This window comes from Populus trichocarpa, chromosome 8, assembly GCF_000002775.5.
Source record: "Populus trichocarpa isolate Nisqually-1 chromosome 8, P.trichocarpa_v4.1, whole genome shotgun sequence".
Lineage (NCBI taxonomy): Eukaryota > Viridiplantae > Streptophyta > Magnoliopsida > Malpighiales > Salicaceae > Populus > Populus trichocarpa.
This window is the reverse complement of record NC_037292.2, coordinates 15,271,828-15,343,916: the sequence shown is the minus strand read 5'-3', so window position 1 is coordinate 15,343,916 and position 72,089 is coordinate 15,271,828. Positions and strand designations below refer to the sequence as shown.

The window sequence follows — 72,089 nt, the reverse complement described above, 5'->3', positions numbered from 1 at the left end:
TACTTAATGTTTTCTTATAAATTATTTTTTATATTTTATAATTTTAAAATATTTAGAACAGAAATCTAAATTACTTTTTTTTAGAAATGTTTTTTATATTTTATAATTTTAAAACATTTAAGTTATTATTCTATATAGAAATATTAATTAATGTATTCATATAAATTAATTTTTATATTTTATAATTTTAAAACATTTAAACTATCCTACAAGTATTCTATATAGAAATATTAATTAATGTATTCATATAAATTACTTTTTATATTTTATAATTTTAAAACATTTAAACTATCTTTAAAGTACCCTACACAAATCCTAATTACTTTTTTTTTTGTAGAATTTTGTTTTATATTTTATAATTTTAAAACACTTCAACTATCCTTCAAGTATTTTAGACAAAAATCTTAATTAATTTTTATTTTATTTTATATTTTTAATACATATAAACTAAACTATCCTTGATACATACACAGAAATCTTAATTAAAGTTTTTTTATGAATTATTATTATGGTTTATATTTTAAAAACATATAAAGCATCCTTGATGTATCATGAACAGAAATCTAAATTACTTTTTTTTAGAAATTGTTTTTTATATTTTTTAATTTTAAAACATTTAAGTTATTATTCTATATAGAAATATTAATTAATGTATTCATATAAATTAATTTTTATATTTTATAATTTTAAAACATTTAAACTATCCTTAAAGTACCCAACACAAAAATCCTAATTACTTTTTTTGTAAAATTGTTTTTTATATTTTATAATTTTCAAACACTTCTACTATCATTCAAGTATTCTAGACAAAAATCTTAATTAATATTTTTTTTATTTTATATTTTTAATACATATAAACTATCATTGAAACATACACAGAAATCTTAATTAATTTTGTTTAGAAATTATTTTTATAGTTTATAATTTTAAAACACTTAAACTATCCTTCAAGTATTATACACAGGAATCCTAATTACTTTTTTTGTTGAAATTTTATTTATATTTTGTAATTTTAAAATATTTAAACTATCCTTCAAATATTCTAGACATACATTTTAATTAATGTTTTTTTATAAATTATTTTATATTTTATAATTTTAAAAACATATAAACTATCTTGAAATATCATATACAAAAATCCTAATTACTTTTTTGTAGAAATATATTTTATATTTTCCAATTTTTAAACACTTAAACTATCCTTCAAGTATCTTAAACATAAATCTTAATTAATGTTTTTTAATAAATTATTTTTATATTTATAATTTTAAAACTTTTAAACTATCCTTGAAGTATGATACACAGAAATCATAATTATTGTTTTGTTGAAATTTGTTTTATATTTTATAATTTTAAAGCATTTAAACTATCCTTCAAGTATCGTACACAAAAATATTAATTAATGTTTTCTTATAAATTATTTTTTATATTTTATAATTTTAAAACATTTAAAGTATCCTTGAAGTACCCTAAACAAAAATTAATTCTAATTACTTTTTTTTTTAGAAATTGTTTTTATATTTTATAATTTTCAAAACACTTAAACTATCATTAAAGTATTCTAGACAGAAATCTTAAACATTAAAGTATTATCCTTCAAGTATCTTAAACATAAATCTTAATTAAAGTTTTTTAATAAATTATTTTTATATTTATAATTTGAAAACTTTTAAACTATCCTTGAAGTATGATACACAGAAATCATAATTATTGTTTTGTTGAAATTTGTTTTATATTTTATAATTTTAAAGCATTTAAACTATCTTTCAAGTATCGTACACAGAAATATTAATTAATGTTTTCTTATAAATTATTTTTTATATTTTATAATTTTAAAACATTTAAAGTATCCTTGAAGTACCCTAAACAAAAATTAATTCTAATTACTTTTTTTTAGAAATTGTTTTTATATTTTATAATTTTCAAAACACTTAAACTATCATTAAAGTATTCTAGACAGAAATCTTCATTAATGTTTTTTTTATAAATTATTTTTATGGTTTATATTTTAAAAACATATAAACTATCCTTGAAGTATCATAAACGGAAATTCAAATTACTTTTTTTTAGAAATTGTTTTTATATTTTATAATTTTAAAACATTTAAACTATCCTACAAGTATCCTATATAGAAATATTAATTAATGTAATCATATAAAATAATTTTTATATTTTATAATTTCAAAACATTTAACCATCCTTGAAGTACCCTAAACAAATATTCTAATTACTTTTTTTTTGTAGAAATTGTTTTTATATTTTATAATTTTCAAATATTTAAACTATCATTGAAGTATCCTATAGAGAAATCTCAATTAATGTTTTTTTATAAGTTATTTTTAATTTTTATAATTTTAAAACGTTTAAACTATCCTTCAAGTATCGTACACAGAAATATTAATTAATGTTTTCTTATAAATTATATTTTATAATTTATAATTTTAAAACATTTAAAGTATCCTTGAAGTACCCTAAATAAAAATTAATTCTAATTACTTTTTTTTAGAAATTGTTTTTATATTTTATAATTTTCAAAACACTTAAACTATCATTAAAGTATTCTAGACAGAAATATTCATTAATGTTTTTTTTATAAATTATTTTTATGGTTTATATTTTAAAAACATATAAACCATCCTTGAAGTATCATAAACGAAAATCCAAATTACTTTTTTTTAGAAATTGTTTTTATATTTTATAATTTTAAAACATTTAAACTATCCTACAAGTATCCTATATAGAAATATTAATTAATGTAATCATATAAATTAATTTTTATATTTTATAATTTCAAAACATTTAACTATCCTTGAAGTACCCTAAACAAATATTCTAATTACTTTTTTTTTTTTGTAGAAATTGTTTTTATATTTTATAATTTTCAAACACTTAAACTATCCTTCAAGTATTATAGACAGAAATATTAATTAATGTTTTTTAATAAATTATTTTTATATTTTATATTTTTAAAATATTTAAACTATCCTTAAAGTATGATACACAAAAATCCTAATTATTTTTTTGTAGAAATTTGTTTTATATTTTATAATTTTAAAGCATTTAAATTATCCTTCAAGTATCCTAGACAGAAATATTAATTAATGTTTTCTTATAAATAATTTTTTTTATATTTTATAATTTTATAATTTTAAAACATTTAAACTATCCTTGAAGTACCCTAAAGAGAAATTAATTCTAATTACTTTTTTTTTTGTAGAAATGTTTTATATATATATATTATAATTTTCAAATATTTAAACTTTTATTGAAGTATCTTAGACAGAAATCTTGATTAATGTTTCTTTAAAATGATTTTTATATTTTATAATTTTAAAACATTTAAACTATCCTTAAAGTATCCTAAATAGAAATCCGAATAACTTTTTTCTTTAAATTATTTTTATATTTTATAATTTTCAAACACTTAAACCACCCTACAAGTACGTTAGACAGAAATCCTAATTAATATTTTTTTATAAATTATTTTTATGGTTTATATTTTAAAAATATATAAACCATCCTTGAAATATCATGAACAGAAATTCAAATTATTTTTTTTAGAAATTATTTTTTTATTTTATAATTTTAAAACATTTAAATTATCATACAAGTATCATATACAGAAATATTAATTAATGTATTCATATAAATTACTTTTTATTTTTTATAATGTTAAAACATTTAAACTATCCTTGAAATACCTTAAATAGAAATTTTAATTACTTTTCTTTTGTAGAAATTGTTTTTATATTTTATATTTTTCAAATACTTAAACTACCCTACAAGTATGTTAAACAGAAATCTTAATTAATATTTTTTAATAAATTATTTTTATATTTATAATTTTAAAATATATAAACTATCTTTAAAGTATGATACACAAAAATCCTAATTATTATTTTTTTTAGAAATTTGTTTTATATTTGCTTGAGCACAAACAACTAAATGAGCTTCTAAGTTCTAACTAACATTGCTAGATGACTTCAAAGCATTTTGCATCATGTTCTGTCATGATGTAATAATTCTAAGATCACAAATGTTATCAAGTAAAATATAGATATACTAAAAGAACACAGTGTTTTCCTCTCGTAGAAATGACAAGATTATAGATTTTGTCAAAAAAATAAAAAATTCTATAGCGGTGACAAAATTTTATTTTTCTGTTGGTTTTTTTAGAAAACAAGTTTTCTTTATATTTTCTTGCTTTTTATACTTGGTATTTTTATCATTTTATACTTGATTTATTTATCACCATTTTTTTTCTTAACTTTATTTTTTTGTAATATTTTTTTATTTTTTTCTTTACTTTTTTTGAAAAAAAATATTATTTTTTACACTTTGAATATTTATCATTTTACACTTGACCTATTTATTCCATTCCTTTTGTTCTTAATCTTTATTCTTTTTGTAATTTGTTTTTAATTTTTTTTCTTTACACTTTTTATTTTTAAAATATTATTATACAAAAACTAAGAAAATAGAGTTTCACTATAGCAATTACAACATTATTTTATTCTTCTGCTATGTTAAGAATTAGCTTTAGATCTTTCTTATTTTTATTAACGCACATGATCTTTACTATATTTTATTATATGTGAGCATCGATTTTTTGATTTATGATTATATTTGTTAATCGATGTAAAAAAAACACGTTAATAACACTTACAAATTAATTCTTGTGTTAGAAAAAAATGTTCGACCTGCAGAGAAACAAGTTGAATAAACGTGTTAATACTTTGTTTTTTGCATTTATTAACATAAATGGTTCTTGATATATATATTTAATTAAATACATGCATAAACCTTTTTTTTATTTATAATTAGATTTTTTAAATAAAAAAAATATTTGAAAAGCTTGCATATATATTTATTTGTTTTTTTCAAAAGAAAAATATTTGACCCGCTGAGAAACGCGAGTCAAATAACTAGACTTATCTATTTGAAGTTAAATTCAATTAAACTCAAATTTGACCCCTATAATTTATTTTCTTATATTAGCTTTATAGTTCTTAAAATCCTCCAAACCAGTTTTCATCCTTTAATAATAGTTATGAATTTCTTTCTTAAAAAAAAAAAAAAACAATGAATGATGTTGTTTGACTATTTTAATGCACCCTCAGGTATTTAAAATAGAATCTTTAATGAAAGATATTAACGTAAGAAGCTAGTCTAATAAAAGAAATTAAAATTAATTATAACTTGATTCAAGATCAAATCATGGATTAACTTAAAACATTATCATTTCAAGAAAAATTGAAATGTGATCGCAATGAAATCTTTTTTTTTAATTGTCAAACTTTCAGGTTTTTCAATTTCTTACCAATTTAATTCACCAATTTAACCGGGACAACCCTTCTACTTGGTTTCACATAAAATTCCGCCCGGTTCAAGTCTTAGGATTGACAGGTCATTGGACCGGATGGCGTTGAATATCACTGGTGCAAAGGGGCTGAAAAATTGTCAATAAAAGCTTTGGGGGCGCCCTTTTGGCTATACCATACGGTGCCGTTTTACCATTTCCTTCCTGACCCTAAAACCCTACCTTCCATACCCTCCCCAGTTTTCACTTCGCATGATGCTTCTAAGAAAAAAGCAGTCAGTCTTCTCCCTCCCTCCGTCTATTGAAAAATAGTTTGATCTCTTTATAAATAAATAAATAAATACTAAAGCTAAAAACAGTTAATAATGTCGGCCTTATCGAGAGGCCTCATTTCTCGTCTCTATCGGATACTGTCAGCCAATTCAAGAACACCTCCAACAGCAACAACAAAGTTCTACCTCTTAAGATGTTTCAGCGCTGATGCTCTGATCGATGGGTCCCAGGTTGAGTACCATCAACAAAGCCGGATCATTGAAGCAAAACCGGGTGTAATGACCCCAAATTCAAAGCGAACAGGAGTCGTTGCGGTTAAATGTGGAATGACTGCTCTTTGGGATAAATGGGGTGCTAGGATTCCTATTACTGTCTTATGGGTCGATGATAATATTGTCTCTCAAGTTAAAACTGTTGAAAAAGAAGGCTTCTTTGCTTTGCAGGTACTATCATTCGCGTAAAGTTTCTTTATTTCTTTTTTATCTTGTTATTGTTAATTTGGCCTTGCTATTGTGATTCTACTGTGTGTTAGGTTGCTTGCGGGCAGAAGAAAGAGAAGCATTTGACGAAGCCGGAAGTGGGTCATTTTAGAGCTCAAGGTGTCCCCATGAAGAGGAAATTAAGGGAGTTTCCTGTTACAGAAGATGCTCTTCTTCCTGTTGGTACTTATGTTGGCGTTCGACATTTTGTTCCTGGTCAATTTGTTGATGTCGCTGGAATCACTATGGGTAAAGGTTTTCAGGTCTATTTCTATTTCTCCTTTAGTCATCTTCCTTTTGCTTTCATTTTAGCCTATACGTTTTCCCTTTCCTTCTTAGTGTGTTCTTGTTGCACCTGTTTAAGCTTGAAAATGAGTTTTTACTAGAATCAGGAAGTTTGAATGAGATTACCCAACATTTTTCTTTGTAGTAGGGTATCACTTGATTAACATAATTTAACTATCTGACTATATTGAAAATTTTACGAGGTCGTTGAGGAATTTTCTTACCTTGTTATTTGTGCATTGCTATTATCATAATGACAGCCAGTTTGCTTTGTTCAATGGCATTAGAATGAGTAGTTCATCGGTTTCTTAGGTCCAAAGCTTATGCTTGTGATTATGTCTGCGAAAGCATGTTCTTTTTCATGTTTTTTTTTATATTATTATTATTACATGTGATGAATTGTACACGTTACAAGAAAAATCCCTTTTCACAAGTTCGAGGAATTCTCTTGTTTAAAATTCTTGTTAATTCAGAGTGAGAAGAAAAGGTTTAGGATTTATTTGTCATGGATATTTACTGTTTTGTTTTCTATATAGGGTGGTATGAAAAGGCATGGATTTAAAGGAGGGCCAGCAAGTCACGGTGCATCCTTATCGCATCGAAGCATTGGTTCTACTGGTCAGAGGGATGCTCCTGGGAAGGTGTGTCTCTTTCTTCGAGTGAACTAAAGAGTGATTTGTCTGACCTATCATTATTTTAGACTCATAAAGCTAGGTAATGGGCCAAGATCCTCTGCTAGGACCTTTGGAAGTGACACTGACATGAATTCTGCCTTGAGTTGTGGCTGGAACCTTCCTGCCTGTGGAATATTAATATATTCATTCTCACCATGACTATTGTACAATTTTTTTGTCAGCATTTGTTTCTTACTCCTTTAAGAAGATAGAGATCAGTGACACAGCTCAAATCAACTGAGTGGAAATTCTAAACTAGCTGGGTTGGCTACTGAACCCTCTTCCTCCATGCTGTCCTGCCTAAAGCCATGTGCTTTGAGATTGGCTTGGTCAATCTCACTTCCTTATTTTGATGATAAAAGTTACACAATCTGTTCAAGGATATCCCATTATTAAGGTCTCGTTGAGCATAGCACCACATATTTTTGTTGTATGTTGCTCCACTTCGTCTGTAGTGGTGATGATCTCTTGTCTCTTCTTGACAGGTATTTAAAGGCAAAAAGATGCCTGGGCGCATGGGTGGAGTTCAGAGAACGGTTAAAAATGTTTGGGTCTACAAAATAGATCCTGCAAGGAACCTGATGTGGGTGAAAGGCCAAGTATGGTTCTCGAACCAAATTTATCTTTTCATTAAAAAAAGAAATGAAATTTGAATAGAAGGTTAAGGAGGTTATACCATGCCTGCTGAAGATATTTGCTTTTTTGTGGTCTAAGTGCAATGTTTTTTGTATCACATGTGTCTTGTATCTAGGATGCCAGTTTGAAGTTTTGTTGAAGTAATGGTGAATAATGTTGAAGCATTCTGTAAAGCATGTAAAAGCAAGTTCATGTTTGGTGAAACAAGGATGGGGTCCACTGTCATGGTTTAAGTTTTCTCGTTGTTTAAGATGGGTGTCTAGGATAATTGGGTTACGAGCAATTGCATTTATGAGTTATTACCCATCCCAATTTTTTTGTTCTGCAATGCTAATCACATGTTCTATGATGGAGCAAAGAAAATTTATGAAACTTCGACACTGAAAATTAGAAGGATCCAATTCTTTTGGTCCCTGTCTTTATATCTCCCTCTTTTATCTTCCCCTTTTGTCTTGATGGATCTTAGTTGAGTCATATGCTTCCACCGCAATAAACCAAGCTTTCCAATCCTTTATTTCTCTCATCTGAAACAATCTTAAAATTATTTTCAGGTCCCTGGAGCTGAAGGGAACTTTGTGTTCATAAAAGATTCTGTTTACAAGAAACCTGATATTCAGATGCTTCCATTCCCAACTTACTTTGGTGCAGAAGATGATGATAATGCAGAACCTCTAGTTGCTGATCTTGGAGAAGTGGATCCGTTTATGGTTGCAGATTAGTTGATAGTTACAAAAGCAGGTTTTATTGCCTTGCAGTCACCTTTTCGGTGAACATGCATGCTTATGATGGGCTTACACTCTTATTAGCAATCAAATGAGGCTGTTAAACAGGTTTTTTTTTTGGTCAAAGGACTGGAGGTGAAGGGATTGTAATTTTGTCATTGAGTACATTTGACATATTGGATTTTGAAATCGGCTGAACACCTTTTTTTCTCTTCCGGTACTAACATGGGAAAGGTTTCCTCAAATAAATATAGGAACTTGTGGATGCCTAGCATGTGATGTAAAATTGTTGCAGAGTCACTGTTCGAAGCTGATGCATTGACTATTATGTTAAACTTGTTGGTTGATTTCTATGTTATTATCATGCATATGCTGAATGTGATCATCACTGGTACCTGTTGAAATAGAATGTTGGGGGTAGATATTTTGACCAAAAAAAGAAGGAAGTTAAGAGTAGCTTTTTTCTCATGTTTATTGCCATCATTTTACCATCAACCTCCACATTAATTTACCTTCTTGATGATGGTTGATGTGAGCTCAAATGTGCATAAGCTCAGCAGGTGTAGTGTTTGGAAAGTTTTTTTTCATCGCAGAAAAGATATCAAAATGACACAAATATTATAAATTTGAGTTTATTTTTCAAACTTGCAATCTATTAAAATTGATTTAGGTTTAATTCAAGAGTTCAACATTTAAAAATTAAATATTAAGAAATAAAATCAATTAATTTAATTTAATTTAAAAACAAATTCTCTTAGAAAAGCTAAATTTAACAAAGAAAAAAAAACTAAAAAAAGAGCGAGACCTAAGAGAGTGGTAAAGGATGGAAAAAAAATTTCTTTTAAAAAAAACTACGGGAACCTGTGTCCATGTCAACTTTATAAATCAGAGCGAATCTTTTAAACCTGTAAACTCTTAAATTTTAGACTCGAACTCAACTAAAAGAATGATGAAATTACAAAAAAAAAAACAATTGCAAAAACCATTTAAAAAATAGCAATAAAAAGAATAGGAACCAAAATGATATTTGAAAATATCTACTGGGGTGAAATTAAAAAAAAAAAAATCTTAATTGAATAAATTATTCTTAACTAGCTATGTGACCCACGCTTCGCTACGGATCATATATTTTTATTTTTCATAAGAAATTATCTATGCATGTTTTCTCAACGCATTTTGGTAGTTTAAAAAATATAACAAATCAAAAGTTTATGCACACATGTAATCAAATAAACTAAGAATTATGTGCATTAATAAATCAATAAAAAATCATTCATGACATCGAAAAATAAAACTTGAAAAATCGAGAGACATATGTAAATTAAGATATTGAATCTTGAAAAATAGAACGTTAAATTGATTGAATAAAACAAAAAAAATATGTAAGGTTACACATATTAAGAATATCATGTAAAGGTATATATTTGTTATTTTAAAAAACATGGTTTATCTATATAAAAGATAAAAACAAAACCATAGATGACTTAGAAAAACCACTCCGAAAATTAAACACATAACAAAAAAATTAATATTTTTTAAAAGAGGCTCCTGAACAAAAAAAAAAAAAGAGGTTTTGTCCTTTTTTTTTTACTTTTAGTTTTTTAACCAGTCACACCACTTTATTTCTTTTCAATTGCATTCTTTAAAGTTATATTTTCATGGCAAGATTATCAAACCCAGTCTGGAGGTTGACCTAGCCAAGGGGCTGGGTCCCGAGTTACACGGGTTGACTCGGGTTAACCCGAAAAAATAAAAAAAATATTTAAACCAAAAAGTTTATTTCAAAAGATTTTTTTAATCCCACATTGAAAAGATAATATCTTATTCTTTAAGTTGAAGTATTTAAACCAAAAGGTTTATTATCCCCCATTGAAAAAACATAACATTTTTCTTGTGAACATAAAATATATATATTAAAGGGTTTCAAATCTCACATTGCAAAAATAAAACATTCTTCTAGTATTTATATAGTGAACTTTGAAATGAGTTAGTAACTAACTGAAAAATATAAAAAAAGATGGGTCTCTGGGTAGAAGAAAAAACATATTTGAAAAAAAAAATCTCTACCAGGTTTTTATTGGATCACTCGAGTTCTGGGTTGACTCGATGGGTCGACCTGTTTACTCTAGGCCAATTGCAGGCCCAGATTTTGAATGAAACAGACCCGGCCAACGCTATTAGGTCCTGGTGGCAGAAGGGTCCAACGCTATTGAAAGCAGGACCCAACAGCTTTTAACACATTTTTTTAACTAAAAAACAATAAAGACAACGCCCTCATGGTGCTACAGTGTCGTACACAGTGTAAACACTATGTCTACAGTGTGGTCCACAATGCAATGAGTCTATGTCCTCAGTATCTGCACAATGTTTTTCCCACGCCTTTTAAAGTATCGTAATATAAAAATATTGTAATTAAAAGAATAGAGATGAAATTAAAAAAACACCTTAATTCCATACATTATTTTAAAATTTAAAATTGTAACAAAGAGAATACAGATGAAATCTTAAGTATAACAAACATTAGGGGTTGATTTGAAAATTTTTCAAGGCCATCAAGAAAATCGTAGGAGAGAGAGGGAAAAACAAACAAAAGGCTACATGTGCCATTCCAATCTCCATCAAGCTAGACGCGTCACTTATTCATGGAGAGAACGCTGAGATGCTTGACCATCCCAGACCCAAGATAACCTTGCGTAAAGGAAGGTGAAAAATATAACAACGCTCAAGGGTCAATAATTTAATAGCAAAGGATAAAATCGAATAAAAAATCAACTTAAAATAAAACTGAGTCAACCCATGTTAACTCGACTAACTTGCGACCTGAGATATGAGATGAGGATAGCCCCACAAAAAAAAAGTTGAACAAATCACAAAGCTCAAGGCCTAATAAGTCAATGTCAAATGATAAAAATAAAAATAAAAATAAAAATAAAAATCTAAAAAGAATTTTAAAAAAATACCTAACTCAAACCTGGTAAATCATTTAAACTAGTGAACCAAGTCATGAAAATGAAACTACTCTGTACAAGGAAAACTTGAAAAAATTACAAAGCAAAATTCTCAATTATAAAATTAAAAAGAAAACAATGAGGACTAAATCTTACATAGAAAATAATTGAAAGAAACTAATTAGGGATTAAATTGAAAAAATAAATGAAGGAAAGGATAAAAAAAGAGTAAGGAAAAAAATGAGGATCAAAATTTGAAAAACAAAATTAAAATTCTAAAGGACAATCGAAAAAATAGAATAAATGCAAATGATAAAAATATAGCAATAAAAAAAAGACTAGATTGGATACAAAAAATAAATTAAATTAAATATGCAGTGGGATAAAATTGAAAAAAAATAAACTTGAAGAAGCATTAAAATCAAAGAAAAAAAAAGGACCAAACCCAAAACAAATAAAAAGTGGAGGACACAACTATCGATAACTGCTCAAATGAGACAACAATCAGGTTTTATGGCCATTGTAATTGTCCTCACACACCTCTAGAATAGCACGGAGGACTCTGACGCATTCGTGCCACGCGTCAGCATATTTTACTAATTTATTAATATTTTAATAAGGAAAATTACAAAAAAAGACTAAAGGGCATATCATTATTACAAAATAACTATGGCACAATGACAAAAATACCCTCCGAAGTCATTCTTCAAATTTAAAAAGTTAAAGGTTAAATATGTAATTTTACTGTAAAAAAAATATAAAGATAAATAAACATCACTGTGCAAGGTTATTTTTCTAAGTAGTTAAGGGTATACGTATTATTTTATTGTACAAATTAAAATAATAATAAAAAACTCTTATCGAGTGATCGTTATATTTTCAGATTTCAAGAGTGAAAAAGAATTTTTACTATGCATTTTCAAAATTGACCGATAAAATTATCCCTGATCAATCCACAAATAATATTTAAATCTCCTTGAAAAGATTACTTTACTCTTGATGCCCTTGATGCAAAGGTAATTGTTAAAGAGCAATAAAAAAAGCATAATAATCATTACATTTGTTGTAACCCAATTTGATTCTTAATTGACAAGACTAAAAGATTGATGTCTTCTCCCAAGTACAGGAGTGTCGAAGTAATAATAACCCGGCAAGACCGGGGTCGAACCACAGAGAGGTTAATTGTATAAATTATAAACAACAATAATACAACAACAATAGTAACAATAATAACAATAACAATAACAATAACAATAATAATAATAATAATAATACTATTAGTAGTAGTAATAATAATAATACCAATAATAATAGTAATAGTAGTAGTAATAATAATAATACCAATAATACTATTAATAATGATAATAATAAAAATGAAGAAGAAAAAGAAGTTGATGAGAACTTTGAGATGAAAGATTAACGTAAGGATTAAACAATGATAACAACAAATGTCAAGGTTAGAGGATCCACTAATGGTATTTCAAACAAGTATAGTATAAACTCTTTTTATTCAATTGGAAACCACACACAAAGGAGATTCCAATCAGATTATAAATTGTTAACATGATTACATTAGTTATCTTATTCGAATAATGCTAATACTTGTAAATGTTGTCAGGCATTCATGATTATAACTTATGTTAACAACAAATCAAGTTCCTTTCATAGCTCATGTGTCGGTTATACCATATAGTATGGGCTATGAAAGTGCCAAGTATTTGTTGTATCAAGTGTTATACAACATAAATCTAGATTAACCATTTAACAAGCAAAGTATTAAAATTGAACAAGATAACACATATAAAGCATGTTAGTATCCAACATTAAGGTCCATGTTAAGTTTATATTATACTTATTCTTACACCATTAGTGTACCCTTTTCACCTTGACATAATTAACTTAGATAAACATAATGAAAGAAAGAAACATAAATAAACAAGATAAGAACATAAATGAGAAAGGAGTTAACTAAGTAAAGAAAAGGAAATGAAATGCATAAACAAGAGATTAATATAAACAAAACTTAAGTATTACAAAAGAGAGAGCAAGAATATGATCTTGATCTGAACACCAAGATGCCTAAATACATGGCAAATGCCTCCTTTTATAGGCCAAAATTCAGAACTATTGATTTGTTGACTAATTGATGAGTGAGTGGCCACATCTTGACTTGGTGACAATTCTTATCTTCTTGTCTGCCAAAAATGTCATTGATAACGTCATAATTTGAATAGACTTAAATCATGAAACTTCTAGGAAATTGTCCCAGCTTTCCAGGGTAAAAATTGGAGATCATTTGGATTTCTAGAACTCGAGATATGGGCTGAATACTGAACAGTGTCTGGGCTGCAGGACAGATTCGGACTTCTTCGTTGTTGCTACAATTTGGACTTGAAAACAGCCTTGTTAAATCTTGGACTCCCGTGAAAGTTGTAGGCCTATGTCTTAGCTTTCCATCCATATAAGACATACCTAAATCCGAGATCTACAGCTCCAGATATGACCCGATTACCGAACAGTGTTCCAGTTTAGACTGCACCAACATCTCTTTTCTAAGTTTGGCCATCTCTTTGTCCTTTCAATTTCAGTACTTCAACTCATCAATCAATCCTTTCATTTATGTGATAGGCCTGCATTTAAAATGAATATTTACCATAAATTAAAGGTATCTTATATTATTAGATATGTTATTATAAAACATGCTTTAGTTAAGGAGTTATTGATACTTCAAGTGCAAAATGATGATATAAAACCTTGATAAAAATGCACTTTTAAGTACTAATTATTAATCAAATTCAAACTTCAAAGAAGAGAATGAGTTTGATTGAAACTTGGTTTCTCATACGCGAAGGGACTCTTGCATTATAAATACAGATCTTGATGTATGCAAAAGGTGGGTGGAGAAAATCTCAGGAGAAGGTCATTAACAAAAACCCTACATATAAAAAAAAGACAATTATAAAAAAAAAGGGGCGCGACAGAATTCTAGACTAGTCACCGCTACCCCCTCCCCCAGCATTTTCTTCTCCTCTTTCCTGGTCTCAAACCAGCCATACCTTCCCCCTCTTCGGCTTTTTCCTTTTTCATCCTCCCCGCTCTCACTCTCCCCAATAACCATCATCCTTCATCTCAGCCATGCACCTCCGTGAATTGTGAGCATGCATCAGTGCACATTGGCTAGTCATGCTGTTACAGCAGGCACATGTAGTAACCGCAATATGGTGACTAGTCCTACTCAAAGTTCAGCATCTCCTGCGCCAAGTCAGGGTGGTCAAAGTGGCTCTACAAGTTCCACTGGAAGCACTCAGATGCAAGCTTGGGTTCAAGGTGCCATTTCCAAGATTAGTAGCACGACTGATGGAGTGAACAGTTCAACTCCGAATCTCATAAGTGGTCCATCTTCCATTGTGCCGATAAGTATTAACACTGGAACACCAGCAATTAGGCTCATTGGTGACTGCCATTTCCTCCGCGGATTATGCCAGCTCCTGTTTTTCTTTTTTCTTTTTCTTTCGGCAAACTCAACTACCTCGCTTTGTCGGAATTGCATAGAGAAATTCAACTGATACAAATGTGCAAAAACCTCAGTCTGGTGCTCTTGGCAAAGTGGAGGAGATCAACACTTTTTCTTCAAAACCAGAACCAGCTATGGTCAGGTCGAATGAAGGTCAGACAACTTGAGGTGGTCAAGTAATGCCTGGAGCTAAACCAGTCGGAGATGGACCTGCTAGTAGGAACAGAGTAGGCAGTGGCAATGCTGGCCAAGGATACAGCTTTGAAGAGCCGACGACCAGAGGAGAAGCGCACGAAGAACAGAAACAGAGAAGGAGATAAGGTAGCTTTGGCAAACCAGCACACCTTTGCCATGGTCTTCATCATCAAGCTCCAGCATTAGGCAGACTCTGAGAGAGAAAGTGAAAAACAGGAAGAAGCAGAGCAGAGATCGTCCGTTCGACCAGCAACCTAACATCTTCATCGCCATCGTCTTCAACTTCGCCTCCCTGCACAGGCAAGTTCTTTGCCTTTTCCCCTCCTGCATTATAATTCACGCTATAGTAGCTGTGAATTATAATTCACTTGCTACTATAATTCACTTGCTACTGTAGCAAGTGAATTATAATTCAGTTGTTTCTATGCTCAGCCGGTGAACAGAAAAAAATAAAAGATAATAAAAATTTTTTTTTCATTTCTTAAGAAATTCAAATTTTTGCAAATCTATTCACTGGCGCCAGAGTCAAGAATATTGTACTTTTTAGGTTACAAAATATTTATCAACGCTAGAGTTGGAAATATTCGTAGGAAAATATTCATTGACGCTAGAGTCGGGAATATTATAGGATGACCAATAAAAATGGAACACAAACAAACCTTTAGCAATGACAAAACCAGCAATGCAGTTTGCCTCAGGTAAGACGCTTAAGGGGTGATAATATCTTCCCTTTCACGTAACCAGTCCCGTACCATAGAATCTCTGTTGACCAGTTAGGGTTCCTAGTGACCATAATGCTAAGTGGCGACTCCTCGAACATGACCTTTTCTTCCCAAAGAACAAGATGCCATAAATCTGTTCTTTTTTCCAATCGAGGGATAATTTTTAATCGGTTGCCGTGATGTCCGGGTGTGACAGAATGGCGACTCCACTAGGGACCTTAGGACTAAGCTTTGCTATTTGTCTTTTTATTGCTAAACAACATTTGTCGTACCTTTTTTTTTCCTTGTGTGGTTATGTTGAGTTTATCATGTTTTATTTGTTTTTGCTCTTTTTATTGTTTTAACATGCATAGTTATTCATGTTTATCATGCATATATATTGGATATGGATCTAAGGCCTTCACACCACTCATCTCATTTTTAAAGTACACATGATATCAACTTTAAGATAAGCGGAGGAGTAACGGCACCTCAATGGCTTTGGCATGGGTAAGGCTTGCGAAACTATCCAACTCTCGCATGATTGTTTGCTCGATAGTGGTCGATATGCCGAACTGATATTACTCAGGGCCTCTATTTTCACGCTACTTGAAAACCTCATATCAACCTTTCGAGGACGATCACTGAGCATGCGAAAGACCTTTGAGACTAGAGAGCAAAATTACCCTAATGCATTTAATGACTAGAACCTACCTTTTAGGTTAATCCCTACATAATTTCACTGAGATAAGCTTAAATGTGTAAGCATCCTTATTACAAGGCTTTCAGGTGACATAATGACCACTATTCCTAAGATAACAACTGTTGAGTATAGACTCGAGTCTGAATCCTTGCAAATGACCGAGGGAGACTGCCCTAGACTGGATGTCGGTGAGATACCGCTACTCAAAGACATTAGATGCATAATGAAAGACATCAAGAATGTGGTTGAAAGCTCAGATGACAAAACGCTAAACAGATCTCCTCTTGGCATTGCAATGAATATCGGATTCGGATCTGACCACACATTTAAAGAATAACGATCATTATGTCACCCCCCCAAAAGGCGAATCCATACCTAATATGTTGTATTCATCTTCATGCATGTTTGAACATACAATTATGAACTGTCATAATACCGCACACCAGGTGAAATATAGGTTCCCCATACCTATAACACTCGACTGCAAAAAATAAAGAAAGAAAAATGGAAAACGAAGAAAAAAAACCCATTTGAAAGCCCAACACCAAAAAGAGATGAAAAGTCATAGAGAAGAAGCGCAAGGCTTACTAGCCTACTTGAACAGGCCTTGAGATCTAAACCTGAAGAAGCAAAATTTACAGCTCAGCCTGAACCTATACTCGCAAATCCACAAAATCTGAGGGCAAATGAGGTGTCTCAACAGGCTATGTATTCCTAATTTGCTCAACCAGCATATCCCATATGAATGTCATCTACCATTGACCTTACAAAGAAGGAATCTCAAAAGAACAAGATGGTAAAAGAAGATGGCCTGGATAAATGGGTTGCCTTGGAACAAAGGCTGATGGTATTCGAGGGATCTACCCTACTTGACTATATAAAGGTTATTGAGATGTGTTTGGTACCTAACGTAGTCATTCCTAAGAAGTTTAGGGTGCCAGAGTTTGTCAAATATACAGGAACTTAATACCCTGTAACTCATCTCAAGGGATACTGCAACAAAATGGCTGAGGTGGTCCATGACGAGAAACTGTTGATTCACTTCTTTCAAGACAGTTTTAGTGACGTTGCCCTTATGATTAGTACTTAAAAGTGCATTTTTATCAAGATTTTATATCATCATTTTGCACTTGAAGTATCAATAACTCCTTAACTAAAGCATATTTTATAATAACATATCTAATAATATAAGATACCTTTAATTTATGGTAAATATTCATCTTAAATGCAGGCCTATCACATAAATGAAAGAATTGATTGATGAGTTGAAGTACTGAAATTGAAAGGACAAAGAGATGGCCAAACTTAGAAAAGAGATGATTGGTGCAGTCCAAACTGGAACATTGTTTGGTAATCGGGTCATATCTGGAGCTGTAGATCTCGGATTTAGGTCCGCCTTATATGGATGGAAAGCTAAGACAGAGGCCTACAACTTTTATGAGGAGTCCAAATTTAACAAGGCCGTTTTCAAGTCCAAATTATAGCAACAACAAAGAAGTCTGAATCTGTCCTGCAGCCCAGACACTGTTCAGTGTTCAGCCCATATCTCGAGTTTTAGAAGTTCAAATGATCTCAAATACTTACCTTAGAAAGATGAGACAATTTCCTAGAACTTTTATGATTTAAGCCTGTTCAAATTATGACGTTATCAATGATGTTTTTGGCAGACAAGAAGATAAGAATTGTCACCATGTCAAGATGTGGCCATCCATTCATCAATTAGTCAACAAATATATAGTTCTGAATTTTGGCCTATAAAAGGAGGCATTTGCCATGTATTTAGGCATCTTGGTGTTCAGATCAAGATCATGCTCTTGCTCTCTCTTTTGTAATACTTAAGTTTTGTTTATATTAATCTCTTGTTTATGCCTTTCATTTCCTTTTGTTTACTTAGTTAACTTCTTTCTCATTTATGTTCTTATCTTGTTTATTTATGTTTCTTTCTTTCATTATGTTTAGCTAAGTTAATTATGTCAAGGTGAAAAGGGTACACTAATGGTGTAAGAATAAGTATAATATAAACTTAACATGGACCTTAATGTTGGATACTAACATGCTTTATATTTGTTATCTTGTTCACTTTTAATACTTTGCTTGTTAAATGGTTAATCTAGATTTATGTTGTATAACACTTGGTACAACAAATACTTGGCACTTTCATAGCCCATACTGTATGGTATAACCGACACCTGAGCTATGAAAGGAACTTGATTTGTTGTTAACATAAGTTATAATCATGAATGCCTGACAACATTTACAAGTATTAGCATTATTCGAATAAGATAACTAATGTAATCATGTTAACAATTTATAATCTGATTGGAACCTCCTTTGTGTGTGGTTTCCAATTGAATAATAAGAGTTTATACTATACTTGTTTGAAATACCATTAGTGGATCCTCTAACCTTGACATTTGTTGTTATCATTGTTTAATCCTTACGTTAATCTTCCATCTCAAAGTTCTCATTAACTTCTTCTTCTTCTTCATCTTTATTATTATCTTTATTAATAGTATTATTGGTATTATTATTATTATTACTTCTACTACTACTAGTATTATTATTATTATTATTATTGTTATTGTTATTGTTATTGTTATTGTTATTGTTATTGTTGATACTATTGTTGTTGTATTATTGTTATTTATAATTTATACAGTTAACCTCCCTGTGGTTCGACCCCGGTCTTGCCGGGTTATTTATTACTTCGACACTCCTGCACTTGGGAGAAGACATCAATCTTTTGGTCGTGTCAAGTTTTTGGCGCCGTTGCCGGGGAGGTAAATTCTTGTAAAAATTATAGTATTTATTTTATTTTCTCTTTTCACTTTTCATTTTATCTAACTTTTGTTTCTTTTCTTTTCTTTTCTTTTGTTTCCTTTTCTTTTCTTCTTCCTTTTATTCTCTTCCTACACGTGCATGAGAGTGTGGTCACGTACATTAAGTGGTAGACTTTGTAGGGTATCCTCATCATTTTCAGAAAATATGGCCGAAAAGGATAATCAATCGCTTCATAATGAGAATAATGAGAATATTCGGGTTAGAACACTTAGAGACCACATGAATCCTATAAGAACAAGTGCACCCTCATGCATAGTTTTTCCTCCTGATGCATCTCATTTTAATTTTAAGCCAGACATTATTCAACTTTTACTTTCTTTTCATGGTTTAGATTTAGAAAATCCATACTTGCATTTAAGGGAGTTTGAGGAGGTCTGTAACACCTATAATGACTCAAATTGTAGCATGAACACCATTAGGTTAAAACTTTTTCCTTTTTCATTAAAAGATAAAGCTAAAACTTGGCTACAAAATTTGAGACCTGGATCCATTCGTACTTGGGATGAAATGCAACAACAATTTTTAAAGAAGTTTTTTCCGTCCCACAGAACAAACTCTTTCAAAAGACAAATAATCACTTTCACTCAAAAACCAGGAGAAACATTCTACCAATGTTGGGATAGGTATCGAGACTTGCTTAATACTTGCCCTCATCATGGTTTTGAAATATGGAGATTGGTGTCACATTTTTATGAAGGGTTAACTCCTAGAGATAGGCAAATGGTTGAATTGATGTGCAATGGAACTTTTGAGGATAAAGACCCTAATGAAGCAATGGAATACCTAGACTTGCTAGCTGAAAATGCACAAAATTGGGACACTATAGGAACTTATGAGGCACCAAGTAAAACCCAACCTCATACATCTAGTGGAGGTATGTACAACCTTAGGGAAGATCATGACCTCCAAGCCAAGTTTGCATCTTTAGCTAAAAAAGTTGAGGCACTAGAATTAAAAAAGAGCGGTCAACTAAAATCTGTTCAAGACATTGTGTGTCAAATCTGTGAAACCAATGAACATTCAACCAATGACTGTCCAACTTTGCCCTCTTTTAAGGAATGTCTCCATGAACAAGCCCATGCTTTAAACAGTTTTCAAAGACCCAATCATAACCCATACTCGCAAACATACAACCCTGGTTGTAGAAATCACCTAAATTTCAATTGGAAGAGTGATAATAATAATGCACAAACTTCACAGCCACCGTTTCAAGCACACCATAATTTCCAAAATTCTCATGGATATGCACCTCCTTATGCTCCACCTCCTAGAAGAAATCTTGAGGAAACATTGCATGCATTCATTGAAAAGCAAGAGACAATTAACACTCAACTTGCTCAAAGCATGACAGATTTTAAAGATACTCTTGCAAAATTGACATCTACTCTCAGTTTCCAAGAGAAAGGTAAGTTTCCATTTCAAAAACAACAAAATCCCAAGGGGCAATACAATGTGAATGCAAGTAGTTCTGGAAGCCAACACATGGATCAAGCCAAATCAGTCATTACTCTTCGCAGTGGTAAGGTTATTGAAAAACCCATTCTTGAACCTTGTGAGAAAGATGATGAGTCAATCTCTGAGGGTAAGGAAGGGGTTGAATCTGAACATTGTAAAGAAAAGACTGATTCTTCGCCAGCACTTCCATTTCCTCATGCCATGACCAAACAAAGGAAAGTCAATCACAACTCTGAAATATTTGAAACTTTCAAACAGGTAAGGATCAATATACCTTTGTTGGATGCTATTAAACAGGTTCCTTCTTATGCTAAATTTTTGAAAGATCTGTGCACTGTGAAGAGAAAACTGAATGTGAAAAAGAAAGCCTTTTTAGCCGAACAAGTAAGTGCCATTCTTCAGAACAATAATGCATTGAAATATAAAGACCCTGGTTGTCCTACAATTTCTTACTTTATTGGAGAACATAAAATTGAAAGAGCCTTACTTGATCTTGGAGCTAGTGTGAATTTACTTTCATATTCAGTTTTTCAAAGTCTCATCTAGGTGAGTTAAAACCAACTTCTGTAACTCTCTCACTTGCCGATAGATCTGTAAAAGTGCCTAGAGGAATAATTGAAGATGTGTTAGTACAAGTCGATAAATTCATTTACCCTGTGGATTTTATTATCTTGGATACACAACCAGTTGAAGCATGTAATTCATTTCCTGTTATTTTAGGACGTCCGTTTCTTGCAACTTCTAATGCATTGATTAATTGTAGGAATGGACTGATGAAACTATCTTTTGGAAACATGACATTGGAGATGAATATTTTCAACATTTGCAAGCAACCTGGAGATGATAATGATTTACAGGAAGTGGACTTTACTGAAAAATTAGTTCATGACCAATTTCAAACCACTTCTAGTGAAATTGAGATTGATGAATCTGATGATTTGCAAATGGTTTATTTTCAGGAAGAATCAAAGGCAAATAGTTAGGGACTGAAAATTGAGGAATTGCCACCATGATCAATTGAGTCCATACCTTAAAGTGTTCAACCACCAAAACCGAATTTGAAGTCGTTACCATTCAATCTCAAATACTCATTTTTGGGAGAAAATGAAACTTTTCTGGTAATAATCTCTTCCAAACTTAATGCACATAAAAAAGGTAAGTTATTACAAACTCTAAAAATGCACAAAAATGCATTAGGATGGACCATAGCTGACATAAAAGGAATTAGTCCTTTGATTTGCACACACAGGATCTATTTGGAGGAAAATGCTAAACCCTCTAGAGAAATGCAACAAAGGCTTAATCCTAATATGAAAGAAGTAGTGAAAAATGAAGTCATTAAGCTTCTAGATAATGGAATCATTTATCCTATTTCTGACAGCAAATAGGTAAGTCCTATCCAAGTTGTACCCAAGAAGTCTGGAGTCATTGTGATAACAAATGAGAAAAATGAGTTAATTCCAACTAGGACTATTACTGGTTGGCGCATGTGCATTGACTATAGGAAACTAAATTCAATGACTAGAAAAGATCATTTTCCCTTACCTTTCATGGATCAAATCCTAGAAAGAGTTGCAGGTCATGAATTTTATTGTTTCCTAGATGGCTATTCAGGTTATAACTAAATTGAAATTGCATTGGAAGATCAAGAGAAGACTACTTTCACATGTCCATTTGGTACTTTTGCATATCGAAGGATGCCTTTTGGATTATGTAATGCACCAGCCACGTTTCAAAGATGCATGCTCAGTATATTTAGTGATATGGTTGAACGTTTTCTTGAAATTTTTATGGATTATTTTTCTGTTTTTGGTGATTCATTTGATGATTGTTTGACTAACTTAGAAAAGGTTTTGAGCAGGTGTGAAAGAAGAATCTTGTACTGAATTGAGAAAAATGTCACTTTATGGTAACAAACGGCATTGTACTTGGTCACATTGTTTCATCGAAAGGAATTGAGGTTGACAAATATAAAATCGAGTTAATTGCTAACTTGCCAACACCAAAATCTATTAAAGATGTTAGATCATTCTTAGGACATGCTGGTTTTTATATAAGGTTCATCAAAGATTTTAGTGTAATATCTAAGCCCTTGAGTAACCTTCTAACAAAGGATAATATTTTTGAATGGACTGAACATTGCGAAGAAGCCTTTGTTAAACTTAAAAACTTGCTTACTTCTGCTCCTGTCATTCAACCTCCTAATTGGTCATTACCTTTTGAAATAATGTGTGACGCTAGTGATTATGTCGTGGGTGCTGTCTTGGGACAAAGAAAAGATAAGAAACCCTATGTGATTTACTATGCAAGTAAAACTTTGAATAGTGCTTAAATGAATTACACCACCACTGAAAAAGAATTACTTGCAGTAGTTTTTGCATGTGAAAAATTCAGGTCTTATCTTGTTGGCTCACCTGTTGTTGTTTTTAGTGATCATGCAGCATTGAAATATCTTTCTAAGAAAGATTCTAAGGCAAGATTGGTTCGATGGATTTTGTTACTTCAAGAATTTGATATCACAATCAAAGACAAGAAAGGCACCGAAAATGTTGTCGCAGATCACTTGTCAAGATTGACAACATATTCGAGATCTGACATCACACTAATCGATGACTACTTTCCTGACGAATCTTTATTTTCTGTTTCTACAATGCCTTGGTATGCTAATATTGTTAATTTTCTTGTTTCAGGACAATTGCCGGCTCATTGGAGTACCCAAGACAAAAGAAAGTTCTTGAACGAAGTAAATAACTTTTATTGGGATGACCCTTATTTATTCAAATATTGTTCTGATCAAATATTTTGAAGATGCATTCCTGACAATGAGGTAAGTAGTGTCATTAAATTTTGTCATTCTGAGGCATGTGGGGGTCATTTCTCATCAAGAAAGACCACTGCAAAAATCTTACAAAGTGGATTTTATTGGCCCACCATGTTCAAGGACTCACATGCATTCTGCAAGACTTGTGAAAATTGTCAAAAGTTGGGATCTATTTCAAAACGTCACATGATGCCCTTAAATCCTATTCTTGTCATTGAGATCTTTGACTGTTGGGGTATAGATTTCATGGGTCCATTTCCTCTATCATTTGGTTTCTTATACATATTAGTCGCAGTAGATTATGTTTCAAAATGGATAGAGGCAATTCCAAGTCGAAACAATGACCACAAAACAGTTATAAAGTTCTTGAAAGAAAATATTTTGAGTCAATTTAGAATCCCTCGAGCCATGATAAGTGATGGTGGAACACATTTCTGCAACAAGCCATTTGAGTCTTTAATGAAGAAATATGAAATCACACACAGAGTTGCCACCCCTTATCACCCTCAGACAAGTGGACAAGTAGAGCTTGCTAATAGGGAGATCAAACAAATCTTGGAGAAAACAGTGAACCCTAAAAGGAAAGACTGGTCTTTAAGACTTAATGATGCACTTTGGGCTTATCGAACTACTTATAAAACATCATTAGATATGTCACCTTATCGACTAGTCTATGGAAAACCTTGTCACTTACCTGTGGAACTTGAACATAAAGCTTATTGGGCTATTAAAGCTTTCAATTCAAACCTTGATGATGCTAGTCAGCTGCGTAAGTTACAAATAAATGAGCTTGAGGAAATAAGAAATGATGCATATGAGAATTCAAAAATTCATAAAGCAAGAATCAAAGAATTTCATGACAAGAGAATCTTGAGAAAAACATTTGATGTTGGTCAAAAAGTTTTGCTTTATAATTCTCGACTTCATTTATTTCCTGAAAAACTAAGATCAAGATGGAGCGGTCCTTTTATTGTGAAACATGTATATCCATATGGGGCCTATGATATCGAGAATCCAAAGAATGACAATGTTTTCAAGGTAAATGGACATCGTTTGAAAGTTTACTTTGATAATTTTTCAGTTGAAAATGACTCTATTGAATTGAGTGATCCTGTATATAAAGAATGATTCTTTTTCTCACATTGTTTTGTGTTTCGTTTTGGTGTGAATTTTGTTTTGCGAGTCTCTCTCACCCTGGTCAAATGGCGGATAACGGTACTCCGTGACTTCAGTCGGTTCTTTCAGTTTCCCATAATAACTGATATCTGTATATATTTGTGCAATTCATTGCTCTTTCTCCCTTCTTTGAATCTCTTCTCCAATTCTCATTTGAAAATGGACACCACTCTTGAAAAATTAAAAAAGTACTTTCCCGCTCTGCCTCAGAATGCGATTACAAAAATTTACCATGTTAGGTGTGCAAGATTGAGGTTGTTAATGAATCATGGAATTCCTGAAGATATCCGTTGGTTGATTGAAGCAAAGGTCCGATTATCAGGTGAGTCCTCCAATTCTTTCATCTCATACATGCCTGGAACAGGCAAAAGCACTTTTGCAAAGAAACGTCGTGCAAAACGACTGAAAGTCTGTCACAGATGTGCCAGATGGACTTGTAATGCAATATGTCGTTCTTTAGGAATGGTATCTATAAATCGTGAAGATAAAATACAATTTGCCAGATGGACTTGTAAATGCAATATGTCGTTCTTTAGGAATGGTATCTATAAATCGTGAAGATAAAATACAATTCATTAAGGATGGCCTGAGTAAGGGGTCTTTAGATAATCTTTTATTAACCCTTGAGACGCATCCTAGTGGAGATGTGCATCGTGCTATTCATGATTTATGGTCACAATTCCATAAAGAACATGATCGACTTAGTCTTGGGAATCTGACTACAAAAGACCCTGTTTGCCAGTTTTTAAGAAAACTGGATGGGAAGCCTATCCCTGACCCATAGAGGGCGTTTAAGCCGTTCTTGGATGTAAAACCAAGGGAAGATGTCACCCACAATCACAACTACCTGTACATACACATGCTTTTTCAAAATAAATAAATAAATAAAGAGAGAGAGAGAGAGAGTGTGTGTGTGTGTGTGTGTGAGACTCCAGCTGACCTACATATAGGTGGTATGATTGCATCTTCAATTTCTCATCTATAAAATCTTCTCTTCCTTCCCCTCATTTCTACTCAACCCATACATTTAACAAATATAGAAGTGTGTAGAAATGACAGGTTCCTCAAGTCATCACATCAGAAATATTTGTGTTTTATCGGTGGATCCAGTCCTGGGAAAGAAAAAGAGTTTTTAGAATCAGCAAATCATTTTGGTCAGGTATTAGCTGAGAGAAAGATTCATTTAGTGTATGGAGGAGGCAGCCTTGGGTTAATGGGGGGGTGTGTCAATAGCTGCATTTTTAGGAGGAAGTCAAGTTTTGGGGGTCGTCCCCAAGGCTTTAGCAAAAGGGGACATCATTGGAAAAACAATTGGAGAGGAACTACAGGTCTCGACAATGTTTGATCGAATGAATGCAATGTTTAACTATGCTGACGCCTTCATTGCCTTACCAGGAGGTCTGGGCACATTGGAAGAGATCTTTCATATTTCCTCTTGGGCCCAACTTCACATTCACCATAAACCTATAGGTCTGTTAAATGTTAATGGTTTTTATGATAATTTGTTGTCTTTTCTTGATCAAGCTGTGGAACAGGAATTTCTAACATCTTCGGCACGACAAATCATAATCTCTGCTGCTACTGCTGAGCAATTGATCAACCAACTACAATCTTTAACCCCTGTAATTGATCCTTCCATGAGCCGCATAAATTAGTCAACTAAAGAAAGCCGTAAAAAGCTTAGATTGGATTTGAGCCTTCGTTTGTGAATCCTCGTGTCTTTTGGTTTTATTATTAGCATATTATTTTGTTTTGTTATATTTGTTTAAGTGTATTTCAGGTTTGTCAGTGTTCGTTGTTTCAGGTGATGTCTTCTATACTCTATCTTTCTATCTTATGGCATTGAGGCCAATGTCTCGTTCTGGTTGGGGGAGAGGGTAGTAGTTGACATTACAAAAAAACAAAAAAAAACTAACTTACTAACTGTTTTTGCTATTATTAAAACCATTTGACAAAACTGTTATTAGGATGACAGAGTAAGGAGGAATTTTCTCAACCCAAGAAAGTTAACCTTAACCATTTAAACATTGCATTCAATCAATCAGACATTGTGGAGACCTGTAGTTCCTCTCCAATTGTTTTTCCAATGATGTCCCCTTTTGCTAAAGCTTTGGGGACGACCCCCAAAACTTGACTACCTCCTAAAAATGCAGCTATTGACACACCCCCCATTAACCCAAGGCTGCCTCCTCCATACACTAAATGAATCTTTCTCTCAGCTAGTACCTGACCAAGATGATTTGCTGATTCTAAAAACTCTTTTTCTTTCCCAGGACTGGATCCACCGAAAACACAAATATTTCTGATGTGATGACTTGAGAAACCTGCCATTTCTACACACTTCTATATTTGTTAAATGTATGGGTTGAGTAGAAATAAGGGGAAGGAAGAGAAGATTTTATAGATGAGAAATTAAAGATGCAATCATACCACCTATATGTAGGTTAGCTGGAGTCTCACACACACACACACACTCTCTCTCTCTCTCTCTCTTTATTTATTTATTTATTTTGAAAAAGCATGTGTATGTACAGGTAGTTGTGATTGTGGGTGACATCTTCCCTTGGTTTTACGTCCAAGAACGACTTAAACGCCCTCTATGGGTCAGGGATAGGCTTCCCATCTAGTTTTCTTAAAAACTGGCAAACATGGTCTTTTATAGTCAAATTCCCAAGATTAAGTCGATTATGTTCTTTATGGAATTGTGGCCATAAATCATGAATAGCACGATGCACATCTCCACTAGGATGCGTCTCAAGGGTTAATAGAAGATTATCTAAAGACCCCATACTCAGGCCATCCTTAATGAATTGTATTTTATCTTCACGGTTTATAGATACCATTTCTAAAGAACGACATGTTGCATTACAAGTCAATTTTGCACATCTGTGACAGACTTTCAGTCGTTTTGCACGACGTTTCTTTGCAAAAGTGCTTTTACTTGTTCCAGGCATGTATGAGATGAAAGAATTGGAGGACTCACCTGATAATCGGACATTTGCTTCAATCAGCCAGCGGATATCTTCAGGAATTCCATGATTCATTAACAACCCCAATCTTGCAACCTAGCACGATAAATTTTTGTAATCGCATTCTGAGGCAGAGCGGGAAAGTACTTTTTTAATTTTTCAAGAGTGGTGTCCATTTTCAAATGAGAATTGGAGAAGAGATTTAAAGAAGGGAGAAAGAGCCAAGAATTACACAATATATACGAATATCAGTTATTATGGGAAACTGAAAGAACCGACTTAAGTCACGGAGTACCGTTATCCGCCATTTGACCGGGGTGAGAGAGACTAGCAAAACAAAATTCACACCAAAACGAAACACAAAACAATGTGAGAAAAAGAATCAATCTTTATATACAGGATCACTTAATTCAATAAAGTCATTTTCAACTGAAAAATTGGCAAAATAAACTTTCAAACGATGTCCATTTACCTTGAAAACATTGTCATTCTTTGGATTCTCGATATCGCAAGCCCCATATGGATACACATGTTTCACAATAAAAGGACCGCTCCATCTTGATCTTAGTTTTCCAGGAAATAAATGGAGTCGAGAATTATAAAGCAAGACTTTTTGACCAACATCAAATGTTTTTCTCAAGATTCTCTTATCATGAAACTCTTTGATTCTTGCTTTATGAATTTTTAAATTCTCATATGCATCATTTCTTATTTCCTCAAGCTCATTTATTTGTAACTTACGCAGTTGGCTAGCATCATCAAGGTTAGAATTGAAAGCTTTAATAGCCCAATAAGCTTTATGTTCAAGTTCCACAGGCAAGTGACAAGGTTTTCCATAGACTAATCTATAAAGTGACATACCTAATGATGTTTTATACGCAGTTCGATAAGCCCAAAGTACATCATTAAGTCTTAAAGACTAGTCTTTTCTATTTGGGTTCACTGTTTTCTCCAAGATCTGTTTGATCTCCCTATTAGCAAGCTCTACTTATCCACTTGTCTGAGGGTGATAAGGGGTGGCAACTTTGTGTGTGATTCCATATTTTTTCATTAAAGACTCAAATGACTTGTTGCAAAAATATGTTCCACCATCACTTATCATGGCTCGAGGGATTCCAAATCGACTCAAAATATTTTCTTTCAAAAACTTTATCACTGTTTTGTAGTCATTGTTTCGACTTGGAATTGCCTCTATCCATTTTGAAACATAATCTACTGCGACTAATATGTACAAGAAACCAAATGGAGGAAATAGACCCATGAAATCTATACCCCAACAGTCAAAGATCTCAATGACAAGAATAGGATTTAAGGGCATCATGTGACGTTTTGAAATAGATCCTAATTTTTGACAATTTTCACAAGTCTTGCAGAATGCATGTGAGTCCTTGAACATGGTGAGCCAGTAAAATCCACTTTGTAAGATTTTTGCAGTTGTCTTTCTTGATGAGAAATGACCCCCACATGCCTCAGAATGACAAAATTTAATGACACTACTTACCTCATTGTCAGGAATGCATCTTCAAAATATTTGATCAGGATAATATTTGAATAAATAAGGGTCATCCCAATAAAAGTTCTTCACTTCGTTCAAGAATAAAAAGAAGAAAAGAAAAGAAGAGGAAACAAAACAAAAGTTAGATAAAATGAAAAGTGAAAATAAAATAAATACTATAATTTGTACAAGAATTTACCTCCCCGGCAAAGGCGCCAAAAACTTGACACGACCAAAAAATTGATGTCTTCTCCCAAATGCAGGAGTGTCGAAGTAATAAATAACCCGGCAAAACCGGGATCGAACCACAGGGAGGTTAACTGTATAAATTATAGATAACAACAACAACAATAATAAGTTAAAGAGAGCTTTGAGATGTGATGTTGATGTAAGGATTAAACAAAGATAAAATAATTGTCAAGGTTAGAGGATCCACTAATGGTATTTCAAACAAGTATAGTATAAACTCTTTTTATTACTCAACTGGAAACCACACACAAAAGAGGTTCCAATTGGATTATAAATTGTTAACATGATCACATTAGTTATCTTATTCGAATAATGCTAATACTTGTAAATGTTGTCAGGCATTCATGATTATAACTTATGTTAACAACAAATCAAGTTTCTTTCATAGAACATGTGTCGGCTATACCATACGGTTGGGCTATGAAAGTGCCAAGTATTTGTTATACCAAGGGTTATACAACATAAATCTAGATTAACCATTTAACAAGCAAAGTATTAAAAGTGAACAAGATAACAAATATAAAACATGTTAGTATCAAACATTAAGGTCCATGTTGAGTTTATATTATACTTATTCTTACACCATTAGTGTAACCTTTTCACCTTGACATGATAAACTTAGCTAAACATAATGAAAGACAGAAACATAAATAAACAAGGAAAGGAAATGAAAAGCATAAGCAAGAGATTAATATAAGCAAAACTTAAGCATTACAAAATATAAAGAGAGAGCAAGAGCATGATCTTGATCTGAACACCAAGATGCCCAAATACATGGCAAATGCCTTCTTTTATAGGCCAAAATTCGAAACTATTGATTTGTTGACTAATTGTTGAGTGGGTGGCCACATCTTGACATGGTGACAATCCTTATCTTCTTGTCTGTCAAAAACATCATTGATAACGTCATAATTTGAACAGACTTGAATCATGAAAGTTCTAGGAAATTGTCTCAGCTTTCCAGGAAAAAAAATTTGAGGGCATTTGGACTTCTAGAACTCGAGATATGGGCTGAACACTGAACAGTGTCTGGGCTGCAGGACAGATTCGGACTTCTCTGTTGTTGCTACAATTTGGACTTGAAAACAACCTTTTTAAATCTTGGACTCCACATGAAAGTTTTAGGCCTATGTCTTAGCTTTCCATCCATATAAGGCAGACCTAAATCCAAGATCTACAACTCCAGATATGACCCAATTACCGAACAGTGTTCCAGTTTGGACTGAACCAGCATCTCTTTTCTAAGTTTGACCCTCTCTTTGTCCTTTCAATTTTCGTACTTAAATTCATCAATAAATCCTTTCATTTATATGATAGGCCTGCATTTAAGATGAACATTTACCATAAATTGAAGGTATCTTATGGTATCAGACTTGTCATTATAAAACATGTTTTTGTTAAGGAGTTATTGATACTTCAAGTGCAAAATGATGATATAAAACCTTGATAAAAATGCACTTTTAAGTACTAATCAACTGTCATCCTCACATCATGACTCTTGAGACATGTTGTTTTAAATGTATGAATAATGGTATGTAGTGAACTCATTGCTCATAGACTCACGAAATGCATCTCTTTGCAAAGACCAAACCATCACATTGGACGAGGCCAAAGTTTATTGATCTTAACTGCTTGCGTTTGAAATGAGGAAAGACTATCTTTGTTATTCCTTTCACATTTTAAAAAGTATATCCCTTGCAGTCCCGTTTTAAGCCTGAATAATTTTTCTTTCATGAAAAAACCCGACTAGGATCACACCCCACACTGGGGGCAAGTAAAAATTTCAAGGAAAAACAAAAAAAAATCGTGTGAAAGCCGAAAAGGCAAAATAGCCCAAGAAACTCAATGACTAGGGGGCATGCCCAAATCACAAGAAAGAGTGATAACCAAGATAAAGTGAGTATACCCTAGCATAACAATGAAAAAGCAAATCAAAGAAGAGCAACGAAAGAAAAGATGAACGACACAAAGAGTCGAACTGCTGATAGTGATCCTCACTCTTTGAAACCCTGAAACACTCTTTGAGCCTTATGATCTTTTCTTTCATAACCAAAAACCTCAGCCTACACTACGTGCATGTAAAGTCCTTTCTAATCGAGCAAGTAAGCAACGTGGGTCAATAAGCAATGCTCTCAAAATGCAAAGAGTACTTCTTTATTAGAGTCATGACATTGAGAACAAGTTATTCATTATTATTCATGCTGATAAAATAAGTGTTCAAAAAGAGACAAGTTTTTCTCGAACAAAACCTTGAGTTGTTTCTCGAGCCCTTCACTTTGGAAACCCATAAGAAACAGAAGGTCACCTCATGATGTACTTTCACCAAATACTATATCGCCAAATACAAGAGCAAATAATCTCTTTTCCAAGAAAAAACAAAGGAGCTGCAAGATTTCAAAAGCAAATGCTTTTAAACTTACATCAAAACAATTTTTGTTTTCAAAATGCAAGATTAAGATTTCAAGATTCATTCTGGACAAATATTCCTTCACTAAACTGAAAATGGAAGAAATAAGAAAATGATCGCTTAAAAACCATTATTTGGCAGAGTTGTTGACAAAGCACACCTAAGGGCAATGACTAGTATAAGGGGGCAACATTATGTTTAGAAGGAAAAATCGATTCCTTCTAGAAAAAAGATGAACATTTCCTACAACAAGACAAGGGGGCATCTTGGTTTATAAAAGGCAGCTTGATCCTTTCGAACAAGTGACAACGAATGTTTTTAAACGTGAGACGGGGATTAATGAATGATCCTCTCAAATTATTTGACGAGATGAAAAATCTCTAGCAAGCAAGTGGGTCACGATGGGCACCATAACGGCTAAGCTGTGTAAACGAATATGGGAAAAGACTTACATGGGCCAACTCGAGTAGGCTAGAAGCTAAACGACGAAGATGACCCAAATCAGAGATAGCAAGTCGTCATCAATCAAGCAAAAAGATTAAAAAGAAATGGGGGCCTATATTTCAAATCAGGTAAAGATGCATGCATATCATCTAAACTTTAAGACATTGGACAACGAATTTTGCAAACTTCGCAAGAGAAATCTCTGACGAGATCTATCAAATGGAAGACCACCTTGAAAGGGCCAAGTTTGAAATTGCTTTTGGAAAATTTTCACCCTTGAGAAATTTTAACCTGAGTAGGCCGCCCACGAGAATAAGGCCACAAAACAAAATCTCTCTTTTTCCACCACCTTTTCTCAACCATCCAAGGTAGTGCGTTTCCTAACCCTACCTCCTTTCAAGCGCGCCTTTAAGCTCTCGCTTCTTTTCGAGCGCGTCTTTGAGCCCTCGCTTTCTTCCGAGCGCGCCTTTGAGCCATCACTTCCCTACGAGCGTGCCTTTAAGCCCTCGCTTCCTTTCGAGCGCACCTTTAAGCCCTCGACCATCCTTTTGAGTGCGCCTTCAAGCCCTCACCTCCTTCGAGTGCGCCTTTGAGCCCTCGACCATCCTTTTAAGTGCGCATTCGAGCCCTCATTTTCCTTTTTTTTTTACTTGTGTAGGTCACCCATTACAATGAAACCCTTTCTTTGTATTTTTTTTTCCACCTGGGTAGGTCACCCATTACAATGAGACCACTTCAAAAAACATCTCTCTGTATTTTCACCATCGCCTGGAACAATTAGATCATTTTTTTTAAAAAAAAAACCCAAAAAAAATCAATAAAAAAAAAAGAGAAAACAAAAAGGGAAAAGAGGAAGGGTTTTCACAATTATTCTTCTTTACAAAATTTACTACACAAAGTCAAAAGAAAATAAATTTTCTAATGCATTTGCACCGTAAGCATTGTAAAGAGGGGGCAACTGTTGTAACCCAATTTTGGCCCATTGGTTTTTAATTTAATTTTTACAGGGTTTAAAATGTAAAATTAAAAGATCAGAGATTTATTTCGATGAAAAGTATGATTTGTGAACTTGCGTGAAAATTAAGGACAACAATGTGCTTTTGTCATTCTATCTTTATCTTCAAGATAATCCTTGTCTTCATGATAATGAGTTTGATTGAAACTTGGTTTCTTACAGGGACTCTTGCATTATAAATACAGATCTTAATGTATGCAAAAGGTGGGTGGAGAAAATCCCAGGAGAAGGTCATTACCAAAAACCCTACATATATAAAAAAAGACAATTACAAAAGAAGAGGGGGCGCGACAGAATCCTAGACTAGTCGCCGCTGCCCCCTCCCCCAACATTTTCTTCTCCTCTTCCCTGGTCTCAAACCAGCCATACCTTTCCCCTCTTCAGCTTTTTCCTTTTTCATCCTCCCCGCTCTCACTCTCCCCATTAACCATCATCCTTCATCTCAGCCATGCACCTCCGTGCATTGTGAGCATGCATCAGCGCACATTGGCTAGTCATGCTATTACAGCAGGCACATGCAGTAACCGCAATATGGTGACTAGTCCTACTCAAAGTTCAGCATCTCCTGCGCCAAGTCAGGGTGGTCAAAGTGGCTCTACAAGTTCCACTGGAAGCACTCAGATGCAAGCTTGGGTTCAAGGTGCCATTTCCAAGATTAGTAGCACGACTGATGGAGTGACCAGTTCAACTCCGAATCTCATAAGTGGTCCATCTTCCATTGTGCCGATAAGTATTAACACTGGAACACCAGCAATTAGGCTCATTGGTGACTGCCATTTCCTCCGCGGATTATGCCAGCTCCTGTTTTTCTTTTTTCCTTTTCTTTCGGCGAACTCAACTACCTCGCTTTGTCGGAAGTGCATAGAGAAATTCAACTGATACAAATGTGCAAAAACCTCAGTCTGGTGCTCCTAGCAAAGTGGAGGAGATCAACACTTTTTCTTCAAAACCAGAACCAGCTATGGTCAGGTCGAATGAAGGTCAGACAGCTTGAGGTGGTCAAGTAATGCCTGGAGCTAAACCAGTCGGAGATGGACCTGGTAGTAGGCATAGAGTAGGCAGTGGCAATGCTGGCCAAGGATACAGCTTTGAAGAGCCGACGACCAGAGGAGAAGCGCACGAAGAACAGAAACAGAGAAGGAGATAAGGTAGCTTTGGCAAACCAGCACACCTTTGCCATGGTCTTCGTCATCAAGCTCCAGCATTAGGCAAACTCTGAGAGAGAAAGTGAAAAATAGGAAGAAGCAGAGCAGAGAGCGTCCGTTCGACCAGCAACCTAACATCTTCATCGCCATCGTCTTCGACTTCGCCTCCTTACACAGGCAAGTTCTTTGCCTTTTCCCCTCCTGCATTATAATTCACTTGCTACTGTAGCAAGTGAATTATAATTCACTTGTTTCTATGCTCAGCCGGTGAACAGACCAAAAAAAATAGATAATAAGCAAAATGTTTTCCTTTCTTAAGAAATTCAAATTTTTGCAAATTTATTCACTGGTGCCAAAGTCAGGAATATCGTACTTTTTTGGTTACAAAATATTTACCAACGCCAGAGTTGAAAATATTCGTAGGCAAATATTCATTGACGCCAGAGTCGAGAATATTATAGGATGACCAATAAAAATGGAACACAAACAAACCTTTAGCAATTTAAGACAAAACCAGCATGCAGCTTGCCTCAGGTAAGACGCTTAAGGAGTGATAGTATCTTCCCTTTCATGTAACCAGTTCCGTACCATAGAATCTCTGTTGACCAGTTACGGTTCCTAGTGACCATAATACTAGGTGGCGACTCCTCGAACACGACCTTTTCTCCCCAAAGAACAAGATGCTAGGTATCTATTCTTTTTTCCACTCGAGGGATAATTTTTAATCCATCGCCGCGATGTCCGGGTGTGACAACATTGCTTGATTCTCCTCTAGAAAAAACTGAGCACTTTTGGCTTTTTTTTTTTGTAATTGTTTAGGATTTACATATATTGACGTGTCCAATCCATTGACTCAAATATTACATCAATAAAGTTGGTTTTATAAACCATTACAAGTCCTGGCTAGCTAACTAGTGCTAGTGCCCACACTAAGCTGCGGGCCGCTATTTTCACTAGTAATGATTGTGCATCCTTGTAATACTCATGCGATTTTGATCTTTTGTTTGTCTTTTACTACTAACAAAACTTTATAACTTTTCACACAACTAACAAAACTCTATAACTTCTTACTAAGGATCTCTTCAAAAGTCAAGAAGTTTAATGATATCAGATTCTCGACAATTATTTTTCAAGTCTTTATTTTATGAATCCCATGATCTGCACTAGCAATAATAAAAGAAAACCTCATCAAATTCAGAACACCATCACCACCAGACAACAAAAGAATAAGAGAAATAAGACCTATTTATATGCAGTGAATGGAAATGCATGCTAAACCGATCATCAATTATATTCACAATCACGTATGAAGCATATATCTGGAAAAAATGGTGATTTAGTTTTTGGATTATTTCCATATATCTGAAAGAACTACATGTATGAAGCTTTCATGTGTTAGCACCAAAGAAGTATGCTTAAAAAAAACACATAATTAGAGATTTATATTTAATATATTTCAATTACGATCTGCTGATCAAGAAGAAAAAAAGAAGCTGAGATATCAATCTTTTTTCGATCAAGATATCAAATATCATGGTATTAACCAGCTTGACAGAAAAATAAAAGGTATAACGTATATGCACTAAATTGTTTCATAGGCTTGCTAATGACAACTCACAATATCATTGCACTTTTGAGAGAATAAGCTACAAAGCTTAGTACCCGTTGTTTATTGTTAATAAATACAAGTAAATTGTGTGTCAAGAGCCCAAATTCTTGATCTTTTAATGCTGAAATATACCAGAGAAGAGAGAGAGGAGATGACATGTAAGAGTTATGCATTTCCTATCCTACAGGGAGTTCATTCTATTTTTGCCTTCCAAGTCACAAACTTAAGTTATACTCTTGGATTTCATTTATAGACATTGAAGGATTGACTGCTATCAAAAACCATCATGGTAACAAAAGCAAATTCAGTAATTCTAAATGCCAAGTTATTTTTTTAATATAATTATCTTTCAACCCCATCGACTAAATATAATAAAGTAATAAACAACAACAATCATGAAATCTTATTATCTTATAAATCTTTTAAAAAAATTATAATTTTTTTCAAATTTCTTCAAGAAGGGAAAATGGAATCATGAAATCAGGCAAGGGACCAACTTGCTGCACTGACATCAAATTTACTCTTTTTTTTTTTGTTCCAATCAATAATTTGTTCCTTCAAATCCCAAATCAATTTGGAGTAACTGCTTTTCAATCATTAAAATCTTATAAATCAGAAAGACATATCAAAGTAATACATACAAATCATGGTTTATAAATAAAATGTAGAATGCATCAAAGACAACCTTCATTTCTTAACCAATTTTAAAACACAACAACAATAGAACACCATAATAGCAACACCATTGCAACACTTTCAATGAATTACTCACCATACCTCATGTCGCACGGGTGTGGCATCGCGACGAATATTCCACTTCATCTAGGTATCTATCTGGCAAATATAGGAAGACAAGGAATTCTTATCTTTTATCAGTGGAAAATGGGAAAGGAGGTCGCCACCTAGTATTTTGGTCACTAGGAACCCTAACTGGTCTTAGAGATCGGGTATGGGGACTGGTTACGTAAAAGGAAGGTATTAGCACCCCAAATACGCCTTACCTAAAGAAAGCTGCATTGTTTGATTGTCTGATAAAAAATCTAAGGTGTTATTGTATTTCTAATTGTTGGTCCATCTATGATTTAATAAAAGTCTTTATCAGTAAGGAGATCCTTATCTTATCGGGTAAAAACCTAACCGTTTTACCGTCAATAAAAAAAAAAAAAACTTCCTTTTTAATATTGGGAATATATTTTACGTATAAATTCATAATCCATATACTAAAAGAAAAGAAACAAAATATTTTTTTGGGTATTTTTAAAATATTGGCCTAGTTCTCATGGCTTTAATAAATTGGTTATTAAAGCCAAAATGCATGCTAAAACATATATTTTTTTTGTTGTATGAAAATACGATGTGATGATTTTTTTCTTATCTTTGAGAGACTTGGCCGTATGTATGAAAACAAAATATTTTTTTTGTTTTATAATTTTTTGCAATGTCTTGATGAAAACCAGGTATTTTAATACCGGATTTGTATCTTTACGGTATAAAAATACAAACCAATATTGCACAAAATAGATAGAACAATACACGATAAAATCACAAATGTTTTTAGAAAGATTTTTTGGAATTTTTAAAAAACAATTTGGGGTCGGGCCGGACCCAACCCAGACATTTGGGTTGGGCCAGAAACGACCCGACCCAATGTTCACTGCATGAACAGTGAACGTGAATTATAATTCACGCCACTGTTCATGTGTGAATAGTAGGACGTTAACTATAATTCACGTCTACTGTTCACTCAGTAGACAACGAAGAAGAAGAAAGGGAAGGGGAAGGAGGTTGACCTGCGGTGGAAGCTTGGCTGCAATGAGGAGGTTAGGCCAGTGGCTCAGTAGGCTTCGATGAAGGGAATGCTGGCTGGTGTCGGTTGCTGGTGACAGAAGAAGTTGCAGAGGAGAGGCTCGGCGGTCGCAGTCGCGGTGGCTGTTCTGCCACTGGTGAGGATTTGGGTTCGTAGGGAGGTTGCGCTGCCGTCTGTTGGTGGAGGAGAAAGGTGTGTGTGGGGGCTTCAAGGGCTGAAGACATGGTGGGGAGAGAAGGAAGGGAGGGAAATGTTGGCTGGAACCAGAAATGACTGGTTTTTTGGCTGACTTTGGACCTAATTTTATCCACCCTTGGAGCATGAAAATCACATCTATTTATAGGTGGTGAAAGAGGGACACCTTTTCTCTTCTAGTGCCAAATTTCGGCCCTTGGTTCGACCCGAAAGCACTCCAGCCATTGCTTCAAAGAAACAATGAGGAACTGCCAGTTTTGTGTAGGAAAATAGTTGGTCGGGTTGGCTACTTTGGAGCGGTGCCACCGCCTCTACAACCTCGATAAGCCCGAAAGGTTTATACTAGCATGTAGTCAGGTATCACAAGATCATTTTCGTGCAGGTTTTATCCAATTTGAGGAAGAAACAAGGCGTCAAACGCCTTAGGAAAGAAGCCCCTCTGGCAGCCTCGCTGGAGAAGATGAATAGTAACTTTTCTGTCAACTACGCTTTAGTCCTTCAATTTGTGACTTATCTCTAATTACATCCCTGATTGGCTTTAAAATTTCAATTCTGTTCAATTTCACACCTAAAGAACTTCAATTCAAGCCCAAGATTTCAGTGTCTATTTCCCCTTTGGTTATTGGTTTCGGATTTATTCAATTTAACTCTTAATCGATCAATAAACTTTCAATTTCTTCAATTTAACCCCTGATTTGGTCAATTTCAATCTCTCTATTCACGCGCCTTTTCTAGTTTGGTCCTTGGTTTTGAATTTCTTCAATCAAGTCCCTAATTGGCCATAAAACTTCAATATTTATGCAATTAAGCCCTTGATTTGACCAAATCAACTCTCAAAACTTCTAATTTAACCCAAGACTTTAATTTCTTTCTATTAAAACCTAAATTGACTTAAAAATCAATTTTTCTTGCAATCAAACCCTTCATAAATTCAATTAAACCTCCAATAAAATTTAATTGAGTATGTAAATATTTGTTTTTGGACCTTTCTTCTTCAAATTAAATTTTCTTTGTCAACAGGGCTCTTCATCTGTAAAAAATATACTGTCAAATTTTAATTTTTTAGCCTCCTCAACCAATTTCTAGCCATTTTTTGGGCGCTCCAACATCCTTTTCTCACTGTTATTATTTTTTGATTTTTTTGTTTTTAGTCCGAATATATATATATATATATATATATATATATATATATATATATATATATTATTTTTTGGAAGATAAAAAGTGAATTTAGAGAATAACCCAAAAATGGGTTATGACACCTCAAAGACCTGATTTCTCCCCATACAGAAAAACCAATTTCGTTGTTGCAATCCTATTGAGCAACACATTCATTATCAACATCTCTATTACCAGCACAAAATCATTAAAACAAATTAGTGCAACATTTTATATTGTTTTCAAGAACACACCAAATCTTAGTTTTCCTTTTCTTATTTGTCTCGTCAATAAAATATAAATCAAACTAAATAAGGCTTAAAGCAACAAAATTTCCAAACAGTACAATGTAATTTAAAAATCCAACACATACCAACTTCAATCTATAACAAATTATACAAAACCCATATGAAAATTCTTGAATTTATAAACCCTTAATTCTTTATTAATCTCTCTAGATCCTAATTTTCATTCACTTTCCCTGTAAAAGAGCATAATCATGGTTGTTACTCCAATTAGATTCAAGCCCACCAAACAAATTTAAAAATATCATCTCCAATGACATGCATACTATAAAATTAGACATCATGTTTTTCAAGCAAGAACTCATCCAGATCCAAAGCTTGTCAAAAAACAAACTTTTAGTGACCCTAAAAATAGCGGGGGAAAACCCAATTCTTGTTGAGCTAGTAAGCAAGTTTTTTTCGCTCAGTAATATTTTCAAGCAAAATATAACAACAACACCACCAGCAGAACCTACTATCAAAACCCAATTCAGAAACCCATCAAAATTTGTTAGGGACATATGGTGATAAAGCTCCAATTTCCTTGTCCGGTCACATTTCCTAGCTTTCAAGAACCTGAAGGACACATATAGATTGATTATTTTAGTCCTAACTAATTGGATAAATTATATATTAATTCTCAATCTTTATACAACTGCTATAAATTCTAAAATATATATAGAGTTTTGTCTTTTCCTTGACACTCTGATGCCATTGCATTTTTCTAAAGCACTCCACTCTTTAGCAAATATTTATTTTTGCTTCAAAGTTATGATTGAAATTGAGATAGTACTGGGTATTCTTTAGCAACAAACAATGTGTACAAATAAATATATGGACACCCACATGTCATTTCCAACGAAGAAAAAAAAACACTATAGCACTCCAAGGATGCAACGTGTGCAACCTTTATTTGGTAAATAAGGATGAATAGATTGGCTTTTACCTTGATAGCCATAAAGTCCCTTGGTATGGCTCTGACCGCCAGCATATTATGTAGGAGAGTTGGATACAAAATAAGCAACTGGTGAATGCTAGCAAAAAGAATGTGCAAGCGACAATTAAAAGAAGAAGGAAGCAATAGATAGGGAACAAAGTTTAAGAAAAAGAAATTATTAGCTCATCTAGAAGCGGACATCCATGCGCATCAAATTGGAATTAGGAAGAGACAAAGAAAACCCCCCAAAAGGATTCTATTTTTTTCTAAACTTATTTTCTTCTCTGCTACCATGTCCGTGGAAGACCTAACCACATATCTGTTACTTCTACATAGACAAACAAAAAAAGCCAGATACTTATACCTGAAAGTACTTGGAAAATCTAGAGTGGGTGGAGCTTTTGTTGCAGAGTTGTGATTCCCATTTCAAGCCTCTTTAGCCGTTCTTGTTCAAATTCTAAAAAATCAAGAAATTAAAAGAAAAACTCAATCCACATCAATTTCATAAGCAACCCAAAAAAAAAGAAAATATTGGATGATCATAAAATTGATATATAACCCACAAATTAAAAACTCAAAAACCCTAAATCAAACAACCCAACAAACATCAATTCGGGGAAAAAAATCAAATTACCTGAGAGTGTACAGAGTTGTCGTTATGAATGGAAGAAAAGAGAGAAAACTTGTTTGATTCCAATCAAAAGACTCATTGCCTACCCACTCTTCTGGATGGAGAACTTGGATGAAAAAAAGAAAGAAATGATATAAAATCAGAGAGAGAAGAGAGAGAGAGAGAGGGGCTGGTATGGGGGTATTTTTTTTTTTTTTTATGAATGGAAAAACGACTAGACTGAAAAGACTATACCCATGTTTTAATTTTCTTGGGTATCAAGCATAAATATGTCTTTTCACTGTATATTCTAAAAATGAAAAAACCTAAACACTAACCTGGTTACTAATGGTTGCGGAATCATTTACCTGTTTATAAAATCATTAGCATTTTTTTTTTAATGTTTTAAAAATATTTTAAATTTTTATTTATTTATTTTAATATTTTTAAATTATTTTGGTATTTTATATCAAAAATAATTTTTAAAAATAAAAAATATTATTTTAATATATTTTTAACAATTCTAAATACTCATAAAAAACAACAAATAACTCTGAATTGAATGTAACATTTAGAAAAAATTCATTAATATTTTTTTAAAAAAAGTCAGGTATTGCTGAGTCTGGCAAACCAAGCTAGCTCGTCTGACCTATTTTACTAGAGCCTACACGATTGGGCTTTTAATTTTTTTTTGTTTGCAACTGGGGCGAACGGGCCCTGAATTTCTTTGAAAAACCTAGATTTTGGTCATTGTGGTGACTAAAAGATTAGAGCTTAATTTTTTTTTCTCTAAAAACCTATTTTGCAACTCTTTTTGCCCCAAAACACCTATAAAAACACTGTAAAAACCGTGATAAACTTATTTATAGCCTCAAAAAACCATCTTAAAAATCAAAATCAACCTGAATCCAAAAATTAACCCGAGTTCAAATCCGTTTTTTCATGAACTTTAAAGGTATAAAAACATCTAATATGAACTCGCCTCATCAAATGGAATCATTTGACATAAATTGGTATCAATGACACTTTTCTCTTTCTACTACTGAAATTCGGTGACTTTTATCACTCCTCTTTCAACTAAGGACTAAAAAATAACAAAAATAAACTTTTGTACCAAAATTAAATTGAAAAAATATTGAGGTACTGAAATTATATAATTTACATAATTTTTAAAGTTTAAGGATCAATGTGCATCTTTTTATGAAACTTATAGCATGCCGCTCATGTTTGACGCATTTTTCATTTTATCCCTCTTCTTTTAATCTTATATTTTTATAAGAAATCAAAATCAATTCGTCTTTTATTAGAACTAAATCGCTAGAAAAAAAAATTTAAGGATTAAATTAAAATTTTTTTTGCATAACTCATCCATAATAATTTATAAAAAAATCAACAATAAAGTCTTTTGCCTTTTGTATAGTAAAATACCCCTACTTTCTAGAGTAATACTTAATAGTAAATTTCTGAAAACGTCCCAATTTGAAATTACCAACATCAACAAAGAAATTCCAATTTCCAAATAAGGAATAAAAAAGGGTTCAAAACCCTAATATTCATAAATAATAATAATCAATCACTTTGCTCTCTATCTCTCGTTTAGGGTTACCGTTGAGATATCATCATCACTTTCGCTTGGCTCAATCAATCGATGTAATGAAGCGAGAGCGAGATCACCAGTTCGAATGCGGAATATGCGGAGCAGAAGATCGGTATCTCCTCCACAACGTCCGCCACCGTACCCCATCCTACCGCCGCCTTTGCACGAACTGTCTCTTAAAAGACCACCGTGGTCTCTTCTGCCCTTTCTGCTTTAGTGTGTATGAAGAACCACTCCCAATTGATCGATCCATGTGTAACAAATGCCCTTCCATCTCTCACAAACCTTGCATCCCTTCCAATTACCCTCACCACACTCCCTTCATCTGCCCCTCTTGCTCCTCCCCCAATTTCTCCTTCTTTAATCCTACTACAAACGGAGATTCTCCTTCCGGCAGGATCATCGATAGAGATTCCGCCAGAGCGCTTGTTGCTGCCGCCAAGATTGCTGCCGTTTCCATGACGAAAGCGGCGGCGATGGCCAAGGTTGAAGCTGAGAAAAGGGTTAAGGAAGCTACTTATGCAAAGAAGAGAGCTAGAGAAGCGCTTGAAAGGCTTGCTTATTTGGCTGCCAAAGAGAAAGAGATTATGGAGGGAAAAGGAGGAGGAAGTAATTATAATGGGCTTTATCTAGCTCCTCCTCCTCCTCCTCCTCAGATTACAGGGAAAGTGGAGAAATGATGGTGATTTTACTTCTAAATAGGGTAAACTAGCGCTGCTGCTACTACTGCTTTCCTTGTCTTCTCTCTTTTGGTTTTGGATTCTTGGTTATGATGGATGATGTTGCTATTGTTGTTAGAGATGATTTTCATTTTGTTTAGTTTTTGGACAAATTTCTGTCTCTTTTTCACTCTGAGTTTCAATCATCATCTTTAATAACTTTTTACTTGTATATTTTGGTGTTTAACTCACTAACTACATATATCCTTTCATCTTATCAATCATTTTGCAAGTTAAATTTCTTTCTTTCTTTCTTATGCATCTTGAAAAGGTATTAATTGATTTTTTTTATCTCCCAAGCTACTAACTACTATTAAAAGAAGGAATTAGCACAGGCAATTCTGGGATTGGGACTTTATTGTGAAGTATGCCATGAAATTGTAAGTTGGAGCTGCTGAGTCTTTATGGAGTTGATTGAGAGTCTGAGTCGTAGCTGCTGAGTTTTTATGCAGTTGATTGAGTTTTGGCAGGGGCACTCTAAAGTAGAGGAAGCTAAATAACAATTTATTGTGACTATAAGTGAGTGAATTATTACATCTTCCCATATTGTTTTGATTGAAAATGGAAATGCAACTGTCTGTCTTCTTCTCCACCTGCCTTGCCTTCCTTTATTTGTTTTCGTTGTGATTCCTTCGTTTCTGGTTTCTTTATGCGTTTCAGTTCACCTGTTTTTTTTATTGCTTAGAATAATGCCAAATGAAACTTTGGAGTTTCAACAAAAACCTTTACACGCTGGCTATGCTATTATTAATTTATCTTCTGGCTAAAATCAGTTCAAGTTGGGTGGTGCTGCTTCGGTTGATGGCAAATCTGCTGATATTATCTATTTCAACATATTGCTGCTTGGAATCTATTCTGTTATTACAGATTGCCTTCAAAGTTGGAAACGGGAGGACATTATCATCATCTTTATCGGAGGTGTTTTATGGCTTACAGTTACAGTGACTACTAGTACACCAACAAGGATAATTAAGAATCCTCTCACAACAACATTACCTGGTTTCGTCTTGCTTCTTCTTCTTCTTCTTTTTTTTTCTTTTCCCTCAACTCAAGTTTTACTTGTTCTGATGAATGATGGATTTGTGAATTCCCATCGAGGGGAAAGGATAAATAAGGAGAGACTAAAACCAAATAACATGAAGCTCCATTTTCTACAGACAAGGGTGTCTTAAATTAGGAAGATTGTATATTTTTTCAGCAGGATTGCACAAGCATGTTCCATTGTAGGTGCTGTATCTCTGGTTTACAAGCAAAATTATCAGCTGAAGGATGAGATTTTTTTAGAGGAAATGATGGCTGCCAGAGAGTTAATTTTGCAGTCCTGCAAGCAATATTCTCTGAAACGAATTCGTACTTTGTGAATAGTCGAGAGCCAATGTTGAAATCTACAAAGAAAAGCCTCCTAATTAAATATGGCATTCTACGAAGCCATCAGTTTGCACCGCCCAGTATGCTTTACAAACGTTAATGTTGTTGATGCTAATCTGATGCTCGAAGTCCCAAGTCCACATAGATTAATCTGCGTTCTAATTAATCACTGATTTATCCCATTTTATAGTTTCAATTTGTTTATTTGCGGATGGTATTAGGGGTTGCACTTGATTTAATCACTGATTCCACCGCCAATAATTTAGTAGACATTGAACAAAATATATACGTCTAATTAGCTAGCTTAATAATTGTTATTGTATAGTTAGGTAGCTAGCTAGCTTGTATTTGCTATTAGGTGCCCATCCCAAGTTACTTGATTTTGAGGGACCGAAAAAGAGAACGGAAAAGTCTTTCCTTTTTTAGTACCTGAATTCGAATAACCAATTTACATATTATTTTTTCGTCCTTTCTGTTTTCGGACCAATTTACACTTGAATAGAAAAAGACTAGACTTTATTATATTATATTATATTATAATTATATATAAAATAAAACTAAAAGTGCCCGGTGTGTGCATTGTGGCCTATGAGGCAATGCTTAGTGGATTACAATAGCAAAATCAAAATGAATTTTGACCTTCACAACAAAGGATAAAATGGTATTTTTCATTAGGTTTATTTATTATTATTATATTGATGGAGAAGAAATTCATCTTTTCATATTTTTAATCAATAATGAAATAATTTAAATATCTTTTAAAAAAACCGAGTCCTAGTAGCTTTTATGCTAGCGAGGGAGGCACCTGAATTCTTTAGAAAGTATATGCGGCATTTTTAGACAATCAAATGTTATCTTCAATAATGGTGTTAAAAGCATCAGATTATCCTTTTCTTAGTAGTTAGAAGTGTGTGTATGAAGAAGCATTGTTTAGGTTATGTTGGATATTTCTTTTTCTTCCTTTTTCTTTCACACCAACCCTTTAAAAAAGCAAGAGTCATGTAAGTTTGTATTTCTATCAACTTTGATCCTTATTTTTTTATTGCTATTTATTTTGATTTTAATGCTTTTTGAAGTTTTTTTTTAATTTCAGCCCACAACATTTTATTTAATTTAATTTTTATATCTAATTTGGTCTTCATTCTTTTGATTGCTATTTTTATATTATTTTCTTGATTTGTTTTATTTTTCAATTCCATCCATCATTGTTTTATTTAATTTAATTTTTATACCAAATTTGGTCCCTTTTTTTATTAATATCTGTTATGTTTTTAATTTTGGATGATTTGGGATTTTGCTTCGTGAATTTTTCAGGTTTTCCTTTTATAGGGTAACCTGGTCTCATAATCTGTCATAAGTTTCGAAGGTTAGCCTGATTTGACTTCGAGTTTTTTTAGGTTCTCTTTTTAAAATTGATTTTTTTTTAATTTTCATCCTTTGATATTAAGTTATCGGGCCTTCAACTTTGTGATTTTTGATGATTTTGTTTTATGGGGTTATCATGATCTCATATCCCGGATCATGAGTTAGTCGAGTTAACTCAAATTGACTCGGTTTTTTTTTAATGTTTTTATTGATTTTTTCCCATATTCACCTTTCATTATTTTATTTAATTTCTTTTGTACAAGGTTATCTTGACCTCACAACCAGACAACGAATTTGACATGATAACTTGAGTCAGGTTTTTTTTTTGTCTTATTTTAAAAATAATTTTTTTCTCAATCTTTCCTTCACCGTTTGATTTGTTGGTAATTGAGTTTCAGGTTCTTTTTATTTTTCTCTTTATGAGATTATCTTATTCTCATTCAATTTTTGTTTTAATATCAAATAAGATCATTAAGACATTTTAAGAATATATAGATGATATCTTTTCATAATATTGACAAAGTTTTTTTTATTTGTTATTGTCATTTTTAAAATCATATTATTAAATTAACTAAGTTTATTAAATTCGTTTGAATCAATGAACCAAATCCTAATTTTTCTTGTTGCTTTAAAAACATTGTTATTGGATGAAAAAATATCCTTAGAACCCCAATAAAATAATAATTTGTTGACTCAAAACACCTTTAAATTGGTTCAAAAACACAAATATAAATTAAAGATAAAACAAAAAGCTCTTTGAACTCCGATTTACTTTTTCCAGCAAAACATAACTTCAAAAACAACTTAATGACACTCATCTCGTTAAGAGAAACATATTGACACTAAATTTGAACAAAATTTTGCCAATGTTGTTTTCTCTCCTCAATTGTTTTCTAGCAACCATCTCTTTACTCTTACAACTTAAGGATTGAAATGTAAGGAAAATGGAGTTCTAGACTAAAACGTAAAAGTATTAAAACAAAAGGACCAAAAAGTAAAGTGAAAAAATCCATGGGCTAAATTTTCTTAAAAGAGTTAAATAAACAATATAAAAAAATCTTGTATATTTGTTGATTTGTCAGTTTTGATCCCTGTATTTTCAATTTTTCACAATCAACAATTTTATTTTTTTTGTAAAATAGAGCACTAACCTAATATCAGGTTGTTTTCTTAAGGCCATGATAAACCAATAAAAAACAAAGCAAAACAAATAATCACATATAATTCTCAAGAAATAAAATATTAAATGATGAAATTAAAAAGGAATAATTATATTGACTTGTTTATAGTTTGATCAATTTTTTGTTGTCTCTGTGGTTTGAAAAATTACTGTAATAACCCAAGATTTTCAATCATTTCATGAGTGAAATTCATGCAAATTTTTTTTGTAAACCATTACATCAAAGATGTTTTTCACATTAGTATTCCAAGAACTAGCCAGTAGGTTTCATTTATTGGTGGAGTACAATACCCATATGATTTCGTAAATCAACATCCCCATGAAAGAGAACTCAATACACATACCCATAACATTATATTTACATATTCATAAGTTTACATTCTTGTTCTGATATAGTTATTATTACAAGTCTTTATAAAAGTGTCGAACAACAATTTCACAACTAGTACATTTGTTTAAACGAAATGCATAACGTCTTAACATATGGATACAAAGATCATATCAAAATATGTGATCCCGTTAGATGGGATTTCTACGCACCTTGATTATGAGACGTCCTTGTTACAATGCAAAATAGATACAAGAATTATAAATAATCTAAACATGATAATAAATATTTAAAAGAATATTATTGCTACTTTCTGTTAATGACCTAAGTGAGTATATTCCTTCCTCTACTCCTTACATACATAATACAACCCTTATTATTTCGTCAATTGTATTATCCTTACTCACACGTCCAAACCTCTCCATAGAAGTTGTAGGGACCAAAGTTAATACACTGGTCATGGTTAAATTACTTCGCTTTACCTCGGTCATCCTTCATGACACCACTAACCGCGATCAATTGCATTACTCAAACTCGGTCATCCAATTCGGATGCCACTAGTCGGAGCTAAGCCGTAATACTCAACTTGATCATCTTTCTCGAATATCATTAGCCAAAACTAATCACAATATCCAAACCCGGTCATCCAATTTGGATGCCATTAACCAAAGCTAATCACAACATCTAAACCTGGTTATCCATCTTGGATGCTATTAGTCGAAGCTAATCACAATATCCAAACTTGATCATCCATCTCGGATGCCATTAGCAGAAGCTAATCACAATATCCAAACTCGATCACCCAATTTGGATGCCATTAGCCAAAGTTAATCATAATATCCAAACTCGGTCATCCATCTCGAATGCTATTAGCCGAAGCTAATCACAATATCCAAACTCGATCATCCAATTCGGATGTCATTAGCCAAGGCTAATCACAATACCCAATCAAACATTCTATGAACAATTTAGTCGTCATAATGAGATAGAATAATTCTTTTATACAACATCATTTCAAAGATTCGATATCATTTAAGAAGAGGGTGGAGATCACCTACTTGTTCCTCTTGTGGGGTGTCCTTATCAAGTCGAAAGTCTGATCCCGGTCGTACCGCCTGACTAATCAAATGATCACTAATCAGCATATTCGCATTCCGTAATCATATAAACCAATACCATACATATCCCAAGAATACACATGTTCACATTCAAGTGTTCCATACATCATGTAATCATACAATGAAAGTCATCATATTAAGACACTTCTTTCAATTTTAAACGTAAGTTACCCACGTACATCCTAATGTTTAATTCTTGAGTCTCGTAGTGAGTTATGTAAAAGTGACGACGAAATCATCACGAGAATTAAGTCATTTCTGACATAGGGTTTATCAACGAAACTAAGTCACTGCTGTCATAGAAAATCGTCAGCGAATATTGGGTCGCTGGTGACACATAAATCGTCAACGAATACTGGGTCGTTGGTGACACAGAAATCGTCAACGATGGTTGAGTTATAGCTGACGCATGGAATTGTCAATGAAAGTTTAATTCATCACCGACTCAGAAATTATCAACGAAAGCTGAGTCGTTGATGCAACCATATTATTTGATAGTTCTACCCATATTTACCTAGTATTTTGCCTATGTTTTATACATAAAATACCTTGATATTCTTTGTTTTATGTTTTAAAGGCACTTTTGGATGTAAGAATAAAAAAGAAGTAAATTAGAGATAATTGACAAATTTGACCTCCGATCAATGTTTTGTGCAGAGCTTGAGTTCTAGAAGTCGAAACAAAGTGATTCCAATGGCATTATAAAGATAACATCCATACCTTTATATACATATATGGAAAGAAAAATAAAAAATAAAGAACATGGAAATCACATCCTTAAAAGACAAATCTCGCATTCTGCTAGGGTTGTTGACCTTTGGCCATTCTGACTTAAATATCTTTAGCTAGAGAAGTCTATTTAATGCAAACTCAATTTTTTTTGAATTCTGACTCGAAGGCCTATCAGCATACCAAATTTCAACAGAAAAAAAGATCATATGAGAGATATATGATTTTTCTAAGATGACATATGAATTCTGTTAGCAAACAAGTTTTGTGAAGAAACAAGTCCAAATTACTTCCCAAAGCATCCAAATCAACATTCAAGTCTTTATTTCGGCAATTTAGCTCCTCTAGGTCAAAATTCAAAGCTTGAAGATTTTATGCAAGGCTATTTCTTCTTTTTTTTTTGGAAAATTGTTAGTGAAATACTTAAATGTAAATTGTTTACTTAGAAAAAGATTATTTTGTAGAAAAGAGATTAGGGTTTTCTAGGATATAAAAAGAAAGAGAGAAAGGAAAGAAGGTGTGCGGCCAGAAGAGAAGAAAAACACACCCTTTCTTCCAATAACCCGAAATCATGCATTCTTCTTTCTTTTTATTAGTTGTTCAATAGATATACAAGGCTAAACTCTTTTTCTTGGTTGCAAGGACACAAAAACCTTCAAATTTCAAGAAATGTGAGATTTATTTTTATCTTTTCTTTTCAGTTTATATGATGAATATGTTTGTATTCCTATGTTTACGTCTTATGATTGTTTATTTTAATTGCTAGAGTAGACTCAGTTATTATTGTAAACAATCTATTGCTAAGTTTGATATCAAAACCAGAGTTGTGGTATATAAACTTGTGAAGCAACTGAGTTTAATAATTGTGGTGGATCTATGTTATTAATATTAGGGAGAATAAATCAAAACATGAACTGCAGACAATTATGTTGTCTAGATTAATCAATTTATCTAGTTCTTAAGGCTGTCATTGAATTAAATTACTAGTACGGACATTGTGATTGTTTGTTGGTTAGGGTTAGCTATATGACGGATCTGTTAACTAACCAATGTTAAGAAAAGATAATGATTCAGAATATAAATTGATGTTTCGTTTCAATAATTGGTTCTGATTTTCGTAGGTGGACGTCTACTTGAAACCAATGTTTGTTCTCTTAATAGTTTTCTGATTTATTTAATTTAACTTGATTGTTTTATTCTATTATAGCCTAAACAATCCCAATCCCTCTCAATTGGTTGTCGCATAGCATAAAAATCTAAACTAAACCTTCCTTGGGATCGATCTCTTACTTGCTCTATACTATCTTGTTTATTTAAGTTAGGGTAATTAATTTGTGTGACCACGATAGTCACTATCGACCTAGAAATTATCAGCGAAAACAAATTCACGGTTGACGCATGGAATCGTCAGAGAGCACAATTCACTTTCGGTTTAGAAGTCATCAATGAAAACTAAGTCGTTGTCGACTCAGAAATCGTCAGCAAACACAATTTCACGGCTGGCGCATGGAATCGTCAGCAAACCCAATTCACTACTGACTCAGAAATCATTGATGAAAATTGAGTTGCTGCCAACTCAGAAATCTTCAGCGAACACAATTTCATGGCTGACGCATAGAATCGTTAGCGAACCCAATTCACTGCTAACTCAGAAATTATCGACAAAAACTGAGTCGCTGTCAACTCAAAAATCATCAGCGAACACAATTTCACGGCTGACGCATGGATTTGTCAACGAACCCAATTTACTGTTGACTCGGAAATCGTTAGTGACGATTGAGTCATTTCTGGTTTTTACTCTTTCCCTAGGCTAAACGTAAGGTCTAAGCTAAGCTTTGCCCCTTATAACATACCCCAACCTAGTTAGACATAAATCATCACCAATTCACACCCAATTCATCACAAGGTTATCAACCAATATGCAATCAAGTCTCAACATATACATTTTGCAAAGGTTCTCTTAACCATTATTTCAAGACCGAGACCTAATGTTGCCACAATCATACATTCTATGTTTTCAATTCTATCATGTCAATTCATCAACACAAAGTAATAGTCAATTCACATTTCACAAGAGTCCCATTTCCATCTCATGTCTTATTTCTATAAGAGTGTTCATCATGCAAAGTTTCTTTCATGGTTTCCCTTTTTTCTTTGACTGGACATTGTTGTCCATTCTCTCCCAATTACACATGCAATTCATCATTTATATCACAAGTATACTCACAACAACATGCTACAATCACACCTTTATTCACTTGGTTCATAATCATGCAAATTCATCAATCATATAGATAAGATCAAAACATTAATATAGTATGATTTCTGTTTCAGCTCAAACATGTCACTAAGGGCTTAACAAGATTGCAATTCTGCACATTCCATCATTTCATCTCACTTTCACACAAGTTCTTCAATCATATATGAAAAATCAAGACATTAACATAAACATGAATTTTGTTTCAGCTCAAGAATTTTTCTAGGAGTTTAACAAGGTCACAAACTACACATTTCATCACTTCATTTCATCTCCTTTCATCATTTCAATTGGCCGACCTTTAGTTAGGGTTTGTTCATCTATATACATCCATTTCTTTTCGTTAAAGATTCTGAAATTATATTCCCTTCACCCCTATTTTTCCTTCAATCTTTCCATTTATTCTTTCCGAATCTATGAGTGCAAGAGGCCTAAGTCTTTCCCCTTTGAGGTTTCTTCCTCTCTTTGTCCTAAAATATTAAAGAAACATGTAAGAAAGCGATGTTATTCTTACCACACAATTTTAAGCAAGCTTTAGGAAAGGTTCTAGTGGTTTTCTTCTTCTTTTCTCTTGGTTTTTCTCTCTTTCTTCTGTTGTTCCAGCTGACCTTTTAGGCTCCTCCTTCTTTCATGATTTTGTCTGTCTCTTCTTTCTCTCTCCATTCACTTAAACTCTCAAGAGAAATGGCATGCAAGCTGGTTTGGTTACGTTTCTTTTTGGAAACGAGTGGCTGTTGCAGTTAAGGCTACTGGCCGGTTTTGGGGGAGAGGAAAAAGTCATTTCTTTTCTCTCTCATGTATTTATACCCCTCTTAAATGAGATGAGGGTATTTGGGTGTTGGTCATGTTTGTTCTTATCCCTCTTTTAGGTTATCTTAGGGCTGGTTACTTCCCTACAATTCCCACCTAGGATATGCCAGTTCCCCCCTCAATTTCTACCTAGAGCAGGCTGGTTGGTTTCTTTTAATTTTTTCCTAGCATACGTAGGCCTAATACTATCTTTTTATTGGGTTTTACAATTACACTTTCTCTTATCAACTTTATTAATTTTATAACACTTTACATCCTCTTATTTTGACTAAAGAAAATCAACAAAAAATCTTGTATTATTTACAAATTTACCATTATATTTAATTTAATGCTAAAATGTTTCTAGTGACTTGAAATAACAAAAATAACATAATTTCTTATTTTTCTCTAAAAATAATCATGCCTAAATCTATCTATGTCTTACAACTCCTTCCATAGCAACAAAGTTAGATAAATCTCACTTATGCTTCTTAACACTTGAAGTTCGAAATGGATCCTTAGTTTTTTTATTTTTTGCCCAATTGGATCTACTTCTAGTGTCTCTAATTCAACATCTACTTTCAATGCTAACTCAATTGCAGCTATTTATTTTTTTCAGGGAAGCAAAAACATTTACTTTTGAAAGAGCCTTACTAAGTATTTATTCTCAGAATCTTTTTCATTCTTCAAAAAGAGCACCTATAAGTCACCGATTTGGAAAGTTGAGCTCCCGGATCTCTGCAGTTGTTGCCATAGCTTTTATTTGGCCGGTGTAGCAAAACGACAGAACAAAGAGTGTAATCATGTGGTGCCAACACTTATATGCAATTTTCAGACATGGATTAGGCTTTGGCACAAAGTGGTTATCCTAGGATTGAAGCACTTAAATTTGACCATCTACTGCTAGTCATTTTGTATTTGTGTTATCATTGGAATTCATAAAAAGAGATATTGTTGTTAATCCACACAGTGAGGTGTCGTGTACTAAGGGACACTTAATAATGGTTAAAAGCCACTGCCACCATTTCCCCGTCTCATAAACCACCACTAGACCAAATCCAAACATAGTCATAAACCCACATCCATCACAATCCCCGACTGTCAACAAATCTATATCAACTTGTCTTTTATTGTTTCTTCATCTCGAAGCAGGGCCCACATATCCTTCTCTTGAAAGGTTAATTCAATTGGAGACTTTAGCAACTCAATTTTCTGAGGAATGGAACCCGTGAATTTGTTACCCTTGAAATTAAAAAATGATAAATTTTTTAGAATTCCAATAGAAAGAGGAGTGGGACCAAAGTGTGGGTTGTAAAAAGGAGAAGCAAAAATAAATTTGTCAAGTTTTCAAGTGAATCAGAGAAATTAAGATTTAGTGTTTGTAAATACCAATAACTCTAAAGATACAAATTAAATCAAATACAAAGTTAAAAGTAAACTTACAAATGATATATAAAATTTGATAGATTGTCAAAAACTTTCTATTCAAAATTTGCTAAAAAATTTCAATATGTCATCTGATTCAATAATATATACTTGAAACAACCCTTCAAGTTTAGAAAAACACTAAAATAACATAATTGAGACCTAAGTAAATGACTTTAACAGAAAATTAGATAAATAATAATCATCACATATTTTTTACTTATAAGAAACACAAGCAAATTCTTAGAAAACTCAAAAATTAAAACATGCATAACTTATTGTAGAAAACTCCAATGCATACATGGTTGAACAATCTAGAAAGATCACATTTTAAACTTGAAAAACACATATGCTAAACTTATTTTTCCATGTAACGAAGACATGCAAAATAAGGCTCAAAGTTGGCCCATGGGATGAAAATAATAACATAAAAAACTTTATCCATTTACGTTACCAATCCAAACTCAAGTAAACCAACATCATTAGGACCATTACAAGACACTTATGCCATGTTCTCCTAGTTGAAAAAGACTCATCCTCGGGTTATATGTACTATCATCACCATAGAAAAGACCTAAGTAAGCCACGTTAAAAGTGTCTAAAATGTCTAGATATGCGGGTAGCTTAATCTTGTAGGTATTTTCATCAATCTACTTCAGAACCTTAAATGGACCATCAACTCTAGGTTTAAGCATAACAAACTTACCTTGTGGAAACCTTTCCTTATTGAGATGCCTTCAATCAATCACCTTCTTTGAAATCTATATACTTACTATGCTTATTAGCTTAAGAATGATACTTATAGTTTTGCCTTTCAATCTTGTCATAAACTTGTTCGTGCAACTTTTTAAGTTGTTTGGCCCTTTCTTCAACATCACCATTAAAATTCTGACGTGTTGGAAAAGAAATTAAGTCTAATGGAATCAATAGATTCTGACCATACATAACTTGAAAACGACTACAATCTACACTCTAGCTAGTTGAATGGTTGTAAGCGAATTCAGCTTGTGGTAATACAATATCCCAATCTTGAATATTCTTCTTCACCAAACTTCTCCCAAGACTTCTTAAACTCTTATTGACGACTTTAGTTTGCTTATCAGTTTGTGGATGACAAGTAGTGTTAAATTGAATATGAGTATCAAGTTTCCTTCAAAGTATACACCAAAAATCACTCATGAACTTGGAATCTCAATCTGAAGTTGTTGTTTTTGGAATATCATGAAGTCTAACAATCTCCTTAAGTATAAATCAGTAATAGTAGTAACATCAAGTGTTTTGCTATATGGAATAAAGTGCACTATTTTAAAGAAATAAACAGCCACCACTATAACTGAATCTTTATTTCTTGAACTTCTAGGCAAGCCCATCACAAAATCCATGCTGATATCTTTCCAAGGAGTTTTGGTTATTGATGTAACCATATTATTCGATAGTTTCACCCACATTTAACTAGTGTTTTGCCTATGTTATTTATATGAATTTCCTTGATATTCTTTGTTGTATGTTTTGAAGGCACTTTTAGATGAAAGATGCAAAAAGGAGTAAATTGGAGGTAATTGGCAGATTTGACGTTCAGTCGATGGTTTGTGCAGAGCGTGAGTTATAGAAGTTGAAACGAAGTGATTCCAGTGGAATTAGAAAGCTAACATCCATACCTTTCTGGAAATCTAAGTCAAGAAAAATAAAAAGACAAAGAGCATGGAAATCACATCCTTTAAAGTCAAATCTCGCATTCTGCCAGTGTTGACCTTTGGTCATTCAAAATTCAATACCTGGAGCTTCAGAAGTCCAATTTATACAAACTCAATTTTGTTGGATTCCTGACTCAAAGGTATACAAATGCTCCAAATTGTAGCAAAAAACGATATCATATGTGGGAGATATGAGTTTTCAAAGATGACGACTGAATTCTGCCAGCAAACAGGTTTCATGAAGAAACGAATCTAAATTACATCCCGAAGCATCCAAACCGACATCCAAGTTTTTATTTTAGCAATTTAGCTCCTCTAGTAAATCAATCTAGAAGGTCAAGGAAGGCAGCCACCAACCTCAAGCCACCAACCATAAACCAGCCGCCAGCCGCCTTCACACTACCACCATCTATTGATGTTCACACTTGAACTTTGATTTTTCTTACTTACAATTTGTGTATAAATAGACAGCTAAGTTTATGTTATTAAGAGAGCCAAGAGAGAGGGAGAGAGAGTGCAGTAGAATCAAAGAAAGAAGGGTGGTAGCCATAAGAGAAGAAACACAAACTCTCCCTTCTACAAACTAGAAATAATGCTTTCTTCTATCTTTTGGAGTAGTTATTCAATAGATATGCAAGGCTAAGCTCATTTTCTTGGTTGCAAGGATGCAAAAACCTTCAGATTTCAAGAACTGTGAGATTTATTCTTCCATTTATTTTCAGTTTGTATTATGAATGAGTATGTTTGTTTTCCTATGCATATTTCATATGATTGTTTATCTTAATTGCTAGAGCGGACTGTAAGTTATTATTGTGAACAATCTATTGCTAAGTTTGATATCAAAACCGGAGTTGTGGTATATAAACTTGTGAAGCAACTAAGCTTGATAATTGTAGCGGAACTATGTTATTAAACTTAGGGAGAACATTCGATCAAAGCAACACAAGCAGACAACTTGGTTGTTAAGATTAATAAATTTATCTAGATCTTAAGGCTGCCATTGGATTAAATCATTAGTGCGGACACTGTGATTGTTTGTTGGTTAGGGTTAGTTATACGGCGGATCCATTAATTAACCAACGTTAAGAAAAGATAAAAATTCAGAATATAAACTGGAGTTTCGTTTCAAGGATCTGTTCTGATTTCTGTTGGTGGATGTATGCTTGCAACCAAGGTTTGTTTTCTTGATAAATTTCAGTTTTAATTGATTTTGTTTGCTAGTTTAATTTCTGCCATAGTTTAAATCATTACAAATCAAACTCCCCCCAATTGCATAACGTATAGCATAAAAATCTGAACTAAACCTTCTTTGTGGGATCGACCCCTTGGTTGCTCTATACTATCTTGTGTGTTTTAAGTTAGGGTAATTAATTTGTACGACCGCGACATCACAACAGTTACCAGAAGTGGAGTGTATAAACATGAATTTTGACTATGTGATTTGGCAATATAGCATGTCCTACAATGTTGTATGAGCTTTGTAACATCTTTCTCCATCTTTGGCTAAAAGAAATTATCATTGATAACAACAAGTGTTTTATCTCTTCTGAAGTGTCCATTAAGTCCATCGTTGTCAGCTTAAAAAATAATGTTTTCCCTCGAAGAACCTTGAGGAATACACAAACAATTTCCTTTGAAAATATAACCCTCTAATATAACAAAATGCATGGAAACCCCACATTCGCATCATCCTATATCTTGCTGAAATCACAATAATGCTTATAAAGATCTTATAACACTTAAAAACTTGTCATTTCCACTTACATATTATTCAATAATAAATGTCTTGGACTCAAAGCATTAGTAACAATATTATGAACCTTATATTTATGCTTCATAGAGAAACTAAAAGTTTGTAGAAATTCAATCCAATGAGCATGTCTTTTTGATATGGACCAGCCAACTAACACAAAGGATAATGAGAATCAACAAATATTATCACATGATTCTCTAGAGTTACCAATTAGGTCAATTACAAGATCAAGGGCCAAGAAAATTAAAGAGGTATTGATTGGGCTGATTCAAGATATTTGGGCCAAGATAAGTGTTTAGACTTCAACAAAGGATAAATATACTTTAATTAATGTAATCAAGAAAGGAGATAGTAATGAGACTTGAATAAAATTTAAAATAAAAAAGGGGAAGGCAGCAAACACTAGATTTTCTTGAGTTGTGAAGTCTTTATAGAGCCAAACACAAGGCTATCAACCTCCTTTTTCAATGACACTTTTGGCTTCATGCTTGCATTGAATTTTAAGCTTTGTTATTTTAATTATTATAAAATTTAATATATTGTATTTGTGGTCTTATGTTCAGACCATTAAGTTTTAGGTCTTTGGCATTATAAATACCCTTTTGAAAGGGAGTATAAGGGTTTCAGACTTTGATGAATAAAATATATGTGTATTTGAGAGTATTATTATACTTTGATAATGTAACGAATTGCATTGAATTTTGAGCTTTGTTATTTTAATTGTTATAAAATTCAATTTATTGTATTTGTGGTCTTATGTTCAAGCCATTAAGTTTTAGGTCTTTGACATTATAAATACCTTTTTGAAAGGGAGTGTAAAGGTTTCATACTTTGATGAATAAAATATATGTGTTTGAGAGTATTATTATACTTTGATTTTGTAACGAACTGAATCGACTTATCAAACAACAAATGTTTTCATTGCATAATCATATACTTCTTATTCATGAATTGTTATTTGTTGGGCGGGGGTTTCAGATTTTAGGTTCAAGGTAATCTCCGTGTCACACTTTCAAACCTGAGTTTTTAGCTTTCTGAAAGTTGTATTGTTGGCGTGTGGGTTACATGATCGCGTGATCATGGCGTTCATATCAATTCAGTTCAATTTCTGCTGGCTATTAAGAAACTTTAAAGCCTTATTATTAGAAAAATAACACAAATAGTTTTGGATGAAAATGTTGACACCAATAGTCTAAAACACGGACAATGACATAAAACTCTTTTTTCATAAACTAAATATTTTCTCTATGAATCGCTGAGCTTCTTGCTATAAAAAGCAATAGGCTTACTCTTTTGGCTAAGAACAACATCGGTTCTAACATTAGACATATCACATTCAAATTCAAAAACTTCTTTAAAAAATCAAGTAAAGAAAAAATATGAGCATTTGTCACCTTTTGCTTCATAAGTTCAAAACTTTTTTCTGCCTCATTAATCCACTTGAAACTACCTCCTTTCAAGCATTCATTGTTTAAAGCAATAATAGTGTTGAAATGTTTTATGAAATGCGGATAAAAAAAGATGTTAAGACATGAAAATTTTGAATATCATGAAGAGTTTGAGGATTTAGTCATCTTAGGATTGCTTTAATCTTCATAGAATCTATTTTCACTCTTTCATTGAAAACAACAAAAACCAAGAAAGCATGGATGCTAGTGAAAAATTCACATGTCTTCAAATTAGCATAAAACTTTTAACTCCTCGAAATCTGGAATACTTCTTATAAGTGACTAAAATACCCTTCTTTATTCTTATTGTATACAAGAATATAATCAAAATAAACAACAATAAATGTGCTAATAAAAGGTTTAAACATATGATTCATCATTCGTATAAAAGTACTAGGTGCATTAGAAAGGTCAAATGACATAACCATCAATTAAAAAAGTTAACCCCTCATTTTGAAGGCTATTTTCCATTTATCACCAACTCTCATTCAAATCTAATCGTAGCCACTTCTAAGATCAATCTTTAAAAATATGATAACACCATAAAAATGATCAAGCAAGTCATTTAGCCTAGAAATATATAATTGATAGTCAATAATGATTTTGTTCATTGCTTGACTATCAATGCACATTCTCCATGACTATCTTTGGAACAAAAAAGCACGCACAACACATAGACTCTTATTTTCCCTCACCAAGCCTTTTGAAATTAGCCCATCAACTTGCCTTTATAACTTTATATGTTCGATAGGTTATCTTGTTTGGAGGCATAACACCTAAAATGAAATTAATGCAATGATGAATATGTAAAACCTCTGGGCGAAAAATTATAAATTGACTAGTTTCATGTAAAACAAAAAGAAACAAATTTGTAACTCTTGATCAGGTTATCAGAAAATTCTAAAATTTTTTTTGAGCCTTCTAATATGATTTCTTAGCTTGGGTTAAAATTTCAGAATTTTTAGAGAAATTCAGAAATTTGACGAAAAATCACAATTTGACTAGTTTTATGTTATTGAACGTAATTTTAAATCCAACCATCAGATTGAGCTGAAATTTTATGAGGAACCTTAAAATATATTAAATAAAATCTGGTTAAAATTTTAGGATGAACGGAGCTCGGTAGTGATATGAAAGAATAAGGACCGTCAAATGGAAGCAAAAGGACTCATTAAGGGTAAAATGATAATTTGCCATTAAAAATAAAACAAGGCAGCCCCTTTTCTGTTATGAACTGCTGACTGGGCAGTAACAAATATGGAAAGAAAAAAGGAAAGAAAATAAGAGAAGAACGTGAGAAGTTAAGAGAAAAACAAGAAAAAGTGAGAGAGCTTTGAAACTTGTAAGATTGAAAGACTTGGAACATTAAATTAAGGAAGAATAAAGTGAAGGAAGATATAAGAAAGGTGAGGAGGGCTGGCCACACTAGGAGAAGAAGAAAAGTTGGGAGAACTTAGATTGGTAAGCATGAAAGGTTTAGATTCTTACTTGAATGAAGTGTTTTTGGGTTTATTTGAGTAAGTTATCAAACAATGACAATTAAATTTGATTTAATTTCTCATAATCTTGATTTTTTTTAAATTAGGATTCTTATGAGAATTTGAGGATTTTGAGAAAAATAGTAAACATGATGGAATTGAGGTAGAATAGTATAGAAATAGTGAATGTAAGTAGTAATTAAGAAAGAAATTGAATAATTTTGAAGAAAAGAACTTGAAATATAGGAATGAGGTTTTGATTGTTTTATGTTTGAGAAATGATGTTCTTTATCTTATTTGAAGTATTCAAAATATGAACAAGTGAAGAAACGTCATAAGAATAAGAATGTGAAAAGAAGGAATAAATAAATGGTAGGAAAAGTTCATGGGAGAATTCTTTAAGTGAGTTAAAAGAAGAAAATTGATTAAAACTATATGTTGAAAATGAGGTGACAAATGAATGAAAATTTTGGTGTAAACCCCAATTAAATAAAAGATATTATGTGCTTCAAATTTAGGCACGTAGGAGAAATGATAATGGATGAATAATGTAATGCAATCTGATTGATTCAGGAGTTGTATCGGGAGCTGGGCCATCACGAACAGACGGTAAGTGATTCATCACTTTCTTTTAAAATTCAAAGTTTTATTATTAGTTATGAGTTGTTTATGACATGTTGATATGGAAGATGTAGATGAAGAAACTGTTGGTATTATAATTGAATTACCGGTTGGTTGGTATGAATTATCGGTTAGTATGAATTACGGGTTAGTTGGTATGAGGAGCTGGGCCATCACGAGCAGACGGTAAGTGATTCATCACTTTCTTTTAAAATTCAAAGTTTTATTATTAGTTATGAGTTGTTTATGACATGTTGATACGGAAGAAGTAGATGAAGAAACTGTTGGTATTATAACTGAATTACCAGTTGGTTAGTATGAATTACCAGTTAGTTGGTATGAATTACGGGTTAGTATGGAATTACCAGTTTGTATGGAATTACTGGTTGGTTAGTATGAATTACCAGTTAGTATGAATTACCGGTGAGTTGGTATGAATTACCGGTTAGTATAGAATTACCGGTTGGTATGAGATTACCGGTTGGTTAGTATGAATTACCGGTTAGTATGGTAATTTGTATGGAATTACCGGTTGTATTGGCTATTGATAGAGAATAGCCAGATGTTGGGTAATTCGTATGGAATTACCGGTTTGATAGTTGGCTATATAAGAGGGTTAACTAGGTTTGAGGTAAAATTTGTGAATTACCAAATTAAAAATTAAGCAATGAGTGTTGGTTACAGAGGTCCTATAAGTATAGGATTAATAAATTATGAATGGGTTATTAATGATGATATATAGTAAGTTGGTGATGAAAGATAATTTGATATATTTTGAAGACTTGTGAACATAATAGCTTTATCATCTTTAAGGTGCTATATCTTCCTTATTTCTTATTAATGTTATGTACACAGGTTTTTCACGAGGTGATGCAGAGCGTTAAATATGGGCTTTGTGTTTTAATCTGTTTATTTTGTGGGATGTAATATATTTGCTTTATATGTAATTTGTATTATATGTAGATTGTAATATATGTATCATGAAAATGTTTTGCTTTTGGTACTTATACATTTAAAATGTATGAGTAAGGAATTAATATTATTAATTCAAAAAGAATATTTAGTAATTATAATCATGCATGTTTAAAAGATGAATGCATGTTAATGTAATAATTAGTTCAATATGAATCTTTTGAGTTTATAATTGTTTGTAGTTAATGTGTTATTTGTTGATGATGTAAGGTTGAGAAAATACAATGAAGTATAGTTATGTGAAATATTATTTGATGAGATGGGATATGATCCAGGATGGTTGGATCAAAGTGGAAGTTTTAAGTATTGTGATTGAATGAAGTCTAGTTGATAACTTGGTAACATCAGAAAACAAAGGAAACTATGCCGAAATTTCAAAAAAAAATCCCATAATCTTAGACATACTGTTCAATACTTGACATTAGTAAAGAAATGTTTGAGATTTCATGACATTATAATTTGAGGGTGTTACAACATATCCCTCATTAAAGGAAGTCCATGTGGAATCTCTTTAGAAACCATATTATAAAACTCATCAAGCAAGGGTTACACTTATGAAGCCAACTCATTCATTTCAAGCTTTCCTAAAAAACAATAAGAACATAAGCTAAACCAACATCATCAACAAGTTTTTCCATTTTAGAAAAAGTAACCAAAAGTCCTTCCTTCCTTTTAAGAGGTTTGGAAATAAATCCAGATTTAAAAGGACCAATAATAATCTTTACACCAACTTTTATAAAAAAAAAAAAATGTGTTTTTAAAGCTATCATTATTAAACTTTTATATTATATTGCCATAGATGACCAATGAACAAATGACATGCATCCATATGAATTACATCACACCAGATCAAAATACTTTTTCTAATGGAAAATAAAATAAGACACCTATTTGTTACCTTTTGTTCATGCTTGTTTTTCATCCATCTCAATTTATAGGTTTGATAGTATACTTCTATCTATGACTTGTTTATCATAATAGTAGATACATATTATTACAAGCACCATTAGAAATGATCATGTCATAAACTTTCTCATTTACACCATAACAAGTGTAAAAAATATTGCAACGAACCCAATCTTCACTATTGTCTTGAACATTACTCAAAGTTTGCTAGATGATAAGTAACTCACCTTAATCAACATAAGTCACTTCATTTTCTTGATTTGATTCATTTGAAAATCCATCTTTGCTAGTTATCTCTTCCTATATAATAACAATAATTCTATAATTTGGATAATCAAAAGTAATACCCTTATCATTTAAGACACTTCTTTGAATTAAAACTTGAGGAACTAGTTGTGTTAGGACTAGCCCCAACACTTCCTTTCTCTGGATCTTTAAAAACAAAAGACTTTATAGTTGAAGTACTCTTAGATAATGAATTATTCTTCAAGTTAGAAGAGGTCTGCTTAAATGTCGATTTCTAACTAGTCTTTCAAACCTCTTTTTGTTATTTTTCCATATTCAAAGCAAGTTTTCTCACATCATTTCTAATAAGGTTTTAACTAAACCATATTAGAAATTTTCTATCTTAACCCAGTTAAGTATCAAGTTATTGTTTGCTTTTAAGGCTAAACAATATTACTCTTTAGCATGAACAATTCAAATTTCATAGTATACTTTTCTATGATCAATCTAGATTGCATCATATTATAAAACTTGAGAAGAGTCTTTTGTTAATAGTGTTAGGGCAAGAATCTCCTCTTAAACTCTATTTTCATCTGTTTCTAAGACTTGATCTTACTTCTACCCTCACGAACCCTTTGCTTCTTAAGATTCTCCCATCATAAGAAAGCATATTTTTTTTAGTTTAATAGCCATCAACTTCACTTTTCTTTCATCAGGATACTCTTTAAAATAAAAAACCCTCTCAACAATTTGAAGCCAATCAATGAACTTGTTAGGTTGCATTTTACCTTTGAATTTATGAATGTTGACTTTAATGTCAAAATCTTGATAAGGATTTTTATTCACTATTCTTTGATGTTGAGAAGAAGAATTATCACTAGTATGATGTTGTGTTTTGTAATAAAATGATTAACACCCTCCTCATTATTGCTAGAGGAACCAATTTTAGTGTTATTCTCATCATCGTCTCATTTTCATATTGTTTAGTGGATTTGCCTTCTCATTTCATCTATCTCAAGAGCACGAATGTCTCTCTCAAATTCTTGCACACGACATCCATGAACAGTCGAGGTAGTAAATCCTAAACTATGATACCAACTTGATACCCAGATGGTATGAATATTGCAAAGTAACAATTCACTCATAAAAAAAAATGTTTTTCACTCATCACTCCAAGGTATAAAACCAAGAGATACAAATACAACTAACTCACCAACATAAAGATATAAATTAAATTATCACTTTAAAGATACCAAGTTAAGGTAATAATCCACCACTCATTAAGGAGATACAAAACTTGATAGAGTGCCAAAAGATCAAGTCAAAGATTTTCAATTTAAAATTTGTTAAAAGATCTCAATATATGATTTGATTTGACATTATATATTTGGAACAACCCTTCAGATCTAGAAAAACACTAAAATGACATAATTAAGACGTAATAAATGACTTTGATATAAAACTAGATAAATAATAATTATGATGTATTTTTTACTTATGAGAAACTCAAACAAACACTTAGAAAACTTCAAAATTAAAACAAACACAATTTCTTGTAGAAAACTCAAATGCATGCATGGGTGGACAATTTGAAAATATCATATTTTTGACTTGAAAACCACACATGATAAACTTATTTTCACATGCAATGGAGACATGCAAAATCAGGATCAAAGTTGGCCCATGGGCTGAAAATAAACAACATGAAGAACTTCACCCATTTATATTGTCAACCCAAACTTAAGTAACCTAACATTAATAAAACCATTAGAGGACACACTTTTGTGTCAATTTATGTGTTGAGTTTTAGGAGAGAGAAAGACAGGAGGGAGAAATGTTATTTTAGAAGAGAAAGAAACGTGGTTTAGGGTAAAATTATGCAAAACAAATATATTATATATAATGGGAAAAATTATCTTTTTATTTAATTTAAAATGTTTTGTTGACCACAAAAGAAAAATGTAATTTTTCAAATAACAAAGAAAAAGTGAAAAATCAATCAAACCATAGAAAGCCAATTTAATTATCCCAGTTGAAAAAAAATTAAATGTTCATATTAAAAATCACAAAGAAAAAAAAAGAAAAATACCATTACAATCCATAATAATTTTACTTATATACTACAATACACTCCACAGTATAGAAATGCCATCTCTTTTTTTGTTTTTGTTAATAAAGTAAAATGTTAACCTTGTAGCCCATTACGCTTAACCATTAGATTATTATACGAAGAAGAAAATCTAAAGAATGGGATAGGGGAGAGAGAGGGATTTGCCTTTATCGGGCTCGTTTTTCTCTATTCCTCTTATTCTTTCTTCTTATTTGGTGGATACATGTATAGTGCATAGATCGGAAAAAGTAAGCCTCAGTTGGTCCATCTGATCTAAGAGCCCATTAAGAGCCCATTCTGTTCCTTCCGGCTCTTTATTGATAGGGTTTTCGGTCTCGCAACTCTCTCTCTCTCTCTTTCGCTTCAAACTCTCATCACCTGCGGCTTCACCACGTTAGTAGTTTTCTTCTCTTAGCTCTCTCTCCCTGTCTATCTCTGTTTTTTGTTAGTTTCTTATTTGTTTTGGTTCCGCAAATCAGAATGGCCGAGAAAGATAAAGGACCCGTGATTGGTCTCTCATGGCATCCAACGTTGCCGATTTTATCCTCGTCTACAACCAAAAATATCAAGACCCCAGATGAGGCTGAAAGCAGCAGTGCACTCTGGAAGCCCAATTCACAGCTTGTTGATGGCTTATTTGTGCCACCCAATGATCCTATTAAGTTAAACAAGCTACGTAAAAGCCAACGCAAAGATACACTAGGCAAGGATTGGTATGTTTTCAATGCTAAACTTCCTATCTTTTTTTAAAAAAATTAACTTAGAAAATATATATGAATTGATCACTTGGTGTTTGTTTTTTTTTTTTCCATGTGAATTGTTGAAATAGGTTTGATATGCCCGCCCCAACTATAACTCAAGAGTTGAAAAGGGATCTCCAGCTACTTAAGGTTCCATTCTCTATGTTTATGTATTTTGTTGTTTTGTGGAAATTTTAGTTATCATGATGTGATGCCTTGATTTTTGCATGGAGTGATTCGAATAGTTGACTTTAAACAGGCATTTCATATGATTTAAGGAATGGTTATTTACTATTTGTGCTGCCATTTTGCTTGTGTTGATGATATAGCTGAGAAGTGCCATTGATCCAAAGAGACACTACAAGAGGGGCGATCCAAAGTCAAAAGATCTCCCTAAATATTTCCAGGTAAATCCTTGGTGTATGGATAAAACTAAGAGTGAAGTGTAGCACATAGCATTTTGGGATGATATATATGTAGGGTTTTTGTTTTTCCTCGATGGTTTTTTTTTTTCACTGGGTTAATTGGTAAATCATTTTGTGGTTTTGACAAATGATCAGGTGGGCACAGTTGTGGAGTCTGCAACAGATTTCTACTCTGGTAGGCTAACTAAGAAGGAGAGGAAAGCGACCATTGCAGATGAACTACTTTATGATCAAACTTTCCGGGCTTACAGGTGAGATGGACAGAGACTTGATCACCTTTTGTTAAAAGAAACCTGATTTGATTATTAGTGAAAGATGATGACTACATCGTATTTCAATGCTGTCTCGTAATCTGTTTCTTGAAGATATCTTATTGTCAAGGGAAAGAATAAAATCACAAAGTAGTTGAAGATGCAAGATCATCAGTTTATAACATTAACACTTGGGGGTAATATTTAACCATCAATATTGTCTTTGAAAGAGCATGTTACGTGATTAAAAAGTACATTGGGCATCTTGTAGATTGATTGTTTTAGATCACAGTGTGAAAGTATGGTTCAAGCATGTAATCTTGCTACGTGAATGTTCTTGTTGCTTGATATCTTTATTGCGGTCATAGCTTTAACAAACTGATATTGCTGCTATATGTTAAAGACACTGATGTTTTTGCTTCTTTTTTTATATGTACATATATCATTTTAAAGAAGCTGATTTTAAGATTATTGATAAGCAAAGGTTTCTGATAAATTGATTTTTGTCAATTTTTAATGCAGCATATTGCTAATCTTGCTTGTATATTGTTGTTTGTTGTGATAACATGTTACAGGAAGCGTAAGGTTCGAGAGATTGAGGAAAAGAATCGCCCAGGTGGAAATGATAAATGGAAGATAAAGGGTAAACAATCCCGGAAACGTGCCAAGGAAAGAAGGCACTAGAATCCGTTTACCATCATGACCCCTTTGTTTCACAATTTACGTTTTCAGAGGACTTAAAATAGATTGATAGTCATAGTGATTGTTGGAGCATGGCAGAATGAACAGTAATTCCAAGAAATTCACAGGAGAAGGACCGAAAGATTTGAGATATGCTCTTCCATGTGTAAAGCTACGTGAGGAAATTTTGTTTGCTACTGTTTCAAATTTTCATTAACATGTATGATCGCCAGAGTATGCAATTGCTATAAAGTTTTTTGGCTGCTGTTCTGTGGCTGTAACATGTAAAATTCTGGGTACACCACTCATCTGAATTGCTATAAAGTTAAGTCTTTTTGGTTTGAAAATCATAGATTATTCCCTTAATCATAATTTGATTGCTAAACTTTTTATAAAATGTCCAAACTTCCCTTTTAAATTCTCAATTATTTTTTATTTGTAGAAGATGAAATTGAAAATTTTGACTAGAAATAAAGAAATATCATAAAAAAAAATCAATTAAATTGTTAATAAAACCAACCAAAGTACTAAGTTATATAGATGTAAAAATATAGAGTAAGTTATCATGTTGAAATTAATTGAGGTTTTTTTTTTGTTTATACTTATTCAAATTTCTCTATAAACTGTACAGTGCTTAGAGAATAACTAATGATATCCTATTAATTATTCCCTGAATATAATTTTAAAAAAGAGAATTTACTAGAGAGAAATCATAAAAGTATTATTTATTATTTTTTTTATTGATCATGTATTTTATTCTCTTGTACTTATAACTATTTTAAAAAAATATATACCTAAAAAATAATTAATAGAATATCACTAGAGCACCTTATAATTTCTTAGATCCCTCTCCATTACAACCCTCTCTGATACGAATCTTTTGAACACGTAGCCAAGCAACCCACACAGAAAGACATTAATTCTCGGAAAGCCAAGTAAATCAGGTTTAATAAGAGTGTGACACATAGATAACTCGAATATAGGCATCAACATTATTGGAAATGAAAACCCTCACCCAACAAATATTGATTCACGAACAAGAAGTATAAGGATGATGTCATGAAGTCAGTTGTTCATCGATAAGTCGTTTTTAGTTCTTTAGAGAACTGATGAAGAGAGAATATCTCACTAACACACACAATAAGGTGCAACAAAGAAGTTTTTATTAATCTCAATTTCGTAGCCCCTCATACGTCTGATTATGGCTTTATTTATACTTATTCTAGACTAAAATAAACCCTAATGAAACTTCTTATATGGACTTATATGAGCCCACTTACAATTGACCCAAATAAATAATAATAAACTAAAATCTAAGAAGAAAATAACAAAAATAATAAAAATTCAAAATTAATATCATAAATATGCTAGAATCAGATTTGTCATCTCTAAGAAGTTACAAATAAACTTAGAGAATTCTGAATGTAGAATTAATTCTGGAGTCTTCTTGCCTTGTTGTACTTGGTTTTCTTATCTTGCATCGACAATTAATGAAGAAAGTCTCTCTCTTTTACACCTGCCAATTTAGTTTCCATTTAAACTAGAAGAATAATTAATTAATTCTTCCTAACTTAAAAATTAAATCTGACTACCCTTTGATCCACACGAATTAGGCTTTTCTTGGACTTGGATTAGATGAATTAGAGGTTGTTTTTCATGATACCTAGATGTCCTAAACTCCTCTAGGTTCATCTTGCTTTATATGTTCTGAACAAGTTTATTCGATGTCTTTTTAAACTTATTTACTCTAATTCTTGTAATTGGCACATCTCTAATGGATCTTTAACATGATTAAACTTGAAGTTATGCTAATCCTGATCACTCTCTCTTCATCAATTTAACTAAAAATTCACAAAGTCTCACCATTTAGATTTCTGATTCTGCATAGGTAATGGGCTCTTCAGCTTTCATTTTTCGTGTCCATTTTGCCTTGATTGTATATTGATTTTTGATAAGCAAAGTTTTGAAAGTGGTTGCGGTGGCAAGATACCACACTATTACTGTATAGGGGCTACTATTGGAGAGGCAGCTTTGAGTTGAATTGCATCACCTTCTTGTATGCTTTTTGGCTTTTAACTCTCAACCGGAGGCAACGCCGACCAAATCATCACTATTGGAGAGGAGTAGCCCTTCGAAATTTCATCGAATGAAACGGATTCGTGTGGCTGCTTGCAGGGATGGTGCATGACTTGGCTTTAACAGATGAGATGATGCCACGTTATTTTATTGGGGCATCTGCAGATCCTGCTCTTCAAAGCTTTCTCTTAATTCTGTATCAATTTTATAGCGAAATTGAAGAGATGATGAAAATAGAGATAAAGGAAACAAGATAAGAAAGAATAAAAATATAAAAAATAATTATGTTTAGTAGTAGTGTTTTGATAGAATTATTATCTTTATATTTTATTAGTGGGTTTGATAAAAGAAATAATAAAATATATTTTATTCTTAATATATATTATTATTAAATTAACATATTTTAAAAAAATAATTTCACATTATTTTTTACAGACTGCCTGACAGGTTTTCTTGAAATCGAGCCAATCCAAGGTTTTCTTGAAATCGAGCCAATCCAAGGCTTGGATTGTTTTGAGTTTAAAAAAATAATGAAATGATTTTGCTAACGTAACCTTGTCAAAAACCTAAATGGACCTAGGATAAAACTGTAACCTTATCAAAAATCTAAATTGGTCTAGGATAAAATACAGGTCAATCCTATTGAATTTTTTTAAAAATTAAACAAAAAACAAGGTTTTTTTAATTATTTTTTTTAAATAAATTTTAAAACTATAATAATAATTATTTTTATTATTACATATATATTAATTGAATAATTTTAGAAACAATAATAAATATTATCTTTGAACACAAGTCCTCTATACACCTTCTATTTTTGAAAGTTCAAATATTTACTCTAAAATTATTATAAAAATAGATTTATATTTTATATCTATCTCATTAACCACATTTCTGTCTCTGCTGATTACTGTGACAACAACCAAAATCTATGTAAATCTCTCCCTACTGTTTTTATCCTGTTTCACATTCTTTTCCCCTGTGAAGCAAATGGAGTTTAATTTCTACTGATTTATGTGATTATTGGATTTTCAAGCACAAAGGAAATACAATTAATTAAGGACTTCCGAGGCTGGTTGAACAATATAACAACAGCGCCTGCCAAGAAGTATTTAAGTAAACAGGCACGAAACAAGTGTTGAAGCAAAAAGGTCAACATCAGCCCTGCACTTCACCCACATGCAAATACATAAGATGTTTCAAAAAATATATTTCAAAATATTTTTTATTTGAAAATACATGAAAATAATTTTTTTTAAATTATTTTTAATATCAGTATATCAAAACAATACAAAAACATAAAAATAAAATAATTTCAAGCAAAAAAAAATTTAAAATTTTATGGAGCACAATTTCTGCCACATAAACAAAAAACATCATAAAAACACCCACTATACATGTGCTGTTTACTATAATGTATGTCCTAAAAACACCCACTATACATGTGCTGTTTACTATAATGTATGCTCTTGTACAAATGGTCCCCAGAGATATTCCTATCATATTCGCATCTCAGAGCCCCGGGACAACAAACTATAACTTGTATAGTTTCTGCTCATGAGGGCTATTTGAAGTGGTTTAGGCAAACACTAGTTTAGTTACAAGAATCTATATAACCACGATTCTCCTATTAATGGATAATAAAAGCATGAAACAATAGGTGAATGATTTATCCTAACACAACACACTGATGCATGACAATAAAGACACAACATAGCACTATAATGCCATGGCATATGACGACTTTCATTCACACAAACACACAAAAGCCATCTAAGCAAAATATGATGCTTTTCAACAATCGGTGCATACAAAAACATGTGAACAGATTGCCATCTAAAATTGTCAAAAAAGTTAGTGTGGGATACTTACGAAAAGGAAACAACTACTTTACCTACGATCTATGTATGCTAAGATTCTTTGCATGTCTTCTTATTGTGGCCAAGGCCCTTGCATTTACTACACTGAAGCTGACGCTTTATAATATCAGTTGATTCAGCCTGCTTTGTCTTTGGCCGGCCAGGTGGACGCTTAGTTGGTGGAGGGGTTACAATAACTCCCGCCTCAGTTAATTCACCCTGCACTGGTCGGTCAACATTTGGAACAGGTTGAATCGACTCAGCATACGATAAGCGGTAACTCTCGGTTGTGAAGTATCTGGAGCAATAATCATATGGACTTCGGCCAATGCATTCAAAGACCGCAACAGCATGGCAGCAGGGCAAACCAGTTAGTTGCCATCCCTTGCAGCTACAGTCCCAATGATCAATATCAACAACATCTACAGATTCCCCGCGAACTTCAAATGTGCTTCCATGGGAGAGTAACACTTGAAGTGACCTTGCAATTGACATTTCCTTTTCTAATTTTTCCTCCTTTGATGGGGTTAACTTAGTTTTCCATTGATTTGATTCCACCCGGCGAGTATAAATTGCTTCCATCATCTTACCTCTTAATGCATCGACCATTTGTGTTATTGGCAACTCATGTGCCTCTGATATCCAATTGTAGAACTGTTGTCCAAAGTTTGATGTCATATGATCATACCTTGCCCCTCCAAAGAATGCATTTGCCCAGTGCTCAGGCTCGCTTTGTACAACCCAATTGTAAGCTTCAGGGGATATACCCTTTATATTTTCTACAGAGCGCTGGAATCCCTCAAGTCTGGGTGCATAAGCAGCAGCATAAAAATCATTAACCATGAAACGTCTTGCTTCATGAGAAAACTGGCCTTTCAAGTCTTTATTTAGTTTCTCTGCAAGACGGC

General features: G+C 32.6%; 4 protein-coding genes and 1 long non-coding RNA gene across 13 annotated transcripts in view; 3 read left to right on the top strand and 2 right to left on the bottom strand.

Annotated features, from left to right (window-relative positions):
• Positions 1-5,490: 5,490 nt before the first annotated feature.
• On the top strand, positions 5,491-8,774 carry LOC18101736 (50S ribosomal protein L3-2, mitochondrial). The gene is made up of 5 exons (XM_006380010.3): positions 5,491-6,036; positions 6,126-6,335; positions 6,894-6,998; positions 7,517-7,630; positions 8,219-8,774. The coding sequence occupies exons 1-5, from the start codon at positions 5,686-5,688 to the stop codon at positions 8,384-8,386; spliced, it is 948 nt and encodes a 315-aa protein (XP_006380072.2). The 5' UTR covers positions 5,491-5,685; the 3' UTR covers positions 8,387-8,774.
• A 31,001-nt stretch (positions 8,775-39,775) lies between these two features.
• LOC112328376 (uncharacterized) lies at positions 39,776-41,318 on the bottom strand. 2 transcript variants are annotated; one of them, XR_002983206.2, is made up of 4 exons: positions 41,092-41,317; positions 40,822-40,914; positions 40,467-40,554; positions 39,776-40,096 (listed from the first exon to the last, which is right to left on the bottom strand). It is a non-coding gene; the product is annotated as an uncharacterized LOC112328376 (long non-coding RNA). The 2 variants fall into 2 exon arrangements; XR_008059895.1 differs by having other exon boundaries at positions 40,467-40,914; positions 41,092-41,318.
• Positions 41,319-42,598: 1,280 nt separating this feature from the next.
• LOC7481648 (uncharacterized) lies at positions 42,599-44,677 on the top strand. The gene is made up of 2 exons (XM_002312727.4): positions 42,599-43,367; positions 44,157-44,677. Exon 1 carries the CDS (start codon positions 42,721-42,723, stop codon positions 43,342-43,344), a length of 624 nt encoding a protein of 207 aa, XP_002312763.1. The 5' UTR covers positions 42,599-42,720; the 3' UTR covers positions 43,345-43,367; positions 44,157-44,677.
• A 20,706-nt stretch (positions 44,678-65,383) lies between these two features.
• Positions 65,384-67,593, top strand: LOC7454269 (rRNA-processing protein fcf2). Of its 2 annotated transcripts, none has more exons than XM_002312726.4 (6): positions 65,384-65,542; positions 65,629-65,862; positions 65,979-66,039; positions 66,219-66,296; positions 66,450-66,565; positions 67,141-67,593. In XM_002312726.4, the coding sequence occupies exons 2-6, from the start codon at positions 65,630-65,632 to the stop codon at positions 67,247-67,249; spliced, it is 597 nt and encodes a 198-aa protein (XP_002312762.1). In that variant the 5' UTR covers positions 65,384-65,542; position 65,629; the 3' UTR covers positions 67,250-67,593. The 2 variants fall into 2 exon arrangements, with proteins under 2 accessions (XP_002312762.1, XP_024462120.1); XM_024606352.2 differs by having other exon boundaries at positions 65,402-65,546.
• Positions 67,594-71,096: 3,503 nt separating this feature from the next.
• LOC7481647 (uncharacterized) overlaps positions 71,097-72,089 on the bottom strand; it is an 8,291-nt gene continuing 7,298 nt past the window's right edge. For all 7 annotated transcript variants that reach the window (XM_024607161.2, XM_052455240.1, XM_024607158.2 and 4 more), the window contains one exon: positions 71,097-72,089. This exon is cut by the window's right edge and continues 1,037 nt beyond it. In XM_024607161.2, coding sequence (XP_024462929.1) covers positions 71,233-72,089 — 857 coding nt within the window. In that variant the 3' untranslated portion in view covers positions 71,097-71,232.

Bases quoted from the DNA above. Each gene is read 5' to 3' on its own strand.
- LOC7454269 (XM_002312726.4), top strand. From the start codon at position 65,630: ATGGCCGAGAAAGATAAAGGACCCGTGATTGGTCTCTCATGGCATCCA. The intron at 66,040-66,218 runs GTTCCATTCTCT...TTGATGATATAG, and splicing joins GGGATCTCCAGCTACTTAAG to CTGAGAAGTGCCATTGATCC. The intron at 66,566-67,140 runs GTGAGATGGACA...AACATGTTACAG, and splicing joins CAAACTTTCCGGGCTTACAG to GAAGCGTAAGGTTCGAGAGA.
- LOC7481648 (XM_002312727.4), top strand. From the start codon at position 42,721: ATGAAGCGAGAGCGAGATCACCAGTTCGAATGCGGAATATGCGGAGCA.
- LOC18101736 (XM_006380010.3), top strand. From the start codon at position 5,686: ATGTCGGCCTTATCGAGAGGCCTCATTTCTCGTCTCTATCGGATACTG. The intron at 6,037-6,125 runs GTACTATCATTC...ACTGTGTGTTAG, and splicing joins AAGGCTTCTTTGCTTTGCAG to GTTGCTTGCGGGCAGAAGAA. The intron at 7,631-8,218 runs GTATGGTTCTCG...AATTATTTTCAG, and splicing joins TGATGTGGGTGAAAGGCCAA to GTCCCTGGAGCTGAAGGGAA.